The 61,872-nt window shown below is 37.5% G+C and overlaps 3 protein-coding genes across 7 annotated transcripts; 2 read left to right on the forward strand and 1 right to left on the reverse strand.

Annotated features, from left to right (window-relative positions):
* Positions 1–1,484: 1,484 nt before the first annotated feature.
* On the reverse strand, positions 1,485–8,464 carry MRPL15 (mitochondrial ribosomal protein L15). 2 transcript variants are annotated; one of them, XM_064653116.1, is made up of 6 exons: positions 8,297–8,464; positions 7,290–7,447; positions 5,358–5,523; positions 4,734–4,857; positions 3,088–3,468; positions 1,485–1,647 (listed from the first exon to the last, which is right to left on the reverse strand). In XM_064653116.1, the coding sequence occupies exons 1-5, from the start codon at positions 8,393–8,395 to the stop codon at positions 3,131–3,133; spliced, it is 885 nt and encodes a 294-aa protein (XP_064509186.1). In that variant the 5' UTR covers positions 8,396–8,464; the 3' UTR covers positions 1,485–1,647; positions 3,088–3,130. The 2 variants fall into 2 exon arrangements, with proteins under 2 accessions (XP_064509186.1, XP_064509176.1); XM_064653106.1 differs by having other exon boundaries at positions 1,485–3,468.
* Positions 8,465–11,361: 2,897 nt separating this feature from the next.
* On the forward strand, positions 11,362–24,439 carry LYPLA1 (lysophospholipase 1). Of its 3 annotated transcripts, none has more exons than XM_064653169.1 (9): positions 11,362–11,511; positions 11,906–11,937; positions 14,973–15,038; positions 16,372–16,419; positions 17,249–17,319; positions 17,877–17,950; positions 18,665–18,766; positions 19,347–19,526; positions 21,013–24,439. In XM_064653169.1, the coding sequence occupies exons 1-9, from the start codon at positions 11,443–11,445 to the stop codon at positions 21,064–21,066; spliced, it is 696 nt and encodes a 231-aa protein (XP_064509239.1). In that variant the 5' UTR covers positions 11,362–11,442; the 3' UTR covers positions 21,067–24,439. The 3 variants fall into 3 exon arrangements, with proteins under 3 accessions (XP_064509239.1, XP_064509247.1, XP_064509259.1); XM_064653177.1 differs by having other exon boundaries at positions 11,363–11,511; positions 19,350–19,526; XM_064653189.1 differs by lacking the exon at positions 11,362–11,511 and adding an exon at positions 11,603–11,690.
* A 6,466-nt stretch (positions 24,440–30,905) lies between these two features.
* On the forward strand, positions 30,906–56,523 carry TCEA1 (transcription elongation factor A1). Of its 2 annotated transcripts, XM_064653099.1 has the most exons (10): positions 30,907–31,061; positions 35,941–36,003; positions 40,914–41,019; positions 48,855–48,942; positions 49,982–50,130; positions 51,986–52,042; positions 52,869–53,023; positions 54,013–54,159; positions 55,077–55,148; positions 56,207–56,523. In XM_064653099.1, the coding sequence occupies exons 1-10, from the start codon at positions 30,993–30,995 to the stop codon at positions 56,213–56,215; spliced, it is 915 nt and encodes a 304-aa protein (XP_064509169.1). In that variant the 5' UTR covers positions 30,907–30,992; the 3' UTR covers positions 56,216–56,523. The 2 variants fall into 2 exon arrangements, with proteins under 2 accessions (XP_064509161.1, XP_064509169.1); XM_064653091.1 differs by lacking the exon at positions 56,207–56,523 and having other exon boundaries at positions 30,906–31,061; positions 55,077–56,178.
* The last annotated feature ends 5,349 nt before the right edge of the window (positions 56,524–61,872 follow it).

A 61,872-nucleotide genomic window follows, 5' to 3' on the forward strand; every position in this document is an offset into this window, starting at 1 on the left:
TCCTATCAAAACAGGATATCCAAGGCAATCATTTATCTTATGAACATGAAAACATGGTTCATATTCCTAAGTAAAGAGCATGGCTTTAGATGCCAGTGTTGTTTTAAGAGTCTTGCACCAGTGAGCCTGACCCTCATATAAACAACAGTCCATCGGGAGGCTGTTTATGATGGATTTATTAGAAACCTTGTCAATAACTTACTTGTGTTTTTGATAATTCAGTATTTGGTTGCTAGGAGACTTGTGTTCCTGATGAGATAAAAAGAACAGGAAATCCTCTATAGCCTTGTCACTTTTTTCACTAGTAAATAAAAATCCAAACAACTGATATAAAATACTGGCTACTGTAAATAGAAGTGAGAAAAAAAGACAAGCATTGCATATTTTAAATAAAGGAACATGCAGCCCTTTTTTGCCCTCTCCAATTATAAGATGATAAAAGATCACCTTTATAAAGTAGAATGACCGGATTTGGTGGAACGTGGCTGTTTTGGCTCCAAGGTATTTGTAGCGTTATAGTATCAGAGCCAGGATACAGCTGCCTTGTGACTAAGACATCGTTCACTGAATAAGTGCTATCCAATCCCTCAACGTCACCAGACATCTGTTTCCTGTTTTCATTCTTTCTTTCACTGTTATCATTTTATCCAAGTTACCCTTTCACCTGAAAACCATTTAGAGACCTAGAGAAACCAGCGCGTGCACGCGTGTGTGTATCAAAGAAGTTGACTTAGAAAAAAAATTGCTGAGAGCAATTTGTTCATTTTAATACAAAGAGCAGGAATGGAAACAAACTTGCCTTTCCCCAGTCTTCTCCTCCCCAAAATACACAATGATACATAAACACTTTTGTCTTCTGGTCTTCACTAATATGACTAACTTCCTTCTTCACTTCCAGTTAAGTAGCTTTCCTGTTGAGTACCACCACCTCCACAAAATACAATTGTGAATTGATTCATAAAAACAGAAACATTATGGCACAAATAAGGGAAGGCAATAAATACTCTTCCCCCCCTTCAACTCCTTCCCAAATGGAGGCAGTAGTAATATTGTTATTGTAAAGTTATTGTAATAACAAAAAAATTTAAAAAAAAAAGTTAAAAAAAAGAAAGTATTGCTTGTCATTTAAGGTTCCAAACCAACAATCATCAGGATGCAGGACAGGATACATCTAAAGTGAGAAAGTTATTTACTTCACATTCAAGTTAACACCAACTGTACTTTTTTTGGCACACAGTATTATTCTTGACGTGCCAAAAAATGCTGGGCACCTTATAAAATACGAATGTTAATGCCACTAAAACCAAATTCCTGCTATTCATAATCCAATTTTATATGGCTGTTGTTTTTCTCTGTTTCACCTACACATAAACCACAAGTTGGGAGAACAACCACTACTGACAGCATCAAACACACATTAACAATTAACAATAGAGGTTGAAGAGTAAATTGTCAAAAATTAGTCACTCTCTATTCTTAATCTCTTGATTTCAGATTATTTAATCAGAATGAGAATAGAAGACTTGTTTTATTTTGTTTTGTGATTACAGATGCTCATATTAATTGACAAGGCAGGTTGCTAAGTGAAGGAAAAATCTGGGCTGGTTGACAAACACCAACAAAAATTCATCCACTTCTTTTTATTCTCTGAAACAAAAAGAAAATTGTTTTTAAATCCTCCCCCACTGAGGCATCCCAGAAAATACAGGTGTTACACAGGAGAAACAGGAGATTCTGGTACACAGAGGACTTCCTCTAGGAGATAGGATGGTTTGGCAGCTACAGGAAACTCTAAGCAGCATTTGCAAAGGCACATGAAAATTGGAAAGCAAGACGACTTCTCGTGTTCTGATCTCCTGGACTGTTTCCTGCATTCTAATAACCAAATTATCCCTATTTTAAAGCCAAATCAGCTTCCACTAGACCACGTAGTTGTGAAGCAGCTCATTAACTTCCAAGGAATCAGAGTAAGTTCTGATAGGCTAACTCGGTCTCCTCTCTCACCCATCTTTACTGCCTGGCTCATCATCCCAAAGACCCGATCCTAAGCTTCTGTATGAAACCTAAAATATTCTTGCATAGTAATAATGCAGTATTCTGGAGAGACTGATAAAAAAAAAGTTTGTTGGAAAATATTTTTCAAGACTGTAACAAGTTGGTGTGATTAAAACACTGTTTTTCATAAAAAACAGTTTGTTCATACCTTCTCACAATATTTAAATTCATTTGTCCACTGTCAGAGATGCAACCTGTGACCAAGCTGGAAACTGAATCCTGTGTACTTTGTCCGTCACATCCCCATCCTTCATAATCTACAGCCACTGTCATTCAACGACTCTGGATTCTCCAATGCATTTTTATTAATGACATTACAATTCTGTCTGGACAAGTTTAAATTCTGTTTGAATAATAAAAGCCATTGATTTAAGAGCAATCTTTTCCCTCCCCCAAGTGTAGATAGAAAGTTACTTCAAACTGCACACCCTGTCTTTCTCAATTGCATATGAAGAAATAGGACAAAAGTCAAGACCTCTCAAGCTCTAGTGCTACTGATGGAAATGGCAAAATCCAAAACACAGCTATGGAATGGGAGAAGTTAATGAAACCTTTTGAACTTTGTTATTTCCTGCTGTTTTTATTTTTCCTCAACCAAAAATAGATGGTTTGCCTCTTAGAGGTAGTCAAGATACATTTTCTAAAACTTATAATTTTACGTAATACTATTGTAAAACTAATATTAGGTCTGTACAGTCATATTTCCAATTTTAAATTGAAGGGGGAAATATAAACCAATTATTAGGTCAAACTACACTTTGGAATTATCCTCTGAAACCAATGCAATATGAAAACCCTCTGTCTGAAAAAAACACTGGCAAACCATCACAAGAGAAAGTGCCCAAACCCGTACTTTATATCAGATTCTATACTGTTTTCAATTTTAAGACTTTTGATACACTGTGTTATGACAATAAAAAAGTTGAGAGCTACACCAGAAGATTACATGAACAAAAATTTATGTTTCGTCTAGTATAATAGAAGTCTTAGAAACAAACAAACAACACACCACTTCTATCCATTATTTCATACCCAGATGTTTCCTGAACACCTGCAGCTGTCTCCAGTCCTGAATTCATGTGCTATAGTATTTCAAGAGACTCTCATCAGTTGGTTTTAGAATTTTCTTGTCTGTCAGGTTTACAATCCATCCTGGAGCAAGACCAAAAAATATCTGTCTAGGATCCTTGCGTGCGCTTAACATCTTAAATAGTTCATCCTTGGTGATGTCTGGTAAGATGTAGCCGTATTTCTTGGCAAGCTCAAGCCTGGCTTCTGCGACCTTAGATGGATCTGCCAGGTAACCCCGGCTCCCGGCATCTGTGTAGTAACGTACTAGGTCTTCAGGTGGAAGCATTCGCTTCGGAATAGGCTGGCCACGCAGAAAAAACAGTACTGGCTTACACAAAATTCCTGTGGGCAAACATGAGAGAAAATTAGTTACTGTACTTTATAATACATATTTAAAAACATTGAATGACGCTTCATCATTTTGTACTAAATAAATTATTAAAGTCTTATTAAAAAGTATCAAGCAAAAAAAACCAAATCTCAAGAATATTCTTGCTCAGAATGAGATAGTGGTTTGCAAGTCTCACTTAAATAAACAAGTCTGTTTTAATTGATATTTATAGTGTCAATCTGGATGAGTTATTACTTCTAACACATTAAGAATGCCTAATTTAGAAAGATAAGCATAACTAATCTGGATGCTGCCATTTATTTAAAGGACTATTTACAGGTTTGAAGCAATGCTTTTGCATGGCTATTTACACATTGTACCAACAAATGTCAAATGCTGTGCTTCTATAAGTATTTTAAATAAAGGATCAATGCCACATGCACCTATTTAGTCTTGTGGAACTATTCACTCCTCCTCAAGTTTTACTGATTTGGGCAAATTATATTTCATTATAACCTCATTATTTTGATTATTTTCTGGATTGGAAATAAAAAGAACTTGTATCACTCCAGGATGATATTCTACAGACTAAAAATGTCTATTCCTCTTCTTCCCAGCCTCATTCACACATGAAAGCTCTATTATTGTCAATAAAAACTGCATGAATGAATGTTAGGCAGGATGCAGCCTCAAGCAAAGCAAAGCCTTATTCTTCAGTGAAAGTGTTCTGAAAACAATAGCCATTTTAACTGGGATGATTCTGAGCTTCTGTAACTTACTTACTTCCTCACTTTAAATGGAAAAGCATTTTAAATTAAAAATTGTAAGTATCCACAGCAGCTTTTAAACCTATTTTTTCCTGAATTTTCTTAGTGTTACCAAATGTGTGAAACAGAATAAAAAAATTCTGAGAAATAATGTTATTAGTTCTTCTATTTACAAAGCTACTCAGATTTCTTTAGCTGGTTGATTGGTAAATGAACTGCTAACACTGCTAGGACTAAACAGGTGAATGGTTTAAAAAGGCAAAATTGAGGATGCATTACCATTCATCGTTGGGGGCTGGGACTAGATGATCTTTAAGGTCCTTCCCAATCCAAAACATTCTATGATTCTACAAATATTTGTGTAACTGTGTGTTTTTGCAGCTTTTAGAATAGAAGAAGCAGCTGATTACTTTCTATTAAAAACTCTGTTTGAAACTGTGGTTGGGATCATTTAATCTTTGCACATTCAAAGTAAAAAAAAAAAGGCACAAATTAAAAGAAATTCTTACCCAAACTCCTTGGGTCATAGAATGATGTTGTCACAACACCTCCATTTTTTTCTATGGCTGCAATTGCTAACTCAGATGCCCTCTGCACTTCAATATTTACTTTTGCTGAAAAAATATCAGCACCCTGTAAATTTCAACACATTAGAGAAACATCAAAATTACTATTTTAAGACATACATCTATTCTTCTCTAAAAAGTTATAAGAAACATTAAATCCTGCAAAATATTAGAATTTGTCAGCTTCCTGCATCAAGATGGGAACCAAATTGCTCTCACTCAGTTACCTGGGTTGAATGAAAACAACTTTGCCTTTCCAAAATATTCATACATTTCTTTTGGTACATTTTAGTCTTCTGTTGTAAAATACTTGTTCAACCTTTTGTTACGTGCTCCTTATCTCTTGTTTTTGCAGCATATCAGGTATTGAAATTGTCTGGGGGTTTTTTTTGCTGACATACAGTGCCCTCTAGTGGATTTATTATACACAAAAATTCCACAGCAAACTAACTCAGAAAAGCAAAGATGATTCCAAAACATGGTAATGACAGTCTGACAGCCTGGGGTGGAAAACTTGAAAGCCTGAAGTTATTACTTCAGGTAATAATTCATAGTTATAATGCCTACCTCCTCCACCAGCTGGACACCGTAATCCCTCTTGAGAGGTTGCACTGTTACACCTCTGGCATTGATGAGCTGTGTTAAGTCAATTGGTTGTGTGGGGTCAACTCTACCCAAATCAATCAGGTACTGCAGTCTCTGAAGACTGAGTGGTTGATACTGACGTCTGAGGCTGGGGAGAGAAGAAAAAAAACAAAAATCAACCCAAACAAAACAATGAGAAATTTACAGATTTGAAGCTTTAACAGCAATCGGTCAACTGAGATATTCCAGTTTCTACCTACTCCTCAAACTACCAAGTAAATGTTTAAAACACTCTTGTCTACAAGTAAAAACTTTAATTTACTGCAAATACAAGGCCTAGTTACAATCCAAGACTCCACGGTGCCTTCAGGTTTGCCCACACGCTCCCATCTCCAATATGATATTAATCATTCTGCTGTTGCTGAGTTCAGTTTAGTCGATAATACCTCTCTGCCTACTGACTGGTCTAAGGAAGCAAAAAATACTAAGAAATTAAAGTGCCAGCAATTCTTGGTAAGCCAACAAGATTGCAAATAACTACCACCTTCAAACTGAATCCAGTTTAGGAGCTTCACTGATAGACAGTCAAAAAAACAAACATCCCCTCTTTTCCCATACAAATTTAGTCAAAGACTATCAGCCAAACACTGTATGTGCTCCTGCACAGCTTATATCCAACAAGATTTTTTAGTCCATTACCACTGTACCCAGCATTTCAGAAGTACTGAATGGAACCTTCCTCAAAACTCCACCAAGGAAGAGAAACATTGAGAAAATATGCAATTAACCCACATCCCCAAAGGGAGCTAGAATCTCCTGTCAACAGCCATCGGCTTCAGCAGAACCTACTTTTGTGTTTTCTGAAGTTCCAACTTTACCAGACAAATAAATCCCTAGAACAGTTTTCCCACTGCTGGTGACTGTACCTGCCACACACCATTTATGCTTGGAAATCTGTGAATGGCAGCAGAAAAACTGGGAAGCAGCTCATCTCTGTCACTGCCAGGCTCCGTAAGAAAGGTAAGCAACAGAATTTGCGCTGTCAGACAGTTCCTAACAGAGTGAAAGCTCAACAAGTGAAGCAACACCACTGCAGACAGAGAGAGGAGCGAGGTGAAGGTAAACAGGCAGAAACATTGTTCAGTGTGCCTCAATAGCATCTCTCGAGTGCAGTTGCCACGTTTCTCACAGAAACATCTACAATAGATTGACATCAAAATTTTGCAAATAGCATTGAAACTACAGAGTACTTTTTTTGTTTCCACGTGCTGTCAGATGTGGTTAAAAACAGCAAGACCCTAATAATTCCTTGTCATAGCAGCAGTTTCGATTTTTGCTGTTGGTTATTCATGAACTTGTGACCACTGTTAACATAAGAAGCTCAATGTCTGCATTCTGTAGCATTTCCTTTGTAGGACTGTCGATCTACACTCTGTCTCCAGCTACCCAAAGTGCTTCTTGTTTACTCTTATAATAATCCAAGCAAACAGAAGGAGATGACAGTAGCTGGAAATGGAATTTGAATCACACTTCAAAACTATTAAGACTCAGAGAAAACCTTTAAATACTGGGTCAGGTTTGCAAGTTCTACTGCATGCATAAAGAATGAAATGTAAAAACACACAGTTATTTGATGAAGTTATATCAGCAAATGGAGCATGAAATCAAACTGCAAGTTGAACAATTCACAAATACACAGTAGCCTTTTCATTCTTGACCTGTGGGATAGATGTGGCATGTTTTTGTTACTACTGCCTGTGACAGCATTGTACGGGCACAGAAGTCTTCAACACCAGATATAAAAGCTCAGCTTTTTTGGTTAGGCTTGTTTTGGCATATTAGATTCTGGCTTCATGAGAAAGATCAAGAAAAGCAGAGAATGATTAATTTCAAAGTAAATGTGAAGAAACTTACCTATGTCCCTCATTAAATCCATATTTTGGTATGACCAAGTAAAATGGAGTTTGACCACCCTCAAAGCCTAATCGGGGGCGATTTCCTCTTTGTCTTTGTCCTTTGTGACCTCGGCCACACTTCCTACCTCCGTATCTTCCACGGCCACGTCTTCTTTCCTTGAAAACAATCAACAATACATTTGGTAAACTACTTCAGAGAGAAGGAGCTATAAAATATAAGATTTCAGAGACACAAACAACTAAACAAAATGCTGATTCTTGAGAAAAATGAAGAGATAGATTCTTTCTGAGAGGAAAAATAGGAAAGCAGTTAATGTGATTTTTGCAGAGCGCAGCTCTAGGCAGGCAGCACAAATAGTCTGGGGACAAGCCAGCTTCCTTTGGTAGCAGGGATGGTTGAGTCTAGCACAAAACTGCAGTTGAATTCTGTACTATTCAGCAGCTCCAGGGAGTCCTGAGTACTTACAGGAGAGCGCTGCTTGGTACTCCCTGTCAGTTCCCTATTCCTGCGGTTTCAGCCCTTGAACCTCATCACCCTGTTTACTGATATTCCTCTCAAACCAAAAGGGTTTCTTCCTGGTTTCCTTTCTTCATTTCTCTACCATTTTATAAGGAGACAGGGAAGCCAACATTTAGTTTTGTTTTCGAGAAAGCAACAGTAACCAGAATGTCATCTGGCATCACATTCCTTTTCTTTGTAAGCTTTCTAACCTTCTCCTTCCAAACGCATTACCTCAGCCCACACAATGTGGTGTTAAAGACCTTTCACTATTTCCACCCGTCCCCAGCGATGGCCCCGAGGTTTAGCCAGCACCACTCATCATCCAGTTCTCTGTGGGGATGCCCATATACACAAGGCATGCAAGGGCTAGGGCAGGGTTAGCACACACAGCAGCGCCACCCACTCCCTTGCCTTTCCACTTTGCTCCATCTGTCCTTCTGACATTCCCGGAGGCAAACCACACCGGGATCGGGCGTGCCGCCCGGCAAGCCGCAGGCACTCACCCGCTTTCTGGAGCCGGGGTTGGGTCTCAAGTTGGCCAGGCTGACCCTGGGCAGCGAGCGCAGCAGCTCCAGGGCCCTGTTGCCGCCATTCCCGCTCATGGCCGTTCCCTTTCAAGGGCGCCAGCCGCTAGCGCGCCCGGCCGAGGCGCTTTACGGCACGGCCGTAAACCGCACCGCCCACGCCTTCCCAGCAGTGTCGCGCCGCCGGCGCCGGGGCGGGCCCAGTGTTTTACTGATGCGTGAGCTGGGACTGCCAACGGAGCGGACAAAGGGCCCGCACTGCGTGTCGTTTTACAGCACCTACTGTTCTGTTTACTCACACAGACCTCAGCCAAGTGTTTCAAAGCCGAGCCTTTAAAACCATCAGGCTGCATCGAAACCCGACTGGCTGAGGGTGCACTGAACATGGCTCAGCTCAAGGTGCTGTGTGCTCTGTGTCAATACAAACAACCTTAAGGCAGATACTCACTGGCAATATCTATTTTGATTAGAGACTGTCGTGGTTTAACCCCAGCCAGACACCAAGCCTCATGCAGCTGCTCATTCACTCCTTCACGAGTGGGATCAGGGAGAGAATCAGAAGGGTAAAAGCCAGAAAACACGTGAGCTGAAATAAAGGCAGTTTAATGGGGCAAGCAAAAGCCATGCACACAAGCAAAGCAAAACAAGGAATTGATGCACTGCTTCCCATCGGTAGGCAGGTGTTCAGCCATCTCCAGGACAGCAGGGACCCATCACATGTACTGGTTACTTGAGATGAAAAACAGCATCACTCTGAACATCCCCCTTCCTCCTTCTTCCCCCCCACTTTATATACTGAGCATGATGTCCTATGGTCTGGAATATCCCTTTGCTCAGTTGGGCGCAGCTGTCCTGTCTGTGTCTCCTCCCAACCCCCAATGCACCCCCAGCCCCCTCACCAGTGTGGTAGTATAAAAAGCAGAAAAGGCCTTGGCTCTATGTGAACACTGCTCAGCACTAACAAAAACATCTCTATATTATCAACCCTGTGTTCAGTACAAATCCAAAACATAGCCCTATACCAGACACTGCAAAGAAAATTAACTCTACTCCAGCCAAGACCAGCTGGCCAAGACAGAGACTTTCCTAGTACTGCTGCAGTACTTGATCCCATGTATTATTTCAATATTTTAAACTTAAAAGCAGACCTACTGGAAAGCCACACAGCAGTTTCCATTAGTATATTGGTCTGATGGGAAGGGTGTGCAGGGTGCAGGCTTACTGGAGTGAAGAACTGAATTGTAGAAGCTGCTGCTGAGGAGTTCCAGAGCAGAAAGGCCACTTCCTGTTATGAAAGTCAGATGATATTCCTCAGTGTAATATTGTGCTTTCCATCCCAAAACTTCTGTTTGACCGATACCTTCTTCCATGTTGAATGTCTGCTTCAGATTGGAGAAGAGGTCATGCAGAAGCTCTGCCATTCCTGAGAGTAAATGGGCGTAAAAATGGAAATCACATTGCAGCATGCTGTGAGTTTTAGTATGAAATCTGTATAGCTTCTTACCTCCTTAAAAAAAATTAAGAAAAATTATGACATAGTAGTAAACAAGATACTGGTCTGGACAAACATCTTATCTAAGCTCATTTTAGCCTTTAGGATAGGGAAAAATAGATAATTTAGAGCATGCTTTGCCTTGTAAAGCTTTCACTGCTTTAAACAGAAACTTGAAACAAGGTAGAAAAGTATCATTCCTGTGATAGATATCTCATTTTAAAGAGACAGACAACTTACCACTCTTTGAAAGGTTCACAATTCAGATGTTTTCAGCAATTCCTTCACGCTTCCAGATGGTCAGTTTCTCAAACACTTGCCTGTAACCAGCAGACTGCCCCATGCCTGCACAGGCAATCCTGATGAGTGTGACTGACTTGTGTTCAATCCATAGATAGCTCACAATTCTCCAGTGGCCCTGAGCCATACTACAAGCAACCAGGAATTCAAGTAAGATCATTCCAGCTATACTGACTAAAATATTAAAAGCTTGTTCTATTTGTGAGCAGACTATTGACTTCTTAGGCTGGAGGTTCAGCAGTAGCTCACCTTATGGAAGTGACATTTACATGGTAAATAGCAGAGTAGAGAGGGAAAGCAAAATTTTGTTCATGTCCCAAAAGGATGATCTACAGCAGGAATCAGATTCAGCATACTTAATAAGCACCTGACATAATGTGAAGTTCCTCTAGAATTTTTTATGCATAAACTGTATTTTCTTAACAGACTTGAACTGGGTACAGTACATCAGGCAAGAGCACACACGAATGCAGAGACAAATCAAAACATAAAAAGTTACCTGTGAAAATAATCCACTTTTAGCAAAAACAAGGATGCCCTGGCATCAATACTGTGTATCAAAACAGCCTAACAATCACAGCAAAAGAGGATGCATGTTTAATGTTACACAGTTGGCACAAAGGCTTCACCAGTATGTTTTATACAGCTGTGATCGTAACGTTGTTGAGCAAAAGCTTTGTGAAAAGTCATCCCTATCTAGTATGGAACACGCCACTGGGAAGGATGTGAAAGAACCACAGTGTGCATTCAGCTGCTGTTGGAGCTGCCAAAAAACTATCCATGTCAGCCAGATATCACCCGGCAAATACAATGAGTAGATTGACTTTCTGGCAGTAAATATATGACAAAAGATATATGGAACAGAAGACAAAGAACAAAGCATTTAGTTTTTATAGAAATGTGTTTGCCATACATATTCAGAGTTGGTCTAAGTACTCGGAATGGACTGGAACGATCCAGTAACTTCAATCAGAGTGCCTGAATAGCCTAATACATTTCCAGGTGAGGAAGAATCAGTGACTTCCTGGCTGTAAGACAAGAGATTTAATTTGGCGGTGAAGGCATCTGATCCGACGAGGAGAAATGAGTCCCGTCTAACAACGCTGCTCGCTGCATTTTTACTGTTTTTCCTGCCTTCCCATGACTTCTCTTTTACATTTTACCTATGTAAGAACACCGCAATTCCCCTCTCTCACCTCCCCCCCGCCCCTCCGGGCGTTATAACCCAGCACCAAACCGCCCTCCCGCGCTCCTCCCACCGCGCCTCCGCCGCCCTCCCGCGCCGCCTCCCCGCTGCTGGCCCGTGTCCCGCGGCCGCCTCGCAGCCCGGTGTATGTGCGGCAACAACATGTCGGCGCCGCTGCCCGCCATCGTCCCGGCCGCCAGGAAGGCCACGGCCGCCGTGAGTGCGGGCGGGGGGCGGGAGCGCCGGGAGGGGCCGCCCCCGCCCCGCTTTGTTCTGCGCGGCCCCGGGCGGGGGGCGAGGCGGGCCGGGCCCGCGGGGTATGGCGGCCCGGGCGGGCTGACGGGGCTCTCCCGGTACTTCCCTGCCGGGCGCGGGCTGGGCTCGGCACCTGGAAGGTCAGCGGTGCCCCGGAGGGGCGGCCGCAGATGGCGGCGCGGGGCCGGGGAGGGGAAGGGAGCGGAGCGGAGCTTTTTCTTCTGAGAAAGTGGTGCCGAGCTCCGAACTGTCTCTGACCTTGTGTGGGTGTCTGTGGCTCGAGGGTGAGGTGCGTTTGGGTGGTTAGGGATCTTAAACCGCTACGTTTGGTTATTTTTGCTTTTGTTTCCCTCAGGTCATTTTTCTTCATGGATTGGGAGATACCGGGTGTGTATTCTGATCTGTTACCTACTCGGTAGTTACTATAGTTTCAAATATAATCTGCGTGTTTTAAAGACGTGAACAGTTAAAAGTTACTTAAGCTTCTTGTTTTGCCCTTCATTGACTGCAGCAGCCAACAACAGATGAAACTTCATGTGTCCTGCAGTAATGGTGACAGCTGTTTATTTAAAATTTCCCAGCAAGTCCTCAAAAGCTTTTTCTTCTTTCTTTTCACTCATTTACTTAATTTCGCCTGAATGTGATCCCTCTTTTGTTCTTGAGTCAAACTTGGTAGAAAAAGAAGTCTGCGGGGTTCTGATCTTTCGTTTTCCTGAGAGTGGGCTCCTGGTTATTCCTGTGCTTGTCTAAATTTAAAGTTCTTTTTTATTCTGGACTTGTGGATTGCTGGTTTGCCAATAGGCGCTGTTAGTCCGTTGTTTCTTCAGCATGTTATACTTACGTAAAAATTCACATCTGTTTGATTTATCTAAGCAAACTCCAAAGTAGTCACCTAATAGCTACAGATTTCTCTCTATGAAATGTGGATTTCAGAGTTTGAAAAAAACACCTAAATAAAATGTGCAATACCCTGTTTACCTCGTTCCTGTTATTTCCACGTTTGAGTAGAAATGGAAAGAGTAGTAGGGAGTTTTTGGGAGGCATTCTAGCTGTGGTGTAATGTTTCCATTTGAAGCTTGTGTGTGCCCAGAAATAAGCATGCATTCATTAAAGCCATTGAATTAACAAGTTAGGAGTGTGTTAAACCTTTTTAGTGCAAGACTTTAACGACATTGACACTTAGATACTGAAAATAAGTAGCATGAATGCTTTGTCTGTTTTGCTCTCTTATGGGCAAAATTGCATATTTTTTTCAAGAACTCTGTTTTTGTTACGTGGAACTTGAATGTTGCCTCAAGGTTGAAACTTGCCATATTTAAGATGTAAATTTTTTCTGAAGAACAAGCAAGTCAGCTAAGTCAGCCGTCAGAATTAAAACTTGCATAACCTGGACATTTAGAAAGTTTCAAAAAGAGTCAAGTCCAATGCACTTGGCAGTATTCTACAAGTGGAGGTTTTCTGCTCTGATTTGTTGTGCTGATACAACACCTTGTTTGCGTTATCCTTCTTCCTTTTTGCTGGTAGGACGCAGCTGAGGGAGCAGTACTGCCTGCATCTTGGCACCAAATGTTCAGCAAATGATTGCAGAATCTTTTGAGCTTTTGGAATTTGAGTGCTTGCAAATTGGGTTGATGTTGGTTTTGGCAAGGGGTAAAAAAATAGAGACTTGCTCTTTATTGTAAGTTGTATTCCTTAGACAAGGTGGTGTTTCCATTGTGATGTCAAAGCTAATGCAGTCTCAAACTTGCAAATGCACTGAGTATGCTAAAATGTCTGCATTAACAAGACATGACACTTTTGGGGAAGTACAGTGATTTAGTTGTGTTTGTTCCTCTAGTCCACTGTAGATCAGATTAGATAAGCTGCCTTTAACATGCTACTGGGGTTTTTTTTAAATAAAAGCTGCAGTAGTGACGCAAAAAAGTTGTCTGAAGAGAACTTATTAACAATTTTATAACCTCTCCCAGTTTAAACTGACCTGTTGCACTTCACCTGACTTTTTAAATTGATCATTTCATTTTACCAACTGTAGTTTTCTTACACTGGGAAGTGTCTAACAGAGGTTGTGTTCTTTTTCTCTCTTAGCTCCTATATAAATGGCACTTAAAGATTGGTACATACTTGTGAAAAATCTGAACAAAAGGTACAACATAGAGAATTGTTCTAAGGAAATTGCATAAATGGGTATACACTGTTGCTTTCCAAATTTGTCGAATTATTCTTCATAGTTGGCTAAAAAATGCCCGCAAATTCTTAGCTATTTTTTCTCAGTTGTATTTCTCCTTTAGATTCTTATTTGGTCTTCTGTGATACTGCAAATGTTATGCAAGTCATATTACCTGCAATTTGTTAATAGTATATATAAAAGTATTGGTAGGAAGCAGGCTGAGACATACGGTCAGCGCTTCAAATGTCTGTGCTGTCTGTGTGTTGGAAATGCCTTCAACTTTTCAGGATGATATTAAAACTAAACCGAACATGCTTGTCTGCTGTAGGTCTGGTTCAGCTATGTCACTGATGAATTTGTTAAAGGTGTTTTCTGCTTAGAATCAAATTTCCGATATCTAATTTAGTGGCTGAGTTAGGAATACTGAATGATGAGAAAATGAGGAAATAAAAGTACCACTGAGCGTTCTGGAAAGCCAAATGCAGACCCAGGCAGTGGTTCTACATGGGTTCTGATTTGGGTCAAGGTCAGTTCTAGATGAGCCCTGGAGTGAGTCTTTAAATTTTGCTTTCCAGTGTTCTGGATTGATGGAAGCTCGTTAGCTCGTCTTCTGTGCAGACCTTGCATTGTTCTGAGTACTCATATATGGCATGTGCTTGAGATTAAAAAACTGCTGCAGTCTGAAGTGGTGTTTAGGACTGCCTGAATCCAAGAGCATTTGAGCTGAGCTGAAGTTAACACGCCTGATTGATTAGGTTGGCTTCACGTGGAGTTAGTTTGGATGTCAGTTTGCTGCTCTCTCGCATGAAGAAATGCAGTTCAGAAAGAGCAGAGTTGGCTGTGAAAGAAACTGCCGTAACTCTGCAATAGCAGCAAAGCAGACTCTGAGCTGCCTGGAAGCAGGGTACCTGTGTTCATCTGTTGTGCCACACAAGTTAATTAAGCCATACAGATACAGAGCAGGCTTTGCCTAGAGCCAAAGTGGTGTTTCTGCAGCTCTGTCACAAGTGTGGTAGTCAAATTAGATAAAGTCTTCCTGGCTGTTTCTATGCTACAAGCATTCAGATGCTCAACAAACCTTCCAAGTTTAGTACTGCATTCATAGTATACTGTGGTTGATGTAAAAATTTTCTAGAAATGTGTTTATAGTGAGCTAATTCTGCATATTTCATACTTGGACTGTGCTGATGCACCAGTATAGAAATAAGAGCTAAGCCAAAACATAAATGCAATTTAATATACTTTTTGTTAACAGGCATGGATGGTCAGAAGCGCTTGCAGGTATCAAAAGCCCTCATGTGAAATACATTTGCCCACATGCGTAAGTTTGTAACTTTTCTTGTTTTACCTTATTCTGCAGAGTTGCATATTAAGATATTTGCACAGATGATGAAGTCAAATGGGATTTGGATGTCTCTGCATTTTGGGTTTTTTATGTAAAAATGCACTCTCAAATTATGCTGATGATATTAAGTATTTTCTTGGATTTAGGAACTGCTGTGTGATTTACTTTAGGGCAAAACTGCATTTTTATTTGTATTTTGTTTTTCTTACTAGTTCAGACTGAAAACGTATTTGGAAGGCTTTATGTACAAAGTTAGATTATTTTGACTTTGTTTTCATTGGATCGATTTGTTTGTTGCTTCCCCCCCACCCCAACAATCATTTTTTAAAAAACAGTTTCATCAAGGAATAATTTTTGTTTGTATTTTACTTACCATTACATATAATTTGTATGAGGTACATGTGCTTAAGCTTGAGTGTGCATATAATGTATTGAAACTTGCTGTACGGTACAGGGAAATTTAAAGATTCACAGGATATTCATACTTTCAGGAAACAATGCAATTTGACCTCTCTTTGTGCAATTTGACAAGAGAAATACTTCTGAACAGAGTCGGGAGTCAATAAATAAAGCAATAAGATCTATCTAGTGTTTACTTAATGGTAGAAAAACTAATTACGTATAATGTTAATTTATTTTAACATAAAGTTCAGATTGTATTGGGATATGTGGAGCATGGACGATAGAGAGAGAGAAGTAAGCAATTTTTTGCTGATTACTGGGCTGTGATTGATTTATTTGTTTTACCACATGGCTGCACTTTCCTGAGCCGTTCAAAAGGAGCTTAGCAAGATCTGCTGTTTTCTTTGCTTGCCCTTTGTCTTCTTTCAGTCTTTCCCTGCGGAACTTATGGTCCTCAGTTTCCATAGATTAAAATTAAAGCCAGGTTTGATCCATGGCATGGTCCATTGAAGTTGTCTTGATATGCCTGAAAAGATGACATACAGCAGCATAGGGGTGGGAAGGAGTCCTGCAGTGAAGGCAGGCCCTGCCTAAGGATGTATATATTAAAATATGTAGGTGATATATATGCAGTTGCACACACACACATTTAAAGCAGCCCATTAATGTTTTGCTTGCTCTCCATAGAGAGTGGTAATTCAACCTTGAATATTAAATCTGTTTGGGCTGGCAGGTTTCAAGAGAGTTTCCTTCAAGAGATGCTGCAAAGCAGCTCATGATAACTACAGTTTAAAAGTAAGACATAATTACATGACAGTTATGTCATGTAATTTCATGACGTAACTGCATGTGCATTGTTGAATTTCAGTATCTATCTTATGTCAGTGGTGTTCATTCTCATTTCCAGGCCGGTCATGCCAGTTTCTTTGAACATGAACATGTCTATGCCATCATGGTAAGTATTTGTACAATTGCAGATGATTCTAATGAAACTGTATCCAGAGGTTTGAGCTAATTATTCTTAATTTAAAATCATGAACAACTTGAATGTCTGGTTTTAATCACATGAAAGTATAAAAAGCTTTTTGCTTTAGTTCTGTTCTTATAAAAGGGCTCTCATGAGTACACTAATTATGCTTGTGTATCTATGGTAATGGTTATTCCTCAGGACTAATCTGTGTGTCTTAAAATAGAAACCCCATTTTATTTTACAGGTACAGTGTGCATCATGTGTGAATTCATAGTCAGTAGTAGTAGAAACTTGCAGTAGAAATATTGTTGCTACTAGTGAGTAATATTTGGTGGGTCAGTATGATATGTAGAAACAGTTCTTTATAACATCCATTCTGAATAGAGAACAAGAAGAATGTGGTAGATTTCAGTGGTCCTAAACCAGTCTTCAGTTTTGTTGAGTTTTGATTTTGTTTTTTTTTCTCAAGTAACTTGTATTTGTTTTTCCTGTATTTCTTCAAACTATATTTTAATTTGTACATAGAACTGATAAATTGATATTTCTGCTAATATTTTTGGAGCAAATATCAAAACTAAGCAGCTTAATTTGCAGTAAATTACAGAAGATATCAGAACTCAGAAAAGCTTTGTTGACTAGATCTAGCCTCTTAAGCCACATTTACCAATGTAAATATGTTTCTTGTAATCTATGGTACTAAACAATATGTCAGCTAAAATTTTTATCTGGAAAACATCCAATTTTTATTATTTGTGTATTAAGGAAGTGGAATGGATGCTCTAATGAATAACGCTCTTGTTGATGTTTTTGTAAGGTTTGATATCACTGGACTTTCTCCAGATTCCCAGGAGGATGAAGCTGGGATCAAGCAGGCGGCGGAGAATGGTATGCTTAGGACTGTTTTTTGGTGTCTTAAAAGTACTTCTGTGTATTCTTAAAAATGAATTATCTGTCCGAAACAGGTTCTCCAAAGGCGACGTTTTTAGGGAAAACAGTATGTATATACTGTATTATCACTGACCAACGTTTGGCTAAATGCATTGTTTGGTTGGGTTTTTTTTAACTTTATTAATAAGCAGAGTAATCACCAATATAAACACTTCATACTCTCAAATATGAAATGTACATGGGAACCAGTGTATTTCTTTTTTTAAGAGCTTTTGGGTAGCATGACGGCTTGGAGCTGTATGAGCATCCACTTGCATTGCTTTTACTTAGAAGAGGACACCGTCTTCCCAGCAGTGGGGCTTTTGGAAGACTTAGTTGTGTGCTTTTCCTCTTTGTGGCACTAAAATTTCTTACTGTGCTCTAGATATTTTGATATTTTTTAACGTATAGCAGACTAGATTTTCCTTTCTCTAGCTTTCTGTTGATGCCAGGAGGAAGGTATCTTTCTTGAGAATGGAGTGACTTTTAACTACTGGCTTTTATTTATGTTGCAGTTAAAGCACTGATAGATCAAGAAGTAAAAAATGGAATTCCTTCTAATCGAATTATTCTAGGAGGCTTTTCTCAGGTAAGATATGGTTGGAGAGGACTGTGTGGGGGTTTTTTTCTAGAGAAGTTACCTAGCTTTCTTACAGTGGAAAATCTAGACAATTGAATTGAAAAGACCTGATGTTAGATGCCTCTAAAATTTTAAGATGTCAATTTTCCTTTGCTTTAACAAATAAAGTTTTTTAGTTTTGTGCAAATGATTACTGTTTACTGGAGAATGAATATGCATGTGTAAAAACATACTAAAATTAATAGCCTATTTAAAATCTGTATGCAGATAACATATATAGTTTTACTTGAAAATCTTGCTGTATTTTTAGTTTAAATTTAATTTGGTAGATATTTGGTGGTCTGGATTTATTTGGCAAATCTTCCCTTCATACTTGTGGTAGGTAGCTGAGTAGATTAATTGGTCCATACATCAACTCCCCAGTCTGCATGCAAATAAATTGACATATTAAAGTAGTGATAATATTGTTGTGAGTAATAGTGTTTTATTTTCTTTTCACAGCTGTTAGTTACAGTAAATTTGCTGGTTTACTTCTGAATTCATAACATGGTCTTGGAGGGGAGGAGAAAAAGCAAAACACAAGTACATAAACACTGTTTTGGTTCTAAAGAAGGATAGACTGAAATAGAAAATGCCCTTTAAAAGAGAAATCAGAGATCTTGAAACAAGCATTAAGAGGGAGATTATTGTGACTATTCTAATACTTATGTCTCTTTATGTTAGGGAGGTGCTTTATCGTTGTATACAGCTCTTACAACGCATCAAAAGTTAGCAGGTGTTGTAGCCCTCAGCTGTTGGCTTCCTCTCCGGGCCTCTTTTCCTCAGGTATTTATATTTCTTTCCTAAGATAATTTGCGCCTTTGGGGAGTGAGTATATCTCAAAATTGTACCTCCTGCAGGAGTTAGGGGCCATCGTTATTACCAGATATTGACAGTTGTTTGATAACTTCAAAGTTTTTAAAGTAGTGCCCTGGAGTTTCAGATTTTGCTCAATAGCAAGCATGAATAAACGCTGAGTAGCTATCTATGTTTAAAATGACGTTCCTAGAAAGTTTAAAGGATGTAACAAATTTTCTGTGAAGATTAATTTCCTGTCTGCCATTTGTTCCATCTGCAGTTGAATGAAGTTTCAGGGTTTTTACTTGGCCAGAAGTCATGTTCTTCTGTTCTGAAGTTTTTTGGCAAAATGTTATTTGCAGGTCTTTGAGCTGAATGTACTGTCAGATACAGAGCTTACTTCATAAGGAACTTGCAGACTATACATTGTATTTTTCCGCCTCTCAGAATTCAACTTGTCATGCTACAGGGCGTAGTGCCATGGGGTTATTTTATTTCAAAGGTGTTAGAAGCCTTATCTCCACTTAGTGTCTCTTTCTTCTCTTCTCTTGTCTAATTGCACTCCTAGCAGGGCCCTATCAGTGGTGTCAACAAGGACATTCCTGTTCTTCAGTGCCACGGGGACTGTGACCCACTGGTTCCTGTAATGTTTGGTTCCCTCACTGTTGAGAAGCTAAAGAGTATGATAAATCCAGCCAATGTAACCTTCAAGACCTACTCTGGCATGATGCATAGCTCATCTCTTGAGGTACTTTTCTTAATATACAATGTTTTAGCTGGGTATGGTTAATTCTTTTCCCTTAAAACAAATACTGGTTTTAGCGGGGGGAGAGGATGGCTGAGTTAGTTTTTGGTTGGTTGGTTTTGTGTTTGTCTTCATTTTTTTTTTTTTTCCCAATAAGTGCTTCATGCTACTGACTTATTTTGGTGAGTAACCAAATACTGGGCTAAAAAAAAGCATACAAAGCAAGAGTTTATATGACTAGTGAGAACTTCCTCATAAGGTTGTATTTTAGGGACTAGGCTACTTGGTCTATAAAATACTTCTTTTCCCCCTAAATTTTTATTGTTTGCTTACTAACTAAAAAAAAAACAAACTGAAAGAAACCCTCAGAAACCAAACAAAGAAAAACCTCAAAAACCCAACCTGAATTGGTAGACATTCTCATAGCATAAATCCAGCATGGTATTCTGGAGAGAAGAACCCTGATAGTTCTATGGATGGAAACACAGAAGAGTAGAGAGGGAGGACTGATATTATGGAAGAGGCAGCCTCAGAACCTATATTTATGATTCTGGCTCAGCAGGCAGCTGAGCTGATGTAATAACTTGCTGCTGCCAGAAAGGAGTGGACTGGTTCCCTCTGCTCATGACCTTGTGGCCCTCTCTTCCTCCTTGCACTGGCTCTAGAGCTGATCAGAAACTTCCTTGAACCGTTTTGAACTTGTTAAAATGGCAAAAGCTGCTGGCTTCAGTTATTGCAGCTGTAGTGAGTTGAAGCATCAGAACTCACACAAACTAAGTGATAGGAGTAAGAAACAGAAGAGGAGGCGAGGAGCAGATCTGCGTTTGTCTGAATCCGTAACTTTTTTAATTTGGATTGTTGTATCTTGAGGGAACTGTACCTTTGGACAACCTCTCTGGGACATTTACACAGTAATATTGTATTTAGACAGTAATATCGCTGAGTTGTTACACAAATATATTTAAATGCGCTCTTTATTACAACAATGACTTAACTAAAAAAGAAAAGTTAACATGGCTTAGTTTCCTGGTCTAGTTTGCTGCATTGCGTTTCCTTAAGGAAAGAAACATCATGAAGATGAAACTGAATGGTTAGGAGGAGGAGCTGCTGCCTTTTCACACTGTTGCTTACTGAAAAAAGTTTAAAATACACACAAAGCTATGGCTTTAGCTGCATTCAGGTCCTATCTGTGGTCAGCCTGGTTCTATTCAGGTCACCTGATGTTTAATATATAACTTGCCTGCTCAGTGTCAGAGAGAGAAAAAGTAGCCTTTGTTCTCTCTTGTATTTTAGCCTCTTCTGAAGAGACTTATCGGCCTTGACTTGTGTGCAAAGTGGTATGATTTTATCAAGCAACTAATTACTCAATATTTATAGCCCAGCTGCTCATTATAACTGAAATGTTGAAACGAGATTTAAGTGTAGCTGAATATATAGTAGTACTGAACTTCAACTAATACATACTTTCATACTTTTTGTCTTTGAACAGGAGATGATGGATGTAAAACAGTTCATAGACAAACATCTACCTCCCATAGACTGAACTGATCTGTGAGAAGCCTTCTATATAAATACACCAGCATCAACTGTGGTAGAGTGTTAATCTTTTCATATGCCTGATAGGAAGCATAATTTCTATACCTGCAGTGTTACTACTGTGTTGCAAATTTATACTTAGGATGAGGATTAAATAATACAAATGTACAAGAAATTATAATCTTTTTAGTATTCATCACCCACTGGTGGGAACTATATAAATGAGGGGACTAGGTAACAATGACAGAATGTAACCCTAAACATACCATTTTAAGATGTCTGATTTTTTTTTTTCTTTGATTGCAGAATTTTAAACCATTTGTACAGGTAATTAAAAACTAAATTTAAGTGAGCCACATAGATGTGACCAGTTTAGTTGTACTTGAGACATGGTTTGTTCTTAATACTCACTGAAAACATATAGCAGCATTTAAGTAATGAATGCGTAAAGTACACAACGTGGAACACAGTGTACATAAAGTACACAACATGTAACGTAGTGGGCATGGGTAGAATAAATGCTACTGAGAATAAAGCTTTAAAGATTATAGGGTAATTTTTTAACAGATGAGGAGGGTTGATCTATAATGGCTAGAAGTCAGCTAAGGTATTTCTTATGTTTAAAACACCTCCATTTTAAATTGTTCATATAGGTAGATACTGTGGAAATTCTAAAGGGACTCATTCCTTGTTAGGCTGTCCTTTGTCACTTATTGTCTGTCTTTGTTTTTTTAAACTTGTTGCAAATGTTGACTTGGAACAGAATTCTGAAGAAGTGCATAGGATCAATCTGAGTTTGATTAAAGAAGTCTCATTTTCATACTGAATATGCTTTAGTCATTGTAGCTTTCATTTTTTTGTGTATTTCACATGAGCAGTTACAGCATACAGTTTTGATTTTTTTCCCCTCTGTCTGTTTGAAGTAACTAACTGAAAATAGCGTAGCTGTGTAGTTTTGTGTATTGTTGAAATCTCATCTGCAACGCACACATTCACTTATTTGAATTACTTTTTAATAGAAATATTAGTGCAATTTGCATATAAATTACCTAAACTTTAAATTGATACCATATAATACTTTCTCTTATTGAATGTTGAGACTTGGGGGTTTTTTGTTTTTTGGTTTTTTTTTTTTCTGAAAAGGAACAAAGCATTTTATTTTCAAATATATCAGTCTGCATTTCCCCAGATCAGCATAGCCTAGGAATATGAAGATATACCATGGAAAAAAAATTAAATCTGCAAGATACAAAATGTTTCTTCTTTCAGAAGCTTAAAATAGCAGAATGCAGTGGGTTACAGGAATTGATGCACACTCAGTAGCTTTTTGCAGTTAAGAGCCACAATTTACTTCTGGCAACTGCTCTTCTGTGGAGCTCAGAGGCTGTCACCACACTAGGAATGCTTAACATAATGCACTGCACTTTTTACTACATAATATGCTGCATAACAATGCTCTATACTATGTTTTCAGTCAAAGAATATTCCTATTTTGGATGCATCTCTCATGTCAGCACTGTGCTTCATACCTGTGTTTAAGGTACATTTTCTTCTCCCAGCTTAATCAAGGGGGTCCTCTTAGAGTGTATATGGATTTATGTCTTGAGGCATCTGCCAGTGCAAATACATAAGTGGGGAATTATACTTCATTTTTAGGAAGCTGTTTTTCTCTTCTAATCCAGTTGCTATGGATTATGAAATATCACTTAATACGTAAAATTAAAAAGGAGTTTTCTTCCTAAATGGTAATGAAACAGTTTTAGATACTCCATCTGTGTAGTTAAGAGGGCATGTTTATTAACTTTGAAGTTTAATTAGTCATTTCTCTCAATCACTCTCTTCTATAGATCTGCCAATTTGTCTTTCAGTTAATTTAGTTCACAGAAGAAACCATAATATTCTTATTGTAGTTGTGCCAAAGTTCTCTTGAGAAAACAGTATGTTCTAGCTTGGAGTCATTCCCAAATTGCATTAGGTAATTTTGCAGTCCTGCTGAATTGCAGTCTTGGTAAGCAAACTATATGGTATTTCTCCTAGTTTTTAGATTTATTTTCATTCCCCTGTCGTCTACATATTTCCCTGAATATTGGTGTGTTTCCAAAGTTCTTGGATGAGCTTATAATTTTTACTTCATTACTTTCATGTTCTGTTTGTGGATTTCTTGATATGCTGTTCAGCTGTCTTAAGTTCTAATTGGCTGTGTCCTTATTTCATATATTCCTCCTTCTGCAAGAATGAGTTTAAAAAAGTATTTCTAAGATTTTAAAATGAGATCAGTCCTAACTTAATTCTGTATTAGCCTCATAACACTTTCTTCAGTTTGATGAACTGTGTTTACAGCTTGTGGTCAGTTTCTAATACTTATGCATTCTAATCCAAGTCAGCTTCAACTGTCATCATTGTGATTCTTTCAGATGTTTTTCTATAAATGCTTTTTTTGTGTTAACTTTGTTCAAGTACTCAGCTATCACAACAAGATTCTTTTTCATACTGCTGTTTTGCTGCTTGATTTATCTACAAAGAGCTGTTACCAAAGTAAATATCAGTAAATGTTTTGACTTACTCTGAATTTCTGTGTTCTAGGAAGAATTCTCCTCATTTTCTTTTCCAGGAGTGTATGTTTATGTTGTAGTTGGGGGTTGCTAAAGAGCCCAGAAGCTAGAGGAAACTTCAAGTCTGTATCTTGTTCATGAAACTGTGTATCTCGAGCTCCTATCTTTTGTAACTTTCTGGCTGGTTTGAAAACTTTGAGTATGATCTTATAGCTGAACTTCATCATTACCTTAAGTGATTTGATGTTGGGATTTTTGTCATAATGCATATACATGAGACTGAATGATGGCTCAGTCTGGTGGGGCAGTTTTCATAGTGTTCTATTAAAATGGAGAACTTGGACTGTCAGTGTTCTAAATATGAATGTTCTATCAGCAAATGTCCTACAATTCGAAACTGTCCGATAATGAAGTTTATTTTTTGTAATCTTAGACTTTCCACCAAAGGAAATGATGTCTGTCAAAGGTGTGAAAACAGTGATACGAAAATACCTTGCTTGCAGATCAGTTTGTTTCAACAGGCATCTAACTTGCTAATGTTAATTTCAAAATGGTACTTAAATTTGACTGCAGTTTTGTGCAATGATAAGTCTGACTTCTTGTTGGAATATGTCGCCCACTTTTTAATAAACATGTTGAGTTATATATTATAAGCCAAATCTTCCAGCCATTCTTGAGGTAAACCTGTATTGGGGTCTGTACTGGGGTGAGGGCTGTATGATTTGGTCTCTTCCTACTATTTTGTGTAATTACAACACAGTAGATTGCTAAAAGTACTGTACACTGTAACTGGTATTAGAACTGTTAATTAAAAGATGTTCTCTCTAACGGAGTATACTGCACTTCATTGAAATAATTTGTATGCATCTTTTATGTAGAGGTGCTATTTGGGATGATGGATAGGACTGAGAACAAACTGTGTAAGATGTTGATAAAGCCATATGTACAAGACCTATGTATCTTAAATTTTATAAAGAAATGCTGAACGTTTACTCTTTGTGCTATGAAATATAAACCATTTATATTTAATATAAACATCTAAGATGTAATTTATTTTACTCATTTTATTTATGATAAGAAATCTTAACTTGGAGATTATTTCTGTAGTAGGGAAAATGTAAAAATTTCCCATTTTTTATCACTGTAAAATAAATTTCCATTGGCATTTAGGCAAGTACTAAAGACTTTTTCCATACTTACCTTAAAGAAGTTGAGCTTTCATATGCTGTGAAGCAGGAACTCTAGAGGCTTCTTGCAAATACATTGCATGATAATATAATACAGAAGAATGATGATTTGTAGTTACTGAAGGGAAAATCACTCACCAAGATATGTTCTGCTACATTGTTGTGAGAATGCTAAGTATAATTTTATTTTTTTTCATATTCTGGGTTAATTTTATTTAACTTTTCTTGTAATTTTGAAAGGTAGAGGAAATTAAGATATTTTCTAGTAGAGTTATTCTAGGACACTAAAGAGCCAAAATCTTTTCACTCTCTATTGCTACACCTTTCTCTGGGAGTTTGGTGGTGTCAGGGAGGCTTTGTAGTTATATTAGGTTTGGCATGCATACTACTCAAGAGATTTGTTAAAGAAACAGTTTTCAGATCAGGGGTTACATGCTCTATTTAAGTTTAATATTTGAGGGTGACCAGTGGTATACATAGTGCAGGGCACTCTAGAGAAAATTCGAGGTTATCTGGGAAGCGAGGGAATGGGGTGTACAGGCAGACTTCCCCCTCAAGCAGTTTAAAGCAGCTAAAAGGCTACTTGCCTCCACAGACTCCTCCAAAAATCAGTGTGCAATATGATGAGGAAGTTCATGAATGTACAGGAATGCCTGATAGATGCAGTGCTCTATGTGAATATGTAGTGGCAACTTGAGAGTCTAAGAATAGCTAGTAACAATAAAAATGCAATACTGCACAGAGTAATCTGGCAGTTTGTATTTTATGAGAAACGTTTTGAGTAATGTTCAGTTTCTATTTACTTTCAGCCCTGGCATCCCTGATAAGATAATTGTGACAGGAAACCTTGCCTAAATTTAGTATAGAAAAAAACCCAAAAAAAACCCAAACAAAAAAACCCCCCCAAAACCAAATCAACCAACCAACCAACCAAAAAAAAAAAAAAAAACAAAACCCAAACAAAACCAACCACACAAACAAACAAACCAAAAAAACAACCAAGCAAAAAACCAACCAAACAAAAAAACCCCAAAAAAACAAACAGAAAACCAATCAAACAAAACAAAAAAAACAACCAACCAAACAAAAAAAACCCCAAACAAACAAACCAAAAAACCAACCAACCAAAAAACAAACAAACAAAAAAACCAAAGAAACAAAAAACAAACAAACTAAAACCCCAAACAAAACAAAAAACCAACAAAACAAAAACCCAACCAAACAATAAACCAAACAAACAAAACAAAAAATAAACAAAAAAAAGAAAAAACAAAACAAAAACAAAACAAAAAACCAACCAAACAAAAACCAACCAAACAAAAAACTCAAAAAAACCAACCAAACAAAACAAAAACACAAACAAACAAACAAAAAACTAAAAAAACCAACCTACCAACCAAACAAAAAACAAAGAAACCAAAAACTAAACAAACAACAAAACCAAAAAACCCCTCAAAAACCAAATCAAGCAACCAACAACAAAAAAAAAACACAACAAAAAAACCAAACAAACAAAAAAACAAAGAAACAAAAAAAACCCCAAAAAACCCCAAACAAAAACCAAACAAGCAAAACAAAAAAACAACCAAAAACCAAACAAAACAAAAAACCAACTAAACAAAAACCAACCAAACAAAAAAACCACAAAAAACCCCAACCAAACAAAAAAAAACCCACAAAAAACCAAAGCAGCAACGAACAAACAAACCAAAACCCAAACAAACAAAAACCAAACAAAACAAAACCACAAACAAAACCAACCAAACCAAACAAAAACACAAACAAAAGAAAACCAAACAAACAAAACCAAACAAAAACAAAAAACAAACAAGCAAAAAACCAAAAACTAAACAAACAACAAAAACGAACAACCCCCCCAACCCCAAAAAAACCAAACAAAAAAACCCCCCCCAAAACCAAACCAACAAATAAACAAACAAAAAAACCCTACCAACCCCTCCCCCCAAAAAAACCAAAACAACACAATGTAGTACTGTATTAAACTTTATCAAATACAGTATGAGAACACTGGTGTAAATGAAGAAGGTGACTCAGGAAATTTTCAGAATGTCTGTTGGTTAACTTGGAAGTGTGATTCTTTGAAGATGAATAGCTGTAGAACAGATTCACCCTCCCTGTCTCCCTCCCTTATTTTTTTCTTCCTTCTCATTGCTTGCCACTCTCATCTTGCCACTGTTTGCCTTTGGGATAACAGGTTTTATTAATTCTCTTTAAGTTGGACAAGTGCCTTTGATGTAGCTGATTAAAGCTGATTTAAACCAAGTACTTGTATAATTTAATGGACATCCACAAAGTGAATCAGTAGATCATGCTTTCCCCTTAGTACCAATTATTAGAAGAGAGAAACCCATTGCCTCCTTTTTTATCTGCAAAACTTAAAACTTCCAGCCAGCTGAGGTGTAGTGAACTTGCTTAAGGCCTTGAAGTGGGAAATTTAGCTTCTCTGTGTGGAAAAGATTACTTCTCTCAGGGATTCTTTTTTTAAAAGGCTATTTCTTTGCATTAACACATGAAGCAGATGCAGTCTAAAAGTTGGACTCTGAATGTTCCTTGGTTGTGAATACAAGCAAAGTCTTAAAGTGGCTTCTGTTTGAAATAATTTGGTAGCTGGGTTGTAGTATTTAAAATTATTGGAGGGGATCTTTAATAGTCTTAAATACTTTCAGTCTGTATAGAAAAAATAAGTAAAAGTAGCCATAGAATAGAGAAATCTAACCATATGAGCTTGAAAAAAACCAAAATGTTTTCTTAATTTTTTTTTTAGTATTTAAATGCCTTCAGTTATTGCTTCTAAGTTGAAAAAGTAAAGATATTTTGAAAATGTAAATAACATTTTTGAAAAGTAAATTAAAAAACCCCCAACCTATCTGTTGAATAACCATAGAACAACTAGTAGGATGCATAGTAGTGTTTCAGAAATTTTTGAGCAAAGTTTTGTTGTTGTGAGGAATTGGAGCTTCCATTTGCTATAGCTCCCCTTATGTGTCTGTGATTGGACTCATCTTTTCCTTTGCAATGGTTGGGGACTAGTTGGCTGATTCAGACCAATTGAGATTCTGTTTTGGTAGACCTAAGTCACTGTTGCTCTGAGGATTCAAATGAAGATGAGAATGGTAAAGGGTATAACACATGGTTACATAAAACCTTTTGCAATGCTGTTGATGTTATATTTTACATAGTTGTGTTAATGCCTGATTAGAGGAGCTTTCTCCATACAGAATGTTAGTCCTGAAAATTGAGGATTTTAAGTACCTTGATAGCAGTTCAGAGATCCTTCAGGACAAATTTTGTATGTGCTCCTGTTTGCCCTTCCTGCCTCAAATTGCTGAAGATGCTGTTTCACATCAAACACGACTAGTCAGTAAAAATTTACATTGTTTCATTTGTGCACTCTCTTGGGAGGGCCATCTCTGCCTGTTAAGTCTTAGTGTTGTTGAAGGTCCTGTTGTCCAGCAAATGACAGGCTGTAGCGAGTTCAGCACAGGCTCTTTGGATGAGAACGATGTGCTTTAAGTACAATACCTTTTAGAAAATGTTGGTGTAAAGAATGGAGAGGATATGCCACAACAGGTAAGTGCAATGCAACAAACTGTGTTATTTCTTCTTTCTAATGGGTTTACTTAGGACAAAGAAGCTAAACAGAAAGGAAAAGGTTGCATAGTTTAACTTTTGCTTGGTCTCTTTTCCCTTTCCTGCTGTTCTTTGGACTTTTGAGTGACAGAAGGGTTTGATGCCGTACAAGAGCTACTGGGTTTAGAACCAGCTGAAAGAGAACAACCACGCAGAGTGCTGTGTGTTTCTTTTCAATAAAGAATTGCTGTCCTGAGGGTGATAGAGCAGCTAATAGAAAGAATCTGGTTAATACTGGTTCAGTTAATTGACATAATTCTGATATTGTAGCATACAATAGGAATAATGTGAGCTGTATTTTATTTGCTTTTAATGCATCCATTTGCAAAGAAAAGGATATGCATTACTGTCCGATTAATCTTTCATTTCTTTACTAAAATATTTCTGTGATGCTACTTTTATAAGTTTAGATGTTAAGTAAGCATGATGTGCTTTCCCCTTACAGACCTGCAGCAGGCCTTTTGTTAGTGCTGCCATAGCATTTAATTTACAATGATCAGTTCCTCACCTGATACATTTTGGATGGTAATAGATTTCATATGCATCTTTTAACTCTTTCCATGCATTCCATGCATGTCCAATGAAGAAGGTGTTGAATTGTATTTTTAAAAGGAATGTTGAAAAAGTCTGGAAGACTTAATTCCAGAACTTAAAGATGTTTAAAGTAACAATACTGACTGCTTTGAGATTTCTAATTTTCTGACTGGGTTATCTGTGACCTAACTTGCACCTACTGTAGGACACATACAGGCTTGTTTACCATGTAGTGTAGCAATAGCTCTCAGCTGCTAAGACACTGTGTGTTGCTTTTACTGTTGATGTGATGGTGGGAGAAGTGATGATAAACTTCATTTGAGGTTAGCATCAGGTTAATACCTGTGTTGATTATTACAGGTACTAGCTTACTACATCTAGACAAAATTGATTTAATCTTGAACTGGCATGAACCCTTAAATGTTGTGACAAGCAGTGCTATTTTATTTTTTTTCTCACCCAAATTTGTTCCTGAAAGAAAAGGTATTATTTTCCTTAAGGAATCATTCCTCTGTCATCGTGGGTTTTTGGTTTCCGCTGGGCAGAACAAACAAAAAAGCTGCAGAGAAAATTTCTGTATGCTTGGCCAGTTCATGGCCCAGATCTAACCTGTGGGAAGATCCTGTGTAGGTCCCATATAATTTTAGTTGCTTCTAACATGTCTGTCTATGTGCAGGCCTTTCAAGTGGCAGATGCTGCAACCCTTGTGTGCACTGAGCATGATGTAGAAGTGCCTGGAAACCACCCATCTCTATATAGCTTCAAAACACAAGACAGTCTTGCTACCAAGGGTATGACAGACAAGTGTACTGATGGTTCTTGCCATAATGGCTTCCTTGAGTGTCATTCAAGGAAAAGGCCTACTTCACCTCTTCTCCAAAATGTACATATTTTACAGTCCTCAGTTTACAACTGGGGCATCCACAGCATTCAGCTGCTTACTAATAATAGATTTGAGCTGCTGTATAAGCCCCCTTCTGCATCTTAGTAGGGGATAATCTTTCTGTAACCTTCAGATATGCCTCCTGTTTTCGTGAGGTAAACTCTCCTGTTCTACAGCAGAAATGGCTTAATGATGCTGTTCTCGACCACAAATTGTAACAAGGCAATATAGCTCAACTGATGAGCAGAACTTCATTGATGATACGCAGAATAAATAATTGGAGCTCTATAGATATGATATGCCCCACTAGAACACACACAAGATTTAGACTAGCTCTGAGACTTAGAAGCACTGTAGCACTTCACTGTGTGGTGCTTGGCCAATGGCAAAAGTTTATCTCCAAATCTTGTTTCACTGACAAGCCTCAGTCCTAGCACAGTGTGGGTATCCCTGCCAGATTGGCTCTTGGATGGTCAGACAGGGAAGCTTCCTTAACACTGACTCTGAACTTTTATTCGAAGACGGCAATTTGAAACCCTCACTCTGTTTCATATGAAAGTCGCTCCTTCTAGATAGACTTTAAAAAAACCCCACCCCTTTCTTGTTAAAGGGAAGAGGGTATTTTCCCATCCTTTTGACGCTGATAAAATCAAGTGTCTGCTGTATTTCTCTGCTTCCTGACAGCTGAAGGAAAGCCCGGTCATGGGAAGCAAATGACCGGCGGGATGGATTGCTCTGTTACGCGGGGTGCGAACCGGGGCAGCGTTAGCAGCGCTGCTGTCTGTGGGCGGGAGAGGGTGAGAGGTTCACAGAATCGAGGTATTCTGACTTTGCCCTGCACAGGACACCCCAAGAGTCACAACGCGTGCCCGAGAGCGTTGTCCAAACGCTTCTTGAACTCTGTCAGGTTTGGTGCTGTGACCTCTTCCCTGGGACGCCTGTTCCAGTGCCCAACCAAGGCATTTAATCGTCCTCCTGGTGCGTTTGGGGCTCTTTGCGGGGCGCGGTACGAGCCGCGCCGCCCCGCCCCGCCCCTGCTCTCGGCGTGCCGCAGCACTGCCTGGCTGCCGCGGCCGGCGCTCGACGCTCGCTGCCTGGCGCCGCCGCTGCCCGGGCCGCCGCCGCCATGGCCACGGAGGACGAGATCATCCGCATCGCCAAGAAGATGGACAAAATGGTGCAGAAGAAGAACGCGGTGAGCGCCGGGACGGGACGGGGCGGGAGGCGAATCGGCGGCGGTGCCGCGGGCCCGGGCGCGACGCCGGCCGGCCCCGCGCTCCCTGCTCCCAGCGGGCCCGGGCCTTTCGCGCTCCCGCCGCCGCTTCTCCCCTCGCTGCCAGGCGGCCTCGGCGCCTCCTTCCGCCCCGCGGGGCTGCGGCGGCTCCCCCGCCCCGCCGGCGCAGGAGGGGGGCCCTCGGTCCGGCAGCCGGCCCTGCTTCCCGGCGGAGCGGCCCCGGCGCCCCAGCCCCGGCGCCTTCAGCGGAGGCGGTTCCCGCCCGAGCCCCCGCCGTGAGCGGCTGCGAACGGCTGCGGAGGGCTGCTCCCTTCGCTCCCCATTCACTAGAATCGCGGCGTTGGCCTCGCTCGGGGGTTTGTGGGAAGCCCAGTCCCCTCGAGGAGAATGCTGCAGTGGTGGTCCCCTGTGGGTCGGTGTTGTCACTTTCAGGCGCGAAAGCTGGAGTTTTATGCGGGATGCGCTAAATGAAGAACCCGAACCCTGCTGCGGCAGGGCGGCCAGAGTCGTGTGGGTAAACTTCAGAAGCAGATGGGGAGTGTGAGCCTCTTTCTTTCTTTTTTTTTCTCTAACCTGAAACACTTTAATTCTGTTTATTAATCAGGAGAATAACTTGTACCCGAGAATGGAAGTAGAATATTATTAGGCAGAATTCAGTTAGCTTAACTCAATTATTATGTATGCCCTTCATACAGAACTTACTTAGGTAACATATGTTTATACTATTTCTATAAATCCATCAAAGTAAGTAAAATCAGGGTGTACAGCAACAGCCAAATAACTGGTTATGGTTACATAAAATAGCATGTAAGTAAATTTTAAATTCTGTTTACTACTTCTATATTGGGTGGGCACATTGTTATTCTCTGAAAATTTGTGTATTTGTGATTGTTCTTTCTGTGATTTCTCTGTGATCTGGGAGGGTTAGGAGTTTGGATAAAATTCCTAGCAGCAGCTGGGGACATGTATCCATGCTCTAGCATGTGGAACTTAATTAACTTTCAAACCTCAGTGGAGGGTGCAGTGACTTCGGTGGGGTCAGTGTAGGTCTGATGTGGCTGAACACAGCGTGCACAGCTGGGCCTGGCTGGAGCCAGTGCTGGGCCTTGATTTTCACCTCTGTCCCAGGAGCAAGAGTGTGAGTAGTACCAGAGCGCTGTATGTTTTTACTGTGTTGGAATAGAGCTCATTTGCTCCAGCTCCTTCCTGCACACAAGTAACAACTCTGTTGTTAGTTTGACACTGTCTCAAACCTTCTGAAGCCGAGGGCTTGAGCTGCTGATGTGGCCAGGAGTCAAAATCTGACAGTTTGTCCAAAATACATGTGTGTACAATAATAAAACCCCTTAGTTTTTATCCCTACCGAACCCCTTAGGAAGGAGAGGATGTACATCAGTATTTAACACAGGAGAGATCTCTGTGTTTTCCTTACTAGTCTTTGTTATTTATGATACCTTCTTTAATTACACATTCTTTAATTGCACAATGTGATTTCCTACCTAGTTCCGCGCTGCAGATAAAATACTATCTTTAGCAAACTTATTAAAGTGATTTCCATGAAAAGGTACTTTATTGTCTCACAAAGAAGAAGAAGAATTGAGAAACTCATTCTTACACAAGTACCCACTGGATAATGATGCCCTTGACAACCTCTTGTATTCCTTTCTCCATTTTTACTCATCAAGAACAGGTATTTGGGCTGTTTCTCTGAATGAGAATGATTTGACAAAACCCATTAATAGTAAAAGAAAAAAAAAGCATTGATACTTTTTCACTCTGAAGTTGTCAAGACTCAGGTGGCAAGAGATGCTTCATGTCTCATACAAAAGGTGACTCTGTGGCTTGTGGCAGAGCACTCCTTGGCATTCCTTTTGATGAGTGGAAAAGGCAGGTCATGCAGGCACCCTTTCTGAGTCAGACTCTCGGGGATTGACTAAGGATTTAATTGTAGCTGTGCAGATTTCATAACTATTTTAGTAAAGTGATATATGCAGTTGTTTTGTTTTGAAGGGGTAAATAGTAATGTGATATAATATTTAAGGCACTGTGAGATACATATTTCTGCTGTTGCTTCAAGTGGAAATAGATATTAGTCCTCCTTCAGAATATCTGCAGTTGGATTAAAAGCTGCAGTGTCTTCCTCACAGCTTTTGTTGTACATCAGTATACTTTTCTTTCATTAAGCTGTTGTAATGAATAGATGTGAGAAATAAGGCTACACCCATGGATTAAAAAAAAAATCAAGAATGGTTGAGAAGAGAATGTAAAATTGTCCATGTTGTTGTTTACTCCCTTAAGTAGAATAGAATTATAACTAGATAGCTCTGCTGTCTTCAAAAATGCACTCCATTGTCTATTGCCTGAAGCACAGCTTTAAAATACGAATATAGACCACCATTCTGTGGTGTTATGATCTGATCAACTGAGAGAAGCTGAGAGGAGTAATCTGCTAAATCTGCATGAAGCTGACTTCTGTTAATTTAAGTAACAAGGTAAACAGGAAGCCAGCCAACCTGGTGCTATGGGGTGTTGCCTTTCACTGTCTATAAATTTATAGAAATGCCTTTAAAGAAAAATTTATAATAATGGTCTTAATGGTTGGGGTTTTTTATAAACAGAGAAGTCCTACATTAGAAAAAAAAGGACTTGCAAGTTGTACTGTGCAAGTTCCACTTTGGTTCTGAGAAAAAGAGGGGGTTTGACTTCTATGCTATGAAAAGGGGTTATGAAAAACTGTTTAATTGGTGTCAGTTTAAATTCCATTTAAATTTAATTTTAAAGTATCTAATTCTTGGTGCACAGTATAATTGATTAGAGAAGTGTGAAGGCTTGGAAAGTATTAGTTCATTAGAAATTTTGGTAATTTTCTACAGAAACTAATATAAAATATAGGTAATATCTGCTACCTTGGTTTTGGTGTTGTTTGTTTGTTTGTTTGTTAACCTCCTATGTATCAAGTTCCTAGTCTTGTAAAATGTTTACTCTGGGAGTAATAAAATTGTTTTGACATGTACAATTGGAAAGGGGTATAATAGAGGCAAAGAAATTTTGACTAGATTGTATTTCTAAGATGAGATGAAGAGTGTGCTGCTTTGCATTATAGTGTCACTCATTCTGAAGTTGCAGACTACAGTAACCCTTGTTTATTGAAGTTACTGTTTACAGTTTGCTGATAAATCAATTGGTTGAGAGGTAAGTGTTATCAGACCATTTTTGAAAACGGCACATTGACTTCTGTCATTAGTTTTGTTTCAGCTAAGAAAATTTCCTTGAATTTAATTTTGTTTTGTAGCAGTGAAGGTAATTAACTTGCTTCACTTGAATCTAGGTTTGCAGAAAAGAAACCAAACTTATGGCTGTTTAGAGAAAGAAAGGGTTTAGTACGCTAACTCAGTTTAGCACCTGAAACAGCATGACATTTCTCAGTCTTGCATCATTGCAGCTAAAATTCTATGGTTAAAACTGGAGAAATTTTGCATATCACGAATAAAAGTTAAATAAGGCTTTTTGCTAGCTTGGCAAAATAGTAAAACTTTAGTTTTATAAGTGAATTGAATTTGTATAAGGTGGTATTTAGTGAAATGTTTGATTTTGGAGGCTTGAGTCAGAACTGTTTGAAAACAGAGGTTGTAGCAGACAGTTGAAGGTGTCCAAACCTGTGTTTCTTTTGCGTGACACAGATGTTCTACCTTCATCTTTCTCAGCCTCTTGGTGGTTATTTGTTGTGCTATCTTTAGTGGTTAAATTGGAAGACTTGCAGATGCAGCAGAACATTAGATGTTTCCTTGCACCAGGTGACATATTAGAAGTTGATTAGGGAGAATTCGAAAATAAAGGCAAGCAAAATGCAAAGCAAAATAGGATTAGTTGAGACAGAGAGAAGGAAAGAAAAAGGGGTCAAATTCCAAAGAATTGCAAGGTGGAAATTTTGTGGGGTTTATTTCCAAATTTCATGAATTAAAAAAAACAAGTGGGAAGGTAATGAACTGGGCCTAAGTAGAATGGCCTCTTAGATGCAAAGGCAGTTGCCTTCTTGCTCTTCGTAACTCACAGGCTCAGCAGCACATGCACTTGAATTCAACAGCCAAATCATCTCAGCCTTTAGGAGGTTTCTATTGTCTGACAACCATGTGCACGATAAGAAGTGGATGGTGCAGAGCTTTGCTGAAGTAGAGGTGGTTAGGTGGTAGAGAAGGTTGTAGAGGTTAAAGAGAATTATGGATCTCACATTTATGAAACCTTTTCTTTTTAAGTAAGGCCAACATTGCTAAGGAATGAATTGTTAGAGTAGCTGCGTATAGACTTTGTTAATACATGGTAGTACAGTTTCTGAATTGACTCATCTGTCTAGAAAGTTACTGCTTACACAGAAGTTAGTTAGGACCTTTCCTTATAGTCTTAGCAAGGGAAAAAGAAAACCTCATGATATATGGCTTTACCACACCACTGCAGAGCTTCTCAACTCATTCTTGTGCTAAAACAGATGTGGTTGTTCTGAACTGAAAATTGCTACTGTCGTCTGGATTGTTTCTGATGCTGTTAAGTGAAGTACCCTTGAGGATGTGTGTTGGTTGGTAATTGACAGAATGCTTTGACTGATATTTTAGTAACGTGAGATAAAACTTCCCTTGTCTTTGAGTCAATACTTGGATTTCCAAGTTAAGACCCCTTAAAGCTTAGAACTTTCCTTGTCCTGGAGTTGTTCTGTGGATAAATTGAGAACTGATAGTTTGAATCCAGTCTGCAACCCTGAAGACAGATAAGAGTATATTGTTGGCATTATATTTGACGTTTCTGATTGCTACTAGGTTGACCTTTTTATCTCCTTTCTTTTTTTCAGGCTGGAGCTCTTGATTTATTGAAGGAGCTTAAGAATATTCCCATGACCCTTGAGTTGTTACAGGTATGATTTTTTTATTGCTGTTACGTTGCAAATACTCCGTAGTGATGAAGGTGGAGCCAGCAAATTTGAAAGAGGGTTGTGCTATTAAAGTAGATTTCTAGGTAGAAAGTCCTTGGAAGTATCAGTTTTGTTACATAGTAAAGTAGTCTGAATTCACCATAATTTAGGACACTTAAGTGTTTTCTTCCACTAGGAAGCTCTTAAAATTTATCCTTCTGTATAAGTTCAAAGTAGTGAATTTTGACATGGAAAAGGGGAAGAGCTGCTTATGAGTTTACCTTCCACAGAATCTTACGTTCTTACTCTAACACATATGTGATGTATTTCCTTCCTCCTAAAGGAGAATGCACCTGATTATAGCTCATACCATCTTTTCTTATGTAGTTAGTTCTGGTTTTGGATTGTAAGTGAGGAGAAACATAGTTCATACCTTCAGGCAAGTCGTATTTGACACTCTACCCCCCAACTCTGAGTACTGTATTTCTTAAGGTAATTACACTCCTCCTTCTCTTTTATTCTCCTGGGCTGAAGTGATGGAGTGGTACAGTCTCTCCCTGTTTCATGCATGTTCTCGCTAATGTTGCTTATATCTGCATCTCTAACACAGCATTTAATGTACTACTTATAAATTCTTTCAAAAAATACACTGGGTAAACTTTATTTGCCTGTCAAGTTTCAGAGTTTGTCACATAATTCATCAATTAACAGCTTTTGTTCCAAAGTAACCAGATATTCCCTATCTGTGACAATTTTCAAATTATAGAGGTAAATCTAAGACTTAATTTGCTGTGGTAGCCTGTTTTAAATTGGAGGAGACTGAAAAATAACTTTTTTCTAGGTGACAGTTAATGGTCACAGGTACAGAATTAGCCATAAAGTTTAAATCTTAAAAGTATCAGTAGCAAGGACATTCTTGATTCATGCATCCTTAGTAATAACTTAGTAGGTTATTGATAGTTCTGTTTGTGACAGAAAATAGGAATTTTAATGTATCACCTTCATGCATGAATGAGCATGGCTGATAGAACTGAGACCATCTTCCCTGTGTTCAACCTCCTTCCTTAAAAAAAAAAACAAACTCAGAACCCCGCAGAAAAATGCCCCGCACAGAACAAGAACAAAACGCAGAAAAACTTTCTGTTAACCTTATTCTTTGAAGTTTCTTTGTCCTGGTCTTAATGCAAAGTATTTGTGTAATAATGGGGCTTTTTGCCTTTGAAATTAAAAATCTCTGTGCAAGTGCTCTGACAATTCTGTCAATGCTTCTGTGCAAACCTGTTCTGGTTAGTGTGAAGAAGACTGAAGGGGAAGCTTTACATAGAACACCAGAACAATTTTATCTGAGAACCATGAGGATCTGAAGAATATACACATATATAACTTATTCTTTTATTAGTTATAATAAAAACATTAGTAAAATTATCACCAGAGGAGGACTCTTAATCTTGCAAGACAAACTAAAGTGTCTGCCTTTTAGAGTACTTATGTGACCCTGACTTAATTTATACAGGGCTGCATATTAATATTGTCCAATTTTCTATCCTACTTGAAAGAAGCTTATTTATTCCCCTCCATATTACAGGTACCTGTTTTTAGTGTGAAATAATATCTGCAGTAAAAGACTGGTTTTAATCTGTGTTAGAGCAGCACCATACAAATTTGTAAAGAAGATATCTCCATGTTACAGTAGGTCTAAAGGGATAAAGTATTTTAGCATAGTGTGTTGACTGTGTTAGGACTTAGCTAGGAAGTTATCCTTAAATATCCACTGCTGTATTCAAAACAGTTCCACTGCATAAGATTGCATTTAGCAACATGTTTAGACTCAAATTGACATTATTTTTCTTGAGAGTTCTATAAATATGTAATGTCTGATGTAAACTTTCTACATTGGCCTCCCAAATTTGCTTAAGCAATGGAGAACATGGAGCAAGAGTTGAAATGCAAAGTAATGCAAAGTAATACCCATTGCTCTGGTAGTGGATCATTAGTGTGCTCGTGTCAGGAAGGGTGATGATCATGAGAAAGTGGGAGCACTTACTGCACTCTGTGTAGATTGAAGTATCTATTGATGTGTGTGAATTGATGAAATGCAGGACACAAGTGAAAAGCATACTTCCACACCCATTTTTAAGCATTTTGAAAGCTGACTACATTGAGAAAAGCACTGCTAGCAGATGTGATAGTTTTGTTATTCCTTCGTAATAAGAGAAGCAATGATTTTTCATGTAACATGACTGCTGCTTCAGTCTGAATTGGTGAGTCCTCTGAACAGTATACAAGTATGTGGAAGATGCATATCAGTAGTCTGGACTTGTGCTCATGTCTTGTGTCTTTCTTGCTAGATTTCTTTTCACAGAAAGCTGAAGTGATTATAGACAATAATACGACTGTGATATCTAACGAGTTTTATGTAAGCAAGCTGATCCTTGCTCAGCTAGGCAGGGAGCCAGTAGCCTTTCCTCACACGTGATTTTTCTGGCGGTCTGAATTGCAAAGCTGTTTAGCAGCCACACAGTATTAAAGGCATCATGTCCCTCGTGCTAATTGTGGCCAGTGTGCAGCTAAACAGTGAGTGAGACAGACAGGCTTTATTTTAACAAACAGGTTTAACTGGAAATTACACACACGTATGCAGAACTAGACTGTGATGTACAGTCCTTGTCAACGGCTTCGTGCCAGTTCACTGGCAAGCTGGGAGACCTGGGAACCTGGAAGTGGCTGTTCTTCAGCATTTGATTTGGTTCTGCTTTGTCTGAGAGCTCACCAATTCTCTGTCCTCACCAATTCTCTATCCTCATACTCTCACAGTTTAAAGTTGGTAACACCTCTGCTTGCTTCAGTGGTTGCTTTTCTTCCCCTGCTATGTTCCTCATTTGTTCTGGTTTAGAAAAGACTTGCTGCCATCATATGCTTTGGTTTGGGTTCAGTTGTAGGTTACTTCTGCTCACTGTTGCTCATATCCACTGAAGACTGCTTGGCCTACAGCTCAAATGCTTCAGGGGTGAAAACATCTGTCTTATGCCATCTTTGCCCATTTTATGCCATCTTTGCCCATCTTTACGCTGAAAGCAGATGAAAAGTACTCTAGAATTTGCAGAATGAAAATACTGGAGTTTTTCATTTTAAAATCACTTCAAAATCACTTCATTTTTTAAAGTTTTTCACTTTAAATGGCCCTCGAAAGAACAACTCCATAGACAAAAAGGCTGAGGAAATTTCAAATGCTGTCTGCTGGTTTGTCATTAAAACACAGCCATTTTGAGAATATAAAACTGATCTTCTGCAATTACCTGTGTTAGTGGGCAAATAAATTAGCAGATCAATTCCTTCCCCTCTCTTCAGGCAGGCCAGATCAAGTGCTCCAGAAAAGCAAACAAATGAGCTGTTTTTGTGTACTGCCTTAAGAAAGCTGGCAGTTTAAATGGTTACCATAATCTGTCTCTCTTGTGTGAGCAAAATAATAAATTAGTTTATCCAGTTAGTTTTGAGTTTTACTTGAGTTTTTGGGTTTTACTTACCTAAGTAAGTCTGTAAGATTGTGTGTTTTCTCTTTGCTGATGAGTGTAGGCTGTGGTTATGCCCAGATATCTATCAATGGAGGGTTGGGGTTTTTTTGTAGATACATTTTTCTCATTCAAATATGATACTTTATGGATTTTCAAGGACCTGTTATTCTTTATTGTCTGAACATAATGTTGAGATTCAGTTTCAAAATTTCAAGAGAATTGGCCAGTACTGTTAATCTGAGTGAGCAGAGTCAGTCCATCTTGAAACACTTTGGTTACAGGTGAGTAACCATCTGTTTTCTTTAATCCAAACTGCATGTTTAGAGCTGATGCTCAAACCTGAGGTTATTTGATGTGTTTTCTTGGCTGAAATAGCTACTGACTATTTCAGTATGTTTCCAATCATTTAGCATATTCATGGTGCCTCAAAAAGTGTTGTGTGGGTTGAAAGAAGTAATTTACAGGAACAAATCATTTCCATTTTTAGCGAGCCACAAAGATTTAAATTTTCCTTTAAAGGAGAAGGAAATTCATGATGAACTATTGCAAAAGTAAGTAGAATAATTTATATTTAGTGAGTTCTGTCAATGGTAATGCAACAAAACTGAGCATCTTAAGAACGATTAATTTAGTCATTGGTCAAAATATGAAATGGTAATAAAATCCTTGTTTGTATTGTTAAATACTTTTCTCCTCTTCTGAAGCTAAAAGTGTGGAAATTTTGTACTTGTTACATGAACATGTCAGTCATAACTCTTCTAAAATGTTGCTGTGGAGCTTAATTTATGTCTTAAAAGGCGTGGATTGTAAATTACTCCTCTGTTCTCTCTATAGGTGGCAGTAGTGGCAAAGGCTTAAAGCTGTCTTGGCCTTTTCAGAGAGAGAGAGGCTGGGTCATTCTTTAAAATCTTAAACACAGAGAGTTCTGTTACTATCTAAAGGCAGAACTCTCTGTGCTAAAGGTTTTAAAGAATCTCAGTATTGCCAAAATTTATAGGAAACTAAAATGTGCTCACTCCCAGCTGGTATTACAACTTCTTCCACAGCCACGACTAAATGGGAATTCTAAGACTATGATGCTAGTGAAGCAGTTAGCAAGCTTCTGATCATAACAAAATATAAATACAGTCCTTTACCCTCCTGCCCACCCCCTCACTAGACTTCTGTGATGGAGACTGTTGTGTTTCTTTTTGCGATGTCTGTTGCAAATAAGTCTGTTAAAATAAGTTATATAAAGGCTTGCAGCATTTCATCCTGTTAATCTTAAAATAAAAAATCACAAAAGCAAAGAAGAAAAGATACTTTAAAAAAAAATGTGCTCAAGTACAGCTTTATATATGTTTACTTGTTAAATGATCTTCATGTCACTTTCTGTGGTGTATATTTCTATTTATTTTGCAGTCTACCAGAATTGGAATGTCAGTGAATGCAATACGCAAGCAAAGCACAGATGAAGAGGTTACATCTTTAGCAAAATCTCTTATCAAGTCTTGGAAGAAACTGTTAGGTATGGTGAAACAAACTTCCCCGCTCCTGCATGTTTTGACTGTATGTAGTCTTGATGCACATCTTTGACACTGCCTTGCTTAAGATATATTTGTGCTCCTCTCTTAAGTGCTGAAACTTTCTGTGCTGATGTAACTGGTTTTTACTGTTTGACTGTCACCAGTGCATTACGGTGAGAGTGTATTCAGAGAAGCAGTTAATATATTTTATTGAGGCTGGCAAGCAGTAGGAAATCAGCTTCTCTGATGTGATTCATATCTGAAGTCTTGTTGCCTGCAGTTGAGCTGGAGTGACTGTGCTGCTGCACTAGGCGCTAACAAACCTGTTCTTTACTATTTCCTGTGTCAAATATAACGAGTTCTCTGAAGAACTAGTGCAAAATCTCATAGGAGAGTGTGGAGGCTTTGAAGTTTGGTTATGAAGTGATTTGTGATGAGAAAAAGAACAACATAAAAATGATGTTAAAAATGTATTAGAACTTACAGGTAGTGAGAAATAGGTCTGCATTTTTTTAAAACCATAATTTTAAACACCTTACTAATTAGAGAGTTAATACTTTTTGTTTAATTTCCCTTAAAGCAATTAATGCAGTTAACGAAACCTTTCTGTTAGATTTTATTCAAGGGTACTACTTGGTAGTACTTAATGTATTTGAAAACATGCAAATCTCAAACTCTATCCAGATATTTTTGTTCATATACTGTGCTGCACTCTATTTTGTTTCTTTGTATCTAAGTCTAGGTAAAATAAGATTTAGGAAGCTTAAAATTTTTAAATAGAAAATAACTTATGTTGCGATTTAAATATTTACCATTCTGTCTTGAAGAATATGCCAAATACCAGGACTTGTTAGTGTCCCCTGCCATTTGAACTCAGCCTCGTTTTTATCAATTATGAAGTGTTTTATCAGGTACTTTATTCCTGATGATATGGGTCGTTCCTGAATGGGTCATTCCTGAATGACCCATTTTGTAAATTATGTAGAAAATACTCTGCCTGTAAAAATGGACAATTTGTCACAACTTTCAACTTTTATATTCTAGTAAGGAGCAACAGCCTCTACAGTAAACTTTTTTCAGCCTACCTTAAAAAAAGTTAGATAATACTAATTATGTTAGTTTTAGTATTTAAATTTAGGTAATACTAGACATGCAGATAAAATATCTTTAAAATCATAATGACTTTTATTATAAAATGCATGCTTATAAAGGATCTTTATAGGATCTGATCTGGTAAATAGTGAAAATAATATACTTTTTATTTTTAAATTTCCATTTAAAACTTTAAGTCCAACTTTATTATATCAGTGCATAAAAGTGATAAGATATATAAGTGGAGAAATGGACTTGCATATTAACTTGAGTTACTCTAAAAACTTCTAAAAGTAGCAGCTAGATTGAGTGATCTAGCTCTCAAGTTATTAATCAAAGTTTAAAAACAACCCAAATCCCTATCAATGTTTTGTAGTTTTTACTTTTTTTTTTTTCTCTGGAGTTCAGAGTTTTGATACTGCAGCTTAGTTTAGGGAACAAAGTAGAGGAGATATTCTCTTTTCCAACAGAATACTCAGCTTTTGAGAGTGTGCTTGGATGCTGCTCTTTTTGGGGAGTAGGGGACTTACCTGGTTATTGCTGTCCTTCAACCAAAGAATTTGCTGCTTATTTGTTGAGACAGTAAAAATAGTAGTCTCATTTTTTTAACACTTGAGTATCTTCAGTCAGTCAAATTTGTCTTAATATATTGTTACTTAAAGCTGACTGATGTTTAAAGTGTTCAAATGCTCTGAAACATGGGGAGTGTTAGTCCTGCCTGAGGACCAGAGGGTGTTCATACTCCGGAGCAAGAATGTGGTGTCTGATGGTCACGACAGGTCAATCTGGGTTCAGGCTGCTGCTGAAAGGGGTGGTCTGGCTTTCTTTCTGCACAGATGCCTCCTGTGCTACAACTAGTGCTCAAGTGCCTGTCCAGGAGATCACAGCTGGTAACTGACCAGTTGGAAACTAATTGGTTTATTACTTCAGGCTTAAATTTCAACTACTTTTTTTTTTTTTTTTTTGGTCCAGCCTGTTTGCAGTTACTGTTTCCTGCACAGGAATTGCATCAGTAACTGGGGCAAGGGGGACTTTTCCCTTTCATAACTTGCTAGATTCAGGTTGTTTTAACACAGCTGGGAGACTCTACCTAAGGCTTCTTGCAAGAGCTGAAGTCAGACATGTGAGGAACTGGAAAGCAAATAACAAATATTTGGCATTAATCAGAACTGAATATGTCTTGAGGCAGTGGGTGTGACCTTTGTTCATGCACTAATTTTTGCTACAGGACAGATATTGTTGGGTGTACGTTATCATGCCAGGTCTAGTTTAGTCATGGTAGTGTGCTTATTACATAAAATCAAATTATTCCTGAAAATACAGCATTCAAAACTTAAATAGCTAAATTCTCCTTGGTTGTAACATAGACCTGTAATAAAGCATAGTAGGACAAATGTTTCACTGTTGTATCACTGCTCAGTTATTCATTAGAAGTTAAACTCTCATAACTGTGAAAGGTGGGCTATAAGTATGGGTGGGAATCTTACGAAGTACTCTTATTCTGTTTTATCATTAGTTTTGACTTTCTCGGAAGAATACGAAATACCGTATGTTGAGCTGCTTGAGAAATCAGTTTCGATTATGCTGTTTATAGTGCATGTAAAATGGTGTGGATCAAAGATGGCAGCAGAAGCGGACAGCTGTTAATCGTACCGAGCATTGTACTCAGAGGTCTGAAGTCTTTGTGAGTTATTTTTATAAATGACATTTTGAATTTAGGCAAGAATTGTTTACTGTTCTGGCTGCATGTACTGTTTCAGTTCAATGCTATCAGAATTCAGTTTTTAAGAGTGCATGGGAAACATGAGAGGAAATCAAAGTGAGTTGTGAATCACCAGATCTTTATGACTTGACTAGAGCCTTGACAGGTTAGCAGTGGCTGTTCAGGGGGGTTGGGAGCTGCGCAGCACAGGGTTGGTGAGCATTGTCTGAAGTGACTCACTGGCAGAGCCACAGTGCAGGGGTACTCTCAGATATTGTCTTAAGAACGTTAAACCACGCGGCCAGGGTGGTCACAATTTGCATAAGGAACCAAATTCGGCTCTCAGAATAAAATACTGTTCAGTTAGAACACAGGATTTGCAAATACTGATTGTTATGCCAAGTAGCTGAGTTTACAGAGTATGCCACGCAGAAAATGAATCCATGCATGCTCATCTAGGTTGTGAGAAGTGTTTCTTTATATTAAAAAAGCAACAAAAATTCCTTAAGGAATTTAACCTCCATCACTTGGTGAACTGTAAGAGTATACAGTGAAAAAGAATGCCCAGACCTGTAAGTAAACTCACCTCCAGGAACTTTATGTACTGAATAAAAATGTAGAATCATTGGACAATAATCTTAACATTAAGTGATCATCTGTTATCAGTATTGAAAACTAAAGGTGAGGCCACCAACATTTTGAAATGCCTATTTCAAAGAAGGACATGCCTGACTAATTTTATTTTAAAAGAATGTTTAAGTGTTAATAACTGCAGCCAGGCTTCACAGAAGTGTTTTACTCAGATTACTTTGTTCATAATATCCTTTGTTATTTTGCACCTGGATTTGATTCTACTCGAGCAAGCAGGTACAGTCTAGGACTATCTTACAGGTTAATGCTGTCTTTAGGTGAAGTTGTTCAAGGACATCTAGAAACCTACTGGCTTTGATAAAAAAAAGTTACTGACAAAACAAGATTTTAAATTAGAGTCTAATAGTGTTTAAGACTATTGTTTACTATTGATAAGAAGAGTACATGTTTTTACAAGACATCAAGTTGAATCAAGTGCAAAAATAATTTCAGTAGTTTCATTTTCATATCAAGTGTGAGATGTGGAAATCAACTCCTGTCAAATATATATTTGGAACCGTTCCATGTACTGTTAGTAGATCTGTTATTTTTTAGGATTATCAGTGGTGAGATAATAACACATGATGCAAATTACATTGTCCTATATAAGTGAAAAACATATATAGTGCAGAAGTCCATATGTCATCCTCCTCTGTAACTGATAATAAAAAAAAAACTTTAAAAATAGCAAACAAGTAATGATTTTGTTCTTTATTCATAGTTCTTAGTTATTGTTCCCCACAAAACTACAACTAGGAAGAAGGTTAACTGATCTTACCTTTATGTCTTACTATATCTTGTAGAGGAATTGCTGACCAGTATAGCTGCTTGTGCATCTCAAGATTATTTTGGTCAGAGTCTGGAAAATGGAGCCTAAATAATTATTAAATATGAGGGTCATTGTTAAATTAATTATGTCATCTGATACATGTTCTCATATCTCTTTCCTTTAACCTACTTAATTTGATTATTCAGAAAACTTTCCAAGTTCTGGTGGTGATTCCTGAATCAGTAACATACAGTATCTCACTAGATTAAATTCACACATGCTTCCAGAGAATAAATAGCCACCTTTCATTAAGGAAAAATTTCTGGAAAAATTGTTACTTTAAAATTTTTCTTAATTTAAAGTTAGATTTATGAATAAATAACATTACATCTTTATATTTTCTAATTTTTTTCTTGTTACTAGCAAGTGTCTAGTGTTGGCTTGTAAAATAGCTAGAAAAATCTAGGATGAAGCTGTTAACCACTTCTAACATTCAGTTTAATTATGTTACCTGGCTGTATAATATTATATTAAAATTTCTGTTTTGGTAACAAAATCCACTATCATGTCATGTTTGACCCTGGAGAGATTATTTCACCAGAGAAGCTAGGAGTATCTTTCAAAGTAGTTACAGGTACAAGATAGAAACTGCATTGCAGTCATCAGACTTTGATAGTCTTATTCTGATAGCTAATAGGAAATTCATATTATTACTGTGCTCTTTGTATTTTAAAGAATTGTTAATATAAATTAGCTTCTCTTACAAAAAACAAAGCTTTAAGATTTTTTTATGGCTTGCTAAAACTGTGAAATTAGTTTTCAATCCTAAAACTGGTGACAATTTCAGGTTTTTTTCTGAAAAAAAATTATTTCAAAGTTTGAATAGGTATAGAGTTGAGAAAAGGAACTGTGCCTCTTTAAAGCAACTTGTAATTTATAAATATTTATAAATATTTAGGATATTCTATGGACTTCCTGAGGTGAATCATGTATTGGAATTTTTAAGGATGTTTCACAAAAGGGCCATTTTTTTCCATGTTACTTTGTTAGAATTTCTGTGTCTTGTAATTCCCGTTAACTGTCATTCATCCTTTCCATTAGAGTCTGGCCACTGAATGTAAAATAAGTTAATTTGTAGGGACTTTTAATTTGTTAAGGGCATTTCTTTCCTTTCCCCAGAGGATAGCTGAAATGCTGTCTAGTAGGCTCTTAATTGCATTCTGTTCTTTTGTCAATACAGTATCTCAATAAAATAAGATATTCTTATTAATGTGTGAGTTTAAGAATAAATCCAGCATGACAGAGCATCTCCTGTCCTTGGTGCTTTCCAATTTATGATTCATATGATTCATTAGGATAACAATATTATTCTAAACAGTTAGGATAATATTGTTAACTTTATTTTCAGATTTCTTAAACTGGATTTAACAAAAATATCTGTAAACTCTAGTGATTAAATGAATTATAGTTTTGGAGACATACTTACTGAAGATGGTCCAGTTGTCTCAGCTGCTGAAGAAGCTTGGCCTTGGTTTAAGACATGCTTGCACAGCCTGATCTGCAGGTGTAGGAGGAGCTGTGCTTTTACCTCTTGCATTATCTTGGTGCCTCATACACCACCCTGCCCTCCATTGGGGCAGGTGTTGGTATTGGCAGGTGTTCTCAGGGGCCTGCCTTGTTTGATGAAATGGTGCTGGGTTAAATGGAAGTGTTCGATAGATGAAAACTGGACGCCAGCTATACCACAGTGGTGTGTATGATGCAAAATAAGCAGGACATACATAGGTCAGCTCTGAATTTGACTACTTGTGAGCCAGAAAAAAATATGGAGGTGAATGGGCTGAAGCAGAGATACCTATTTGATCTATTCGTTTGTCTTAAAACCTCTGACAAAGATGATCATGTGCTTTAAAGGTTGTGAAGGTAAATGAGATTGTATGTGTATTTAGAAGATTTTAAAAATCATATATCACGTAAGCATTTGTTGCAATAGAGAGCAGTCATGTGAGTATGCATGTTAAAGATGGGACTTGTTTTCTTCTAGTATTGTGCACTTCAAGTGTCATAGCGAAGTCCTGGTGTGATCCGTGTTTATGGCTTCATTTGCTTTCTTAGTGAAATTATTTTTTTATAAGTATTAGTTAATAAATTGATACCTTTATTAGGAATTTTTTTGATAACATCTTTAGCTTGTTAAAGACAATCCATCCAAGTGCGTTATCTACTGTGTTTAATTTTCATTTTTTCCTTAAATGGAGAAATTTATCAAGGATTGAATTCAGTGTTACAAACAGTGGGTGAGCTCTTGAAGGCTGGGGAAATATTCTGAAGAAGGAGCTTTGTGTGTTTTGCTGGTTCCTATACTATGTTGTAAAAACCATCTCTTTTTAGGTGCAGCTGGAGATGGGATAGTAGATGGGTGCCTCATCTCTGATCTCCTTTTATGATGATGATTCTTTAGCAAAGTGATATTTGATTGGGTAAATTCCCTAACTTAAAAAGTTAAGGAAAGTATCGAAATCATGTTCAGTTTAGTGTTCCTATTTAAAAACCAGTACAGAAATGTTCTACTCCAGGAAAATTAAAAAAAAAGCTCAGTTGTTTGAATGAGAGACCTGAATTTGTGTGTTGTGTTATCACCAAGTTCTTCTGAGAAATGTGGGAATGGGGTTCTTCTGGAAATAAGGATACTTTTAGATGCTTAAACGAGAATTTGCATGCCTAGTTCAGGACAGCTTTATGGGGAAGACTGAGCCTTAACAGATTTCCTTCCTTTTCTTGATCTTTTTTTAATTCTTTTTAAAGTTTGTAATATATGCTTATTGCAATAACACAGTCTATGAATTTAGGAGTGTAATTCTGGCTCTATAAGGGCTTGGAAAGAAGACTTCACAAAATCTGTCAGTGAGTGCTGCCAATCTCACTAGGCTTTCTCTGTAGGCAGTGGAGAGCCAGCCTTTCTAGAGAGCAAATCAAAGCAGGAGCTCAATTTAGCCACTCTGAAATCTTCTTTACAATAAAAGGGTGTTTGTGTTCTTGCTACGCTAGAGTTAAATGTTGTGATTAGCCTTCACAAAGACTTATGTCTTTATTCTTTATAAAATCATGGTGGAACACAGCCTGTATGGGAAAGGCAAATTCAAATATATTTAAATGCTGGGGCAAATAATTTAAGAGCTATTACAGAAAATACTGTCTGTGTGTCTGGAAAACTCCTTCAAAAATAGGAAAATGATCTTTATATTTGGCAACCCTGCTAGCTTTCGCAATATAGTTAAAACGAATGGCAAGTATTTACTCCAGAGACTTGATGCAATAACCAAGAAGTTACTGTCTACCTACTGCAGCAGTGTTGGCAAAAATAAATCATAGAAGACTAAGTTTTCATCATGTCTTCACTGCCAGTTTAAGCAGATGCCGGACTTGACTCGAAGAATCTGAAGTGTTGTCATATTTTCAGTTTGCGGGGTTGGGAGGGTGTTGGAGAGTGGAAGGCTGTACTGTGAGAGAGGGTCGAAGCAGAGAGTGGGAACTCATAGCATTTCCAGCTGGTTCAGGAGAAATCGTGAAAGGTATTTTACCGCTGCTTAAAATTGGTTACTGTTTCTGGGTAGAAGAGAGTTTCTCGTGTTTTGTATTTCCAGATGGACCTTCAACTGATAAAGAATCTGAAGAAAAGAAAAAGGAGCCTGCATCTTCCTCTCAAAACAGCCCTGAAGCCAGAGAAGAAAGGTGCTTAATTCTTTGTGATTGTTCAAATAATCTCACTAAGTATAAATTAGTGTTAAAGTATTTGGTCCAAATTTGTCATATTAGAGACAGCTACCATGTTCTTTTCTGAAAGACATTAAGTTTTCTACAAGAAAGGGTGTGTTGGTAGAGGAATAAATTGTGCTGCTGTTGACATGAAAAAAAAAAGAAAACTGTAAGTCAAGATATGGCCAAATGAGTTTACTGTTTATTCCATCTGTCAAATGCTCCATCCGCTCTCAGTACTAGCAGTGAGCTTTGAGATCTGTAAAACAACTTTCAGTCTCAGCTTTGTGGTAGTTGCATGTGCTGGACGTTTAGAATACTTACTTTGTCTGTTAGCTTTTATGTTTAATAAACAGTCTGCACTTCTTTTGGTAAACACAAAATATGTTATCATAAAAAGGAGACCATATTAATGTCACTGCAGGAGAGCTAAAGAACATGTACAAAAGAGTATTTGCAAGCTCGTTTCTTCTATACACTTCAGGTTTTAGTGAATCTGTTTTCAGCAGCCATTTTCAAATTGGAATTTAGCTTCTAACTGTATGTCCAGATGGAAGCTGAAAACTTAGTTTACAGTTTGCAAAACTACATCAGTTGGGGAGCAAAGGGGTTGTGACCATGGTACCCCTTCAATACAGTAAACAGATTGAGCGCAATGCATTTGCTGCGGAGTGGATGTTGGTGCGATGTATCTTCACTGTTTTTTAAAGTTCCGTGGGAGGAAAAAAAAGATTTCATGTTAATGTAAAGAACTGAGAATTAAAGCTTGTATGCCACATAATGGAATGAAATACCTGCTGTGACTGTTGTGTGGAATACCTTGGTGAATAGTCTAAAGACACTTTATAGATTATATTGACTCCAGAGCTATAAATAGCTTTTAAAAGGTGGCCTGTGTTCTTATTTTGGAATGCCATCAAATGGATATAACAAAAGACCTGCGTTTTGCCCAGAAACAAAGTCATTTGAAGAAGGGAAAAAACATTAAAATAGTTTTCTTTTTGCCTTTTTTTAGCAGTTCAAGTAGCAATTCCAGCAGCAGGAAGGAGGAGGGTAGTGCTCCTTCAAATTCTTTCATCCCTTCTTTTCCCCGAGCTCCAAGCACTTCAGACTCTGTACGAGTGAAATGTAGAGAAATGCTCTCTGCAGCTCTCAGAACAGGAGGTGAGCTTTGTAGAATATGTTTTCAGGTTTATCTGTTTTCTTCTCTTCTATTTCTGTCTTTCCTACTCTAATTTTCTCCTCCCCCGTAGGGTAGAATAAACCCTTTTTGTGTCTGTTCGTTTGTGTATATCCGTAGGCCAGTTCTACCAGTTGCAAGTAGTGAGTAACCTTGGCAGCATGGAAATGTATCAAAATACATTTTTGTTGCTGGCAACATGGGACATTTTGTGGCTCAGTTCATCTGATAACTTTCCGACGGGGCAACTTCTTTTCAGGAAGGTTTTTGCCTCCTTTAATGCCTTATTTAAATATTTTTGCAGAAGCCACTATTTTTTTGTAACTCAGTCTTTTTGACTGAGAGAGTGCCACTTTATACATGACTGCCTTTCTTAAACTAGACGTCCTAGGGACCTTCAGATTTTGGTTTTTGAACGCTGCCTTTCTGTATGAATTTATTCTTGATGTTTCATTGAGATACTTGGAATAAGAGAGTCTTGTATTGCTCTTCATGCCTTTTGGGCATCTGTAAATTCCTTGACTGTTTTGGTTTGAGGTTTTTTTTCACCTCTCATGTACACTTGAGTGTCTTTACGCTGACAAATTGAACGATATACTAGATAAGGACCAAACTGAAAGCTGGACTTCTCAGAATTACCTAATGTTTTTCTAGTGGGTCATGCTCTTCTACCAAACTTATGACTCAGCTCCTATTTCTCTCTTCTTTGGGTGTAACTTGACCCAGTGTAAATAGGCTTCTGAATCATCCATGTTTACCCCTTTCACTCTTTTATTCTTTCTTTTAATTTGTATGAATTCAGATACAGACAACAATGAAAGCTGATTAAGTACCATGAATTTGTGGTCCTCTGGATATGTGGGTCATAGACTTCTGAAGCAATTTATGACCAGAAAGTTGCATGTAGCATCTTAGTATTTATAATTCTATGTATTCTTAATTTTAGCTAGTTTTCCAAGAAACCTTTTTGATGTGTTGCTTTGTGCAGCACATATAAGCTGATGATCCATGGTCAAAAAATAAGGTTATTTTCTGGTTTTATGGCCTTCGGCATGAGATCTAAGGAGAAATGGTGTTTGAATTGCTCATTGAAGTACACCCGTGTTGAAATGAGGGTAAAACACTGTATCTAATTTGCCCTTCAGCTATCATGGAAAGGCAGCTGTCTTTGTGAGTAAAGAGTTTTGGTCAGAAACAGTAAATAATTATCTTCAGAAATTGTAGTTCAAGTGTTGCATTGTCTTCAAGACTGCTGTGGTCCATCTTTTCTAATTTACATGTTTTATGACACATTTCTGCTTTGAACTTTAAAAAAAATCTAATAATACTGTTTCTGTTACTTAATTACTATGTTTCTAATAAAATCTTCCTCTTGCTTGCATGGAAAACATTTATTTGCTTATTCTTGTATTGTGTGGATTGAAACAATTGACTAAACACAATATAAAATGTTTCCTTTTTATAATAGTTTATTCTATGCACAGATATGCTGTGGAGATGGGTATTTGCCAAGCCTAATAGAATGTTTTAAATTTTTCTGTATAGCAGTTTTTTTTTGTTTCTACTTGTGTTTGTTACTGGATGTCAGAATTTTTGGGTTTGTGAAAGGTTTTTAATTTCTTTAAACTTCTGTTGTGCTTCATTTCACTTATTCTTGTTCTTCCAATTAGTAAGTTTTGAAAGGATAAGTATGCAGTAAATAAAACTTACCTACACAAAAGGAAGACTTACTGCAGGTGTCTCATAGTTTGCTGAGCTTCAGAGTGCTGAATAGGCTCTCAGGGACAGAGAACACTGAGAATTTCAGTTTGCTAATATTTTAGTATTTGTTTTCCTCAGATGATTATATTGCTATCGGTGCTGATGAAGAAGAGCTGGGTTCTCAGATTGAAGAAGATATCCTTTGTTGTATATCTGTGTACCCTAGAACAGGAATATTTTTTAAAAGCGCTGATAATTTTAAAATTAATTAACTTGATCTACATATTGAGTATTTGTAAATTTCATGTAAAACAAAAATAGCAAACTGTGTTCAACACATCAGTACATAAATTTAGTGTTTAAAAAAAGAGTCCAACTGAAATCATTTGCCTTAAAACATGTAGCAATGCGTGTAGGTGAGTGTGTGGGGGGGGTTTTCAACTCAGTATGTTTTCCTTGCAGCAGCAATCTTATGTCTTTCTGGAGCTTTCTTACATAAAATGCTGGGCTCTTCTATGTTATTTAAAAACCTTTTCTTGTTAACAGTCTTTATCTTTTTCTAATGTCTTTATTTAATTTTCTACAAGATTATTTCTAAATGAATTTTGAGTTTTTGAAAGGGAGGTTCTGGTAACAGTGTTTGAATAGTTCTAGAACAGAGGTCTGGCCTTCTTTTTTTCTTTAAAAAAAATGTCACTGATCTGTCAATGTTTGAATATTTGGTTTGGAAATTAATTAATTCTTAGTATGAGGTCCAAGAACCTGGCCATAAGCTTATGGGTGACTTTTCACAATTTCAGTTGAGAGCCTACTACCCAAAAATTCATGGTTCATGTGTTTAACTGTGATTAGGCTTCAGAAGGACATGAAGTCTGCTGTGTTGAACAGGAAAGTGACTGTTGGTTGGGGACTTGATCAAAAGTGAAGAAGTACATTGCTTTAGAAAAGTTGCCCCCCAAAATGAATCCTTTATAGTGCTCTGTTTTACTTGTTAATGTTTTGCTCCTTAAATACAAAGCACCTATTTTTCAAGAATTAAAAAACACTGATATGAAATACAAAAATAGAGTACGAAGTAGAATAGCAAATCTCAAGGATGCAAAGAACCCTAATCTAAGGAAAAATGTATTATGTGGAAACATTCCTCCTGACAAGTTTGCCAAAATGACAGCAGAGGTAAGTAAAACATAGTCTTGAACTATTTCCCTATTGGACTAACATCCTGGCTTGTATTTACTAGCCATAACAGTAATTTATGTAAGCTGCCCACACTTCTGAAAGACTGTGGCTTGTTTGTGGCTTGCACAGCCTAAATTACAGGGCTTTGTTGAGGCAGAGGCCATGAAAGTGATGTGTGTTATTGGATCCTAAATGTCTGACTTTTGGCTGTAAGTCAAATTTTTTTAATTAATGTCTTGGATTAAAATGTTAAAGGCTAAAAAACCCTTTAGTGTTAAGATTACTTCTGAAGTGAAACAGCGTTAATACAAGATTTACATTCCACATCTGTGTGGGATGTGGAGTAAAACTATATTGAAGAAAAATGAAACAAATAGTTTTCTAGATTACTAGACATTGTGGAGATCCTGCACACTAGAACTGTTTGAAAGGAGATAGAAAATTGGTGATTCTGAGCTCCTTGGTTAGTGTTTTGAAGCGAAGCGTATATGATTTCTGGTTGCATATGGTAAATTATGGCTGTACTGTATTTTTCAGTACAAATATGCAAATAATCAAAATAGTGTAAATTTTTTTCCTGTAATAGTCCTATGTAGGTCAATGAGATAATTATCCAAGGATCTGACCTAGGGAGAGGATCTTTTTTGCCCCTCTGGAGAACTTTAAAGTCCTCTCCCTTGTCTATCTTATATTAAATGCATTTGCATAGAAATGTTTCTAGATGTTTGACGTCGTAACTTTTACAGATTTTTTTTTTCCCCCATCTGCGTTTAAAAAAAAGAACATTTTTAACTTTTGTAGCTTCTGTGCTGTGAGATATCCCAACTGAAGTCTTGTAAATTTAAAAATGTGTAGAAATTCAGTGCCTTTCAGTAGAGTTGTTGCTCATGGATTCTAAATAAAAAATGGTATTGGCTCGCACAGTTGTAACTTGTTTTAAAGCAAAACCTCTCTAGTAAACTCTGTCTGCTTTTTGTCCTGAACAGGAAATGGCAAGTGATGAACTGAAAGAAATGCGCAAAAATCTGACCAAAGAAGCTATCAGAGAGCACCAGATGGCTAAAACAGGAGGTACCCAAACTGATCTGTTTACATGTGGCAAGTGCAAAAAGAAGAACTGTACATACACCCAGGTGCGTGGTTGTTCAGACTCTTCGTTTTCCTTTTTAAAGCCTAAGTCCTATATAAAGATTGTCAGAGAAAAAAAATTGGAATTACAAAATGAACTTTTAACAAAATGCTGACAAATTACAAAATGTGAAGGTAGGTGGATGCACTTAGGTGTGCTTACATAAAGAGTGTGTGTTGTATTTATTTGCCAAAGATTTTATGCAAACCCAAGCTGAGTATCTGTATAGGCTGGAGCTTCAGTTTCTTTGCAATGCTGAGTTTTTGCTAACTCTTTTTATCACATCTTATTAATATGTTTTTGTGTGGAGGAGAGATAACATACTGGTTTTAATGTGCGTAAACTTTTTTGTACTGAAGGGCTAAACAGAAGAAAATTATATATATGTGTATACACATGTATCTTTGTTGTACCATTCAACTAACCCTAGGCCCTGATTTACAGTCTTTCCTACAACTGCAAGAAGAAGGGCTTTAATTTGTTAAACGGTGCTTCAGGGAATGTAATTTTCATCTTAGGATCAACTGCATTTATAATTTAATTTTGTGTATGAGATGCTTTAAGTAGAAAGCTGTTTTTCAATCATGAGACTTTTAAGCCTTTACATTGGTAAATATATGTAAAACTGTACTGAACATGTAGCCTTCTGTAGTGCAGAATCTTTTCCTAGAAATAAGTGCACGGTTTCAACGCCAAAATTGGTATTTTAGTGCTACTAAATCTGTCAAAATCTAAGTTTATGATGGCTTTATAGTTAGAAAAAAACCCAGTTTCAATTGTTGAGTAAAGTTCACTTGTATTTTGATTGAAATTTGCTTCCTTAATATTAAACCTTGATTTAAACTATTACATGAACACACACTAACAAAAATTGAAGATACTAATTTTCTTTTTCCACTCTGTCTCTTGCCTTTGCCAAAGGTTCAAACCCGCAGTGCTGATGAACCCATGACAACATTTGTTGTCTGTAATGAATGTGGAAACAGATGGAAGGTAAGACTGTTAGATTGCTCTGCATATTTGATAGCAGGCAGCCAGGCTCTGTGGTTAATTTTGGTTTACAGTAAATGAGACAAATGACTTTCTGTTGACTTTTAGTTATTTTTTAGCCCATTAATGATATTCCATGTTAATATTGCAAAATACCTTTGAATTAAAAACGTATTTTTGACTGAAGTTGTGAGATCACACAAGTAAGGCAGTTGCAAAGGGGGAGAGAAGTCAGGATGTCGACCTAGTCCTTGCAACATTTGCCATACAAAGTAGTGACAAGTTAGTCAGTCACTGTGTTAGTTTTCTCTTTCTTCGCCCAAAGGTGATGTAACTGGTTTTAATCTCCGCATTGATGAGTGGAATAGGCCTTTTTAGACTTTTTGTTGTTATCGTTGTCTCCATTTTTGCTACTCTGACAAGAAGAGGGGGGATAATAAAGAGAACTGACTGCTACTATATTCCGGTGTCATCATAAGTGTAGGGCAGTGATAACTTGATTTAATTTTTTTTAAGTTCAGGAAATGGGAATTTAAAAAGCTTCTGAGGAACACTGGTAGTCCAGTAAAGTGGAGAAACGTTGAAATGAAGGCCTGTAATATTTACAATTTAAGATGTGATAGCATGCAATGGGAAGCATGATACCCTCATTCTGTTAGTTTTCTGTGTTAAGAATGCTGCAGCTCTGCAGAGCCATGGCACAGCATACTTTTAAGACTGCCACATAAAAAAATACTTTATGCATCTTGTTTTATATATCTTATTACCGAATATTGTTCAAATCTGTATTCCAAGATATCCAAATAATATGTAAAGCTTAGAAATTGTTTAATGCAGTACCTGGAAAAGTTCATTTGTCCTTAAAACCTTCTATAATGTTATGGCAGTTAGAGAAGTGTCTGTATACAGATGCCTGAGTGAAGGAACAGTTACGATCTAAGCAAATGCTGTAACTAGTAATTTCCATATCCTAAGTATGGTGTCGTATGTCTGTTTCTTCTTGCAAAGATGTAGAACTAAGCTGTATAAAGATCTCATTAAAAATTCTTTTCTTTTGACAGTTCTGTTAGAAGAAGAAATTGTCAAGACATCTGGACCAGTATGAAAAGAGGATTTTGTAATTAGCTTTAAAAACTAGGCTAAGCTTTTAGCTTCCTGCAAATAAGAGGGGTTTTTGGTTTCCTTTCTCTTTTTTTTTTTTTTCTTTAAAGCAGCATACATGCCTGAAGTTAGCCTTTGTTTTGACACAACCATCATTTCCTTAAATGCCTTCCTATAGCTGATAGTCAGTAGGGCCAGGTTGCTCAATTGTATGGTGAATTTTAAAATATTTTTTCATTTTTATAAGTAAGTTGACATTAAACTTTTACCAATTAAATATTTTGGTAATTGTCTTGGGTTTTTTTCTAACTATGTGAATAATGTACTGTATTTTTTGTGTTCTGAAATATACACTCTCCTCCCATGTGTATTTTACCTTTCCACATTTGTTCAGTTGTAAGAATGGAATTTCTTTCTTGCTGCTGTGTTCACTAGCTTTGCAAAGAGAAAAGATATATCAGTTCCTCATTACATAAACTCCGTTGTTAGCTAAATCACAATTCAGTTAACCCTCTAGCTTGTGTGTACTGTTTCTGGACTAGGACTAAATTTGGGTCATAGGGTTTGAAAATTTATTAGTGGATATGATGACCTCTTTTGCAGTGGTTGGTTAAGCTTGTTTATATAACCAGCTTCGATCGGTGCAATATATTTTATTGCCCAAAGCATGTATTTTACATTCTTTCAGTAGGTTTTATTTCCAGGAATGCCTTAAAATAGTTAAATCTGATTTGAGTATTCAGTCTTGCTTAATGTGCTCGACAACCAAATTGGGTTTAGACTTTGTAAATGAGCAGAGGCATTGTGTTGTGGGCTGCCCTAATAACACCAGCTAACCAATTCATTACATTATAAACTGGCTGGGGAGGTAATACTATATTCCCTTCATATAAATGACATTGATTTTGTTCTTGAACTGAATTTTGAATTATAGGGTATCTGATGTCAATCATAGACCTGCAGGTGGAAATAAATTATTGAAGTTACGGTCTTTTCCATATGTGGAATGGTATAAATACTGCTTTTTTAGAGTTTGGTTTTCAACAGTGCACATGCTTAGAAGTATTTTCAAATGTGTTTTCAAGGAAAAACATGACAACATGACTTTAAGTGCTAATTTTATATTACTTAATTTATTGAAGCCTGGGGCTTGAGGAGATCTATTCTGGCAACGTATTAAGTATTCATGGGGGGTTGGGAAGAGTATTTGTGGTTGCTGGAGAATAAATTCCGTAACTGTAAAGGAAAAACAAGATTCTCTATGTTGAATGTTTTTTGTGTGACGGTGGCAGTTGTAAGGAATGAGTTGGAAATAGTATGGTGACACTTGAGCTTTGTCTGACAGGAACTGTTTGGCAAATACTTTATAGAGCAAGCTTTTCCAGTCAACTTGTGCAAGGAAGGAAACATGACTTTTCTGCTGAGGGGAAAAACGATTAAAATAGAAAAAGTTTTGTTATAAACCTTTTTCCAGCCAGAGCATTGCTCAGCATTTGAAGTTTCTTGCATAGCTTTTTATATATAAACATTTTAGCTCAACTTATATTAATACCCATCAGAAAACATTTTTTTTCTACTAAGAGCATGAGTTTGTTTTTAAGCCTGTGTGTAGGTCCTTTGGCAGGATACTTCCTAAGAGTTACTTAAAGATGCACAATTGCCCTTTTTTTTTTTTACGTTGTTAAAGACTACAAACTAATGACAGACATTTATTATCAGTTAGAGTGCTTTGTTTGGGGACCTTTCAAAAGGAACAAGTCCAAAAAATCGTGTTAAAAATGATTGTAAATTGGATGCCAAGTAGACCTGAATTTTCACAGCAATTTTCCACAGGGCAGGCACAAGTTGGTTTGCATAACCTTCCTCACACTACATGTTCTTTAATCTTTATATCTGATTGTGACACTTACGAAAATTATCTTTTGAGAAAATACAATAATTGTCTTTCTGTACTCACCAAGTCATAACTGGACTTTATTAAAACAACTAGAACTGTGGTAGTGCTTTCTGTGATGTAGGTGTGTCCAAGTAGGAGTTGAAATAACATTACATGAAACCACATTTTAGTTTATGGCTGAGCAGCAGCCTTCACCCTTCCCTCTTCTGTCCCCAAGGTAAAAAGAACAGTTTCTTTTGCCCAGCAGAAGACGAATTCTAAGAACTAAATCCAACGATACATGTATTCTATTCATGCTTTATTTTGATTACCTAAATCCAAAATTAAAACTCTCTAAAAATGAGCTTTGGATGCACCTCTGTTCAGCAGTTTTCCCAGCTGTCTGAAGTTGCCCTCCTCTATCAGAGAGGGTGCAAAGTCTGAAGGATGTATAGGAGAAGGATGCAGAGATGGGATTAGGGCTGTCTCTTTTATCCAGCTGGCTGCCTTGTCTACTGAGCTGCAGTTGTGCCATGACTGACCCAGTACATTCAGATATTTTATGCAGTGAAAACATACTGGCAGAACTGGTGATGAATCTCTCCCACCTGAGAATAGCAGGTTTGTTATTATCTTTATCGACACTTGATTTCTCTCAGATGAAACAGTTAACCTGTAATTTAAGCTGGTTTTTACACTAATCTAGTAGAGAGAAAGAGGGGGCCACATTGCTTTTAAAGTGTGTGTGTGTGTGTGTGGTTCCAATCTTTCTTCTGTAAGCAAGGCTAGAGGATTCTGCTCAGAAAACACAACTTCTGTATCCCTCATTACAAGACATTTCCTCGTATATAAGACATTTCCTTATATATTCTGTTATCTCGTTCAGGAGAAAGTATGGGTTTTAAAATACCTTGTACTGAATAGTTCTTTTTGACTACCACTAAGTAGAAGGTAAATATCTGCCCAGTGATCTTGGCTTTTGTGAATCCCACACTGCAGCCCTATTGCACTTTCCAGGCATTGCAAAGGAAGTACCTAGTTTTTATCCAGAGTGCAGGATTCCATTTTGTGGTCACATACGTGAATTTTAAATCGAAACTTGCAACCCATACTAGCCTGGGCAAAACTGAAAATCATAAACATGAAGTCTTTGTTCTGCAAAATGTGGTTATATTACCTTTCAAGCACATGCCTTTGGAAATAGATCTTGAAATAATAGTCAGTCGTATAAACAACCTGAGGAGTTTCACCCCTTTAAGTACAATTTCTTACAGCTGTATATTAACTTCTGTTTCGATAGATCATCGCTAATCTTTAATTGTTTTGCTGTTTTAAAAGGTTTGGGATTAATTTAGTTACAACATTAGTGTAGCAAATCTTTCATTAGTGTCATTGAAACAATGCTCATACCCTTTATGGCAGAACACACATGCTCCTAAGTACTGCTTAGAGCAAAGTTGTTAAAAATTTACTTCACATTGTGAGAGTCTTTCTCATCACTTTCTTTTTTTTTCAGATATGCTTTGTAATAAGAAACTGCATAAGTACATGATGCTTGTGTGATAAATTTTAATCTTAACTTTTATATAGTAAAGCCCTTCAGAGTACCTACATATATGGGTTTTTTTCCTTCGTTTATATTGTGCTAATGACTTTGGAATTTAAAGGTCACTGTAAAGCACAGTATGTTGGCTGAAGAAGCCCATGCAATTTTAATAGTGCTTAGCAGGCTAGTGAAAAAGAGCAATCTTTAACAGTATGCATGTTCTGTGGGAGTTACTGCTTTATGATGTGCCGACGTTGAAGGAAGAATGCCAGTGGACTGGAAAGTTGTTAGAGCTTAATGACATCCTGCAGTTAGATAAATGCCAAGGCAAACCAAGCGTGCTCATTTTCAAGATAGGATAAATTGATTTTGTGATAATTTCTTGATTAATTATAAATAATATGTCAATATGATTATTTTCTCCTGCTATTCATGTAACAGCTTGCCTATGGTAACTTCTCCTTTTCAGTGCACCTCGCTTTTGCCCTGAGAACTTCGTGCATCATGAGCAAGTATATAGGCATGAAATGTAGTTAAAAACCTGTCTTCTGTGGATGGGTTTTTTGTTTTTCTCTTCCCCCTCGTTCTCCCACCTCCATGACTGACTTCAATTAAATCCAGCATTAACCAGCTTCAAAATAGCAAGATATTTAGGGGAGTGGGTTGTTTGGGTTTTTAGGAAATACTCTCAGGATATCTAGGAATCTGCATTCTGCCGTTGGTGTCAGGTGCAAGCTTAAGCCTAAAACACAGCATTAAAATTTGTTAAGATATTTCAGGAAAAACACATTGCAAATGTCAACATATTGTAATGCAGAAGTAAAATGAAAATTGTCTGGAGAATTTTAATTGCTTAGAAGTTGTGGCACATGAAAAGTAAGCTTAGAAATTACTACTTTCTTATTTTAATAATTTAATTTTAACCATAGAACTGCCCGAACCATTATAGATTTCTCTCTCCTCTGATTTCATTGCAATTTTTTTATTTCTTTTTCTTGCAGAATAATAGAATTTACTGTTTGATATGAAGTGTTTGGTCTGTCTTTCAGCTTTTAATGAAGTATCTTTGCAGGGAATAGAAATAACTTAAAAGACATTAAATCCTCCATTTCATGAGATGACATGCTTTGAAGTTTTTGTTATCTAGACATATGATATTTCCAACAAGCTTAATTTGGCCTAGTTAAACTTAATTTGTCAGCTTAAGAGTTTTAGAGCACTCTTACCCGGCCTGATTAAAAGAAGTACAGCATTGTCAGTTCAACTGTAAGCTCCCCATGAATGCTGCCTTATGAAGAGATCTAGTTTGTTTTATTGAAGTTACTACTTATCATGTAATACTTCATGTAAAATGAAATTGTATTGATAGTACTTTGGGTGTGTTTAATAGAAATTCAGCTGAGATAACCAGTGTTGATAGGTTAAGCAGTGGCAAAGATTAACTGAATTGTGTCTTGAGTTGCTATATATGGAAGGATTTCCTCTTAGCTTAGTCATCCAGCATTGTGCTACAGAGGGCAAAACCACTTTGATTTGCTCTCTCTAGGGGTTTTTTTGTTTACTTTTTTGTGCTGACATATTAAATAATGTTATATTGTTGGAAGGAGATGATGAAAACTGGTCATGGATTAATAGACTGATTTGGGTGGTAATGGAACTTAACCCAGTACCAGCCCCCTGCCATGGGCAGGGATACCTCCCACTAGACCAGGTTGCTCAGTGCCTCATCCAACCTAGCCTTGAACCGGTCCATAGTATTGTTAACTTACCATGTATTGGGTCTTCTCCTGTGGTGCTATGTAATGAAATATCATTAATTTGTTTAATAATGCAGATGCAGTAAGAGGAGAATATGTCTCCTGCCAAGGGTATTGAGGAAACAATTAAATTGATCTCTCAAGTTCTATTGTGTTATTCCCATTTCCTTTTTTTAGAGAAAGTCCCCATTTTGTACTTCCCGTAGTGCTGGAATTAGGCAAAGAGTAGGTTTTGGAAAGGCTACAGTACACATCATTGAAATATGCCTGTCTGGTTCTCCTTTTCTAGGGGTATTTTTTTTTCATTCTGTTTCCCATGTAAAATTTCGTAACTATATGTGCCATTTGGTTCATTTAAATAAATAGGCAGGAAAAAATACAATTCAATGGAAATCCACTATAAACTCCAGAGTTTAATATAGTGGAATTGTAGTGAATCGTAGTTTA

This window comes from Pseudopipra pipra, chromosome 1 (genome assembly GCF_036250125.1).
Source record: "Pseudopipra pipra isolate bDixPip1 chromosome 1, bDixPip1.hap1, whole genome shotgun sequence".
NCBI lineage: Eukaryota > Metazoa > Chordata > Aves > Passeriformes > Pipridae > Pseudopipra > Pseudopipra pipra.

Bases quoted from the DNA above. Each gene is read 5' to 3' on its own strand.
- MRPL15 (XM_064653116.1), bottom strand. From the start codon at position 8,395: ATGAGCGGGAATGGCGGCAACAGGGCCCTGGAGCTGCTGCGCTCGCTG. The intron at 7,448-8,296 runs GTGAGTGCCTGC...ATTGTTTTCAAG, and splicing joins ACCCCGGCTCCAGAAAGCGG to GAAAGAAGACGTGGCCGTGG. The intron at 4,858-5,357 runs GTAGGCATTATA...TGAAATTTACAG, and splicing joins GTGTCCAGCTGGTGGAGGAG to GGTGCTGATATTTTTTCAGC.
- LYPLA1 (XM_064653169.1), top strand. From the start codon at position 11,443: ATGTGCGGCAACAACATGTCGGCGCCGCTGCCCGCCATCGTCCCGGCC. The intron at 17,951-18,664 runs GTAAGATATGGT...TCTTTATGTTAG, and splicing joins TTCTAGGAGGCTTTTCTCAG to GGAGGTGCTTTATCGTTGTA. The intron at 18,767-19,346 runs GTATTTATATTT...TTGCACTCCTAG, and splicing joins TCCGGGCCTCTTTTCCTCAG to CAGGGCCCTATCAGTGGTGT.
- TCEA1 (XM_064653091.1), top strand. From the start codon at position 30,993: ATGGCCACGGAGGACGAGATCATCCGCATCGCCAAGAAGATGGACAAA. The intron at 36,004-40,913 runs GTATGATTTTTT...TTTATTTTGCAG, and splicing joins TGACCCTTGAGTTGTTACAG to TCTACCAGAATTGGAATGTC. The intron at 52,043-52,868 runs ATATCCTTTGTT...AATACAAAGCAC, and splicing joins GGGTTCTCAGATTGAAGAAG to CTATTTTTCAAGAATTAAAA.